Source organism: Tachypleus tridentatus, chromosome 11 (genome assembly GCF_004210375.1).
Source record: "Tachypleus tridentatus isolate NWPU-2018 chromosome 11, ASM421037v1, whole genome shotgun sequence".
Taxonomy (NCBI): Eukaryota; Metazoa; Arthropoda; class Merostomata; order Xiphosura; family Limulidae; genus Tachypleus; species Tachypleus tridentatus.
In genome coordinates this window covers 91,683,883-91,744,830 of record NC_134835.1, presented here as the reverse complement: position 1 = coordinate 91,744,830, position 60,948 = coordinate 91,683,883, and the positions used below count along the sequence as shown (strand labels likewise).

At 33.0% G+C, this 60,948-nt stretch overlaps 2 protein-coding genes across 3 annotated transcripts in view; both read left to right on the top strand.

Annotated features, from left to right (window-relative positions):
- Positions 1 to 4,914: 4,914 nt before the first annotated feature.
- LOC143232754 (chitinase-like protein 4) lies at positions 4,915 to 48,864 on the top strand. Of its 2 annotated transcripts, none has more exons than XM_076468564.1 (6): positions 4,915 to 5,186; positions 30,767 to 30,857; positions 46,607 to 46,768; positions 47,391 to 47,665; positions 48,495 to 48,610; positions 48,707 to 48,864. In XM_076468564.1, exons 2-6 carry the CDS (start codon positions 30,773 to 30,775, stop codon positions 48,834 to 48,836), a joined length of 768 nt encoding a protein of 255 aa, XP_076324679.1. In that variant the 5' UTR covers positions 4,915 to 5,186; positions 30,767 to 30,772; the 3' UTR covers positions 48,837 to 48,864. The 2 variants fall into 2 exon arrangements, with proteins under 2 accessions (XP_076324679.1, XP_076324678.1); XM_076468563.1 differs by lacking the exon at positions 4,915 to 5,186 and adding an exon at positions 28,429 to 28,752.
- An 11,444-nt stretch (positions 48,865 to 60,308) lies between these two features.
- The window catches only part of LOC143231393 (uncharacterized), a 60,322-nt gene continuing 59,682 nt past the window's right edge, over positions 60,309 to 60,948 (top strand). Inside the window, 1 exon segment of the mRNA XM_076465938.1 lies at positions 60,309 to 60,330. Coding sequence (XP_076322053.1) covers positions 60,309 to 60,330 — 22 coding nt within the window.

The window sequence follows — 60,948 nt, the reverse complement described above, 5'->3', positions numbered from 1 at the left end:
TATTTCCATTGTTTGAATTATAACGCTGCATGGGCCAGAAGTGGCCTAGCGGTTTTCATGTCTGAACTGTTGGAGTTTTATAGTTTTTGTCCTGTTGCCATTATAAAGCTCTCCGCACTTTGGGGCCGTGAGTGAACAATAAGTAGGAGAATAAAATCCCATCATTCGGAAAGACAAAACTATAACCCAAGAGTTTGTGGTTGACGCTGTTGAATAGTTTCTTTTCTTCTAGTCTAATACTTTAGAGTTAGGAATGGTTATTTGTGGATAGCCATTGTGTAGTTTGACGCGAAAATATTAAAAACTAACAAATAAACAATTTCATAGCAGAAAAATATGTAAAACAGTGGGTACTTTATTAAATTGTTTCAATAATATATTTAATAAGTATGAATAAAATTATTGGCATGTAAACCTTAATCGTTGTTCTTGCTTTTGAAAAGGTGTATTTGCTTGATGTATTATAAGGGTAGTATTTAGTATAACAGTAAGTTCACCTAGAGATATTGTATTAAAGGTCTATGCGCGATAACTAAAAACAACGACAGTAAGTTCAGTTTGTGATGCTGTGAGGCCCATGCAATAAGAAATAAGCAGAAACAAGCATTGCAAACATTGCTTGAAATTAAATGAATAAGAAATTTATCCCAATGTATAGTATTAATTTCCTTTGTGCTGGGCGAGGCGTAATATTTTATAACTTGTGATACATGACACCTTTAAGGAACGCTTTCATTCACGTGTCCAAAGGCAATATTTTAAAAAAGTTATATTTGTCTACATGGTCTGTACATCAACGTAGATACGATCTTAGTCAAACGTGCTTTCATCTTTGGATATTATTTATTCTTATGCCTAGCCTCTCAGTGACTCAGCGATGATTCTGAAGGCTTATAACGATAAAAACAAGGTTTCGATATCGGTGGTGGGCACAGCATAGATAGCCTATTGTGCAGCTTTATGTTAAACAATGAACAAACAAATAAGCAAACCAAAAGAAATTATTTAACAAATATTCTATACTTTATGGAAGTAGAAATGGTAGGTTACCTTATAGGAAGCATGTCCAACATTTTGTCTTATTATTCTTTTTGAAAATCTATTAGGATGTGCATTATTTTATGAGAAATCCAGAGCTGTACGCCGATCTATAATTGTAAAATATTAAAAGATATGACTGTTTGTTTTATTAAAGCTGGATGATTTCTTTAACCCTAATTCAGAAAGTAGTCAAGGCTTCATTATAGTACATTATCTATGGTACATTTACCATTCTAGAACTTTTGCGAAACCTGTGAGTAACTGTCGAGACAACGAACCAGAATCTCTGAGTATGGGTTCTTGTTGAGATGAAAACGATGTCGGATTTAGATGTAAAGTAGTAAAATGTCCAAGATTTTACGAGTTTAGCAGATATGGATGAGATCACAATGGCTCACCAGGTGCTCAAAAAGTTAATCATAAGACAGACCAGAGAAGGAGGTGGTATCATGTACGTCTGAGTACAAAAGCTGTAAACTTACAGATATATCCAACGACTTGCCCTCAGCTGAGCATGATAGTAGAAGGATAAGAATTATTCAAGGACCGGAAGATAGGAAAGTTTATTTCGAGAGAAGGGCAAGAATACTACAAGGATAAGAGAAGAAATGTGAACTAAATATTGACAAAATAGCTGGATCATAGGGTACGGATGGTCAACTTTGGAAAAGTAGAAACACCTGAACTGATACTCTAAAGAAAACACCAACAAACCAGTACAGCAAAGTTTTCCTTGGCTTTTGTTCTACATAGCCAAATTCGTCATTCTTAGGTTTCCGGACTACCAATTCTGATGAGCTACCAAACTACCTACCAAAATAGTCATATTTTTTGTTGTTGAGTCAAAGATTGCTCATCAACCATGTTGTTCAAACACGGTAATTTTTTTTTCCAGAACAACAAAAACAGAAAAGAAACAAGATGCTATTAGTCTTTAGTCTTGTTAATATTTATTGCCAGATTTTTTTATTACAAGTACGTTGGAAATGCAGGAATATTTAAGTGTTTTGTTGCCTCACTATTTAGTGCTTTGTTCTGGTAACTGTTACTGGAAATACACGAGTGCAGTAAACAAACACACACACACATGTATTATTCATTGGACGGGAAATAAGACGCCCTCGCAAGCAATAAAGTATTTATTAAGTAATTACAACACTATATTTGATTAACGTTGGATTGACAATGGATAACAACAAAACAAGGGTTTTGAATGATTAAGGCGAGCTTTTCTTAAACTCGACTAAACGTTTGACCTCTAAAACTAGGGATTGGTTACAGTTTTCTTATTTGTTAGGTAGGTCAAAATGTAGGTCAAAAGAGACAATAGAAACTCGGTTAGACATTCAAAACAATACTTTAATGTGACTGAAGTCACTGTTTGTTAAATATTTTACTTAATCCAGTTTTAACAATGCTGTATTTTCTGTTTGAAATTCTTAACTAATCCAATATGAGAGGTAATTACTCTCATTACCTTATTTAGAGGAAATTACTTTTGTTCTGAATATATCTCTGTATTCAGAACAACTGAGCATTCGCTAAAGTAAATTGTTGAAATAAGAAAGTGATAGTGTGTGTATTCTTTCTTACCTTAGTGACCTCTACCGACCTAGATAAGGTCGAACCTCGAGAAAAATTACGTGATTTAGTTTTTTGTTAAGCACAACTCGTTTTGATTAACTTAAATTTTTCAACTCAAGCATCGGAATTTCTTAAAACTATTCACGTTGTTTTTATGTTAATTTTAGTTATTCGAAGTGTCGGTTAAGAACATTATTTAGTTTTATTGTCGTAAATTAAAGTACGGTAAACAAAAATATACAGCGAAATAATATCTTTGGGGGGACTGTTAGTAACCGTGTATTTTGTTTTATATTACATTGTAACAGCTCTTCTTTAAATAAGTAAACATTTCTCCAACAGATATATATATATATGAACTAAAGATAATTAAATTTCTCTTCGGATTCTTCTTTAGTATAGACCCCCAGTGGCTCAGCGGTATGTCCGTGGACTTACAACGCTAAAAACCGGATTTTGATACCCGTGGAGGGTAGATCACAGATAGCCCGATGTGTAGCTTTGTGCTTAATTCAAAACAACATCTTTAGTATATCTAGATGATTGAATTTGCCCGAGTAGAGATTTCAGATTTAGGTCAAATAATAGCAGAAAAACTAACCTACAGTTATAATTTTTTGCACTTCGCCAAACATGCTATCCGTGATATGCCCACTACGAGTATCAAAACCCAATTTGTAACGTGAATAGCCTTCAGATTTACTGCTGCGCTACAGACGGAGATAGGGAACCATTGTTATCAGCATTATTTCTGTAGCGCAGATACGTTCTAAAACATGGTGCAAGTACTTTGTGAATAGATACGACGGTTTAGAATACAAGAGCTTTATTTCGTTGAATATCTGAATGTTGTGTATTATATTTTAATGTATTTGCGCTTAAAGTGTCCTACATAGGATAATATTTTGCTTATTTTACCTCAACGTAAACAAATAATAAATTTATAATGCGGAATTTTGAAATAAACATTGTTTTTTCCAGCTTTAACTACGTCATGAACACTACAACTTCAGTACAAAAACTTATAGCGTTGATCTAATTCAATACGCTTATTAAAGTTGTAATGTTACACAAATCGTTTAAAATATATTGTTTTATAACAAGAGATTTAATATTAAAAATGCAAAGCTAATTTTGTTTTTGAACAGTCAAGGAAAAATCAAGGTATGTCTGAAATAATAAATTTTATTTATACATTTGTTTTTTATCAGATTTTCTACATGTTATCAGTTAAATATTGGCTATCTATACTGAGTCTACAAAGGGTATAGAAACCTGGTTTTTAGGGTTATAAACCTTGTTCCTGAGCCATAGGCGCTCTAGTGTTACTATAATAAAAGAAGGAAGAAAATGTTTAGTAACTTCCTTGTTTCCTTCTTTAGAACAATCGCAAATGTAACCTTTATAAATCTAAGGTTAAAAACTTAAGGTGTTTTTATGGCTCAAATTTAACAATCCGCTATTTAAAAGTAGGTTGTAGCAGTACAACGCATCTACCATTAGCTAGTGATGTAAAGTAATTTTCCAGTTTGACTAGCGTCTGTAATGAATCTTACTTCCACTTCTTATTTCGAGTTATCTTAATGTAAACATTATATAAACCTCTAGTTTTGATCTTAGTTTGTCAGCCACCTTCTTTTCACTGAACCATTTAACGTCTGTAAACGAGTGAAAAGTTGAAATGTGACACACTTAAGATCAGCAATGTCAAGTTTCATAAACTTTTTACTCTTCAGTCCTGATAACTTAATGGCGATCAATGTACCCCTCCACCACACACACACACACATACATACACAACCCGTGAATAAGCAGTAAGTGCTAAAAATCGTGTATCGTTACAAGTGGTGGGTAGAGCATAGATAGCCCATTGTGTTAAATCTTATATTTAATTTAAAGTTTTATTTACCTAAACAAACACGCGCACACGATCACATATAGATGGATAGGCAATAATGATTTAATAAAGCACATCGATAGTTTGATGATTTGAACAGGAGGGTACAATGAGTGTTCTACTGAGAAGAACAACTGACAGCGGAAAATACCCAGGTGTTGTTGAGTAGGGTGCTGTCCTTTTCTTAGTTTGCCGTACTTAAGACATAGGGGGTGCACAAGTAAAAACTGTACTTGAGAGATCAGAAGTAAGATAAATGAACCAATGGGGCAGTTGAGAGTGGGTATGAACTATGTGAAGGAGGCTGATCTTATTCTGACGTAACGATCACGAGCTAGGAATGTGTATTGGAAGTTTAGCAAGTTTATAAATTTGCCAATTTAGGGCACTAACACAAGTTTTATCTATAGTCGAGCCGTAGTTGGTTTAAGCCTTGGTCCAGATTCCAAATAGCGGAGAAAGCTCAAGCTCAAGCCTGTCGTCTCAGGACAACATCGACTTGTTAAAAGAGCGTGAGTAGGGCCCCAGTTGGAGGGCTTTCCCGGTTACCGAAGTTGTATCGGTACTTGCTCTGTCAGGCTGGAAAAGTGACTACGTTCCCATTTTCTACACTCTTTCTATCTACGTATTTTGAATAGTTGTAAACTACAGAAAATATAATTAGGTAAGGATGTGTGTATTTCATTCTTATTAGTATTATTTCTATCATATTTTCTTTATTTACAAACTAGACATATAAACACTGAACTACGCATTGTAGTTTATTTAAATAGCTTATAACCGTAAAATACCCGAATACTATTACTGGGTGTCTTCCAACTAGAAGTTAGAAACTATTAGGAAACTGTTGTCGTAGCTAGAAAACAGAGAAAAACAAATGCCACACAGCTTTCTTCTGGTAGCTACAAACTAGTGTAAAACTCTTGTCATACACCTATCCAAAGTAGCTATAAACTAGTGTAAAACTTTTTTACACAGCTTTCTCTTGAGAACTTGACATCAGTGTAAACCTATTGTAATACAAACACCCAAAGTAGCTATAAAACAATGTAAAAATGTTCTCATACAACTTTCCCAAGCAACAGAGTGTTAATGTAAATAAATGTTTTTTAATACAAATAACCCCAAGTAACACAAAGTAAGTGTACAAATATTGTCCTACATCAACTTCAACAAGGAAATAAAAACCAGTGTAACAAGAACCTAACATAACACTGTTAAACATTTTCCTCTACTAGTTAAAATACCAGTGAGAAGCTTGTGTCTCAAAACTTTTCTCAGTGGATAAGAAACGCTGTAAAACAGTTTTCCTTTATTTAGTTATTAGTGTAAAAGTGCTACCGTATAGCTTTTTTGCAAAATTCAGAAAGTTAGTTTCAAACTTTGTTATATAGTTGTTCCTTAGCATTAACAACTATCAACAGAAATAAGCTCTCATAGAACATTTTGTAGGCCACATATCGACTGTTTAGTGTCATTACTGAGTTTGATTCATTTACTGAGTGACATTAGGGTAAAGTTACTTCATTTTGAAAAAAAAAATCAAAAAATCACAGGGACCAATATAACGTTAAGCAACTCAATTGTCTTTTTAAACGAATTTAAATTATAAGCTTCAATTACTTTTAATATACACGAGAAACATGTTTCAGGAAAACCTTCCTTCCAGTTAATCTTCCTGTAAATATTTTGAGAATCATAAAATCTTTATACTTTCCTTTGAATACTTTCTATATAAAGTATTGTCAGAACTGTGATTCAACTCAGCTGAGAAAGAACTACTCTTTTCTGGTGTAATGACTAGAAACAAGAAGAACATAATTCAACTAGTCTGGGAAGGAACTACTCTTTTCTGGTGTAATGACTAGAAACAAGAAGAACATGATTCAACTAGTCTGGGAAGGAACTACTCTTTACTGGTGTAATGTCTAGAAATAAGAACATGCTGAAGCTAATCTGAGAAAAAAAACTGTTTTTCACTGGTAAAAATTTCAAGTTTCAGTTTTGACACCATTGATCAAATGAAAGAAAACACCTTATAAATGTTCTCCTTAGAACTACATCTTTTTAATTTTGACACAGTATTTGAAATATTTGTCTAGTTTTAATTATAATATATTCTAGTTTAACATTTTCCTTTGAATATTAAATTATTTTGATAAAGTAAACTTATAATAAATGAATATGTTAATACTTAAAACCTTAATTGATAAATTTCTTGAATATTTTTAAACATATGAGTAAAATTTTAATGGTGTGGGAAATATAACTTTCAATCAAATTAGAACCTAAGAAAGGGTATATATATTTAATCGTAGATATATGCGGATTTACAACATTATAAATTTGGTTTTGATACATGTGGTGGATAGAGAGTAGATAGCCTATTGTGTAACTTTACGCATAACTACAAACAAATACATTGAAGAAAATTTATATATTGGATCATAAACCTGGGATTGGTGATAAAACTCAAGCAAAAAGTCATGTAGTTACTCATAAGGGTACACTTGGTGATAAGACTTTATAATGGGTGTATGTTTTGATCATAGATATACACATGATGATAAGACTTTATAATGGGCATATGTTTTGATCACAGATATACACTTGGTGATAATACATTATAATGGGCATATGTTTTCATAATAGATATAACTTGGTGAGAAAACATGAATATTAACACATATCTATACTTGATCATAGAAAGATACTTGGCAGATCATCTTAAGAAATAATATGTATTGGATAATGTGATGCAGCATATACTTAGTTATGAAACTTGAGAAGAAATGTGTATCTGAGTGTATAATGCATCGTGAGGGATATGTAAACTCATAATAAAGGGTGTCAGAATATTATGTTGATAAACGTATTAAACATTATTTCTAAATGTGTTAAAATACCTGTCGGGCTGCATTTCAACTCCGTTTATTCGATGGAATTCTAGAATATAGTTGTTGTAACAGGAGATCAAGTTTCTATCTCTAAAAGAAAATAACGTCATTATGTTAATATAATTTCTGGATATTATATTTAGGTTCTCAACAAAATACAACTGATTATACAAATCATTAGAGTATGTGGTGAACATCGCACAGTAATTCATGATAGAATACATACTTGTTAATATAACCCTTACTAAAATAGCTGTATATACACGATGATATAGTTCATGACTTGGTATGAGCTGCATGTAATGCCTCCTGACAGAATATGCACTTGATAATATATCTCTTAGTAAGGTATCTGTAAACTCAATCGATTGTACTCGAATTAATATGAATAAATACGTTATTTAACTGAGTGCTGGAGTTTTACTATTAACTTGTCTCTTGACAAAAGTATTCCTGTTTATACAACCATTTAAGAACTCCATCAGAAGTTGTCTGGATTGTTACAAACATGCTGCAGCAGAGACTGTCAATGATGTAACTTTTCTAGTGTTGAACTGTTATCTATCTTTCGTTTAATAACTATTAATAACGAACTGAATTATTATAACAAACTCTAGTATTACAAATCATAAAAAGGCTTCTAGTAAACGAGTTGCAGAAGGCAGGAAGGCCTCACGTGAAACGTACCACTTGCGGACGCCAAGAGTTGCCTTCCAGGAGAACATTCAGAGACCATAATTTTTTTTACCGTTTGCATATACGAGTTTCTTTTCCCTAATGAAGAAACGTGTATTTCTCTACTTCCTTTGCAGAACTGATAGTGTCGTTTACCTTTTCGTGCGTTGGAAAAATAAAAATAATGAAATAATGATTAATTAAGCTGTTTATTTTTAAACCTCGGAAAAGTAATATTAAAAGTTAAAAAGAAAATGGACGTTTTTGGCACAATAAAAGATAAAGTTTTCATTAGATGTTTCAATCTACTAGTTTAGGTAAAAAACTTACCATTATCAGAAATGATGAGCAGAAACTAGTCTTCTGTGTCAGAAAACTTTGTTTTCTGTTTGTTATTTTTTACATACATTAGCACAACTTCTCGAAGGAAATTTTTATAATAGTAGCGTTCAGGAGTGTTAAGTCTGGCAGAAAAAGAATAAAAAATACAAGCAGTGTTTTCTTTTCTAGTCATTTTTGATAACCTTTAAATTTTTGTTCACCCTTTAAAATATTAGTCTTATGTTGCATAAAGAAATTATAAAAATGTCGATTAAGATTGATGTGTAAACGTTGACTTATATTTTACTATATCATGAATTTGCTGTACTTTTTATGTGTTGAGCAACAGTACACTCAGAAATACTGGAACAAAACCTAATTCAGAGAAAAAATTGAGATAATCATGTTAAACCTAATATGGAATGTCAAGCACGTCGAAGCTAAGTAGCTTTCGTAGTGTTACTCTGCTTCTAGAGTAGAGTAAAGCTAATGGAGTATTGACATAGTAACGTACAAATGTTAAACGATGGGAATATACATCAGTAAGTTTGTTATAAAAAACACAAAGTAATTAAATATGTACGTGTATTTAAAACATGATATAACATCTGGAAAAACGTTGTTTGAAATTATTATGAAACAATAAATAGTCAGAAGCATTACTGCAATAATTTAACTACCTGTGCACTGCAGGGGCGTAGATCCTGTGGGAATGGGTAGAATACATCCCCCCTTCATTTTAGGTGGGGGTATGGTGCATACAATCATCCCCCCTACAGTTTGGTCTGTTGAATTGTTTTATTGCATCACAGGCCTACAAATTGTGTGTTTGTTCTTGTGATTCTCGTGTTCTTACCAATCGAATTACATAAATAGGCCTAGATGTAGGCTTTTTCAGTCGCCGAAATGTACATCTTTAATATAGGCGTGCTTCTAAGCTTTTCGATCTAAGCAATAGTTCGTAAGTATCAGTCAGTAGGCTTAAGTATACATGCAAGTATCGTGGCAACAAGATTACTCTGTGCTTGCATGTTTACAGCTTTCAGGTTCACGTAATCAGAGATTACCAATTCGCAAATTGAACAGCCCACATAAGGAGTTGCAAAAATCATCCCCCCCATCGGGTGTAAAAAATCTACGCCCCTGGGCACTGTCTAGTGCAGGTAGTCGAGTCTCGTATTTTAGTGTTATAAGCCCTCACATTTACTGGTGACCCACCAGGGAATATCCCCATAAGCATATTGAACCAATGCATATCATTTATATTTGTTACAAAAATATAAAAAAATAATATTAATTGTTTGTTTTTGAATTTCGCACAAAGCTACTCGAGGGCTATCTGTGCTAGCCGTCCCTAATTTAGTAGTGTAAAGGAAGGCAGCTAGCCATTACCACCCACCGCCAACTCTTAAGCTACTCTTTTACCAACGAATAGTGGGATTGATCGTAACATTATAACGCCCCCACGGCTGAAAGGACAAGCATGTTTGGCGCGACGGGGATGCGAACCCGCGACCCTCACATTAGGAGTGGCACGCCTTAACACGCTTGGCCATGCCGGGCCAATAATATTAAATAAAATATTTCTATTTTAGCTTGCTCTACGGTCAGCGGTGAAATTTAGACTTGTAACACTAAAATATAGGATTCGATTTCCCACGGCAAACAGGACGCGAATAGCTAGTTTTGTAGCTTTGCACTGAAAGCAACAATAGATATCTTAGTTAAATGAATTACTTTAACAAATCGATTTATTTCTGTCAAAGCTTTACCGTATATTCCACATATTTCTTACAAATGCCACAAATAATTAAAAAGCTTACCTTTATAAAGTACTATCTTTAAGCAATTATAATTATTTGAATGTTATTAAAATGTTGGCTTAAGTACACATTTTTGTCCTTTATATGTTATAGAAAAAGTAATTATTAATGATAAATATTTCACTTTAAAAATTATAGAGATTTTTAAAGTCGGAGTCGTTGTTCGATTCTATATAAAAGTCATAAGGACTAGTAATGTTTGTCTGTAATAGGTTAGAGGGTAGAGAGCTAGTTAACGTAATCTACCCGCAACTCTTGTGAGACCGAATAATGACATTTATCTATAACTTTTTAAGACACTCACAGTTCCGAAGTTTCAAGCGCGATTTTGTGTGTGTGCTTGTGTGTATTAACGCTACGCGAACCATGGAATCTCAGGTCTATGTTTTAGTACGTTAACCACTGGGCTGTGAAACACACCTAAATGGCATCCTCAAACTTGACTGCAAGAGAACTTGATAAATTTCGCCCTTGTCATAGCTCATATTTAGAAAACTAAATTTGAAATCAGATGTCTCATCAAAACAATATTTGGAATAATATTTTTTTTTTGCTGTATGAAATTACTGATTTAATTGAAAAACGATATTTGAAGCTTTGCTGTTTTAAGCCTAATATTCTTGTTAAGTAACTTCCACCTTGTATCTCTTAATACTAATCTTGAATAAACATAGAAATGTTAAAATATAACTTAATCTGTTAAGCAAGAGACCAGAAACTCATGCCTAAATCTCTATATACAACTTCGTAACGGGTCTTACCAGAAGCCATTCGATCCTAAACCGTGCAAAGCGACTGGGTTTGATCTAGTGTTCAACATAACGGGTCACCATTGGAAGGTCCAAGGTTCGAACCGTAATATACCGCTAAACACGCGCCATATTTTCAGCTTCTAGAACTTTATAAATTCGAAAGTCAATTCCACTATTCGCTTAAAAGTGACTGCATAGACGATAGAGGCTACACATCTGTCCTTCTGGTTAGCAGTTCTATGCAAAAATGATTGTGCTTGAAACTTAGTTTAGCTCATATGCTGTATAAGGTGTCGTTTAGGTTGCAAATACCATTACCTGCTGTATAAGATGTCATTGAAGTTGCAAATACCAACATTATTATTATAATTACAAAGGTTAGTTAACTGATACTACAACAATGAAAGTTGAAAGACGTATTTAGCCTTAGAAATACCGAGAGGTGTATATATATATATCAGCTTTTTAAACGCATTTCTCAAACTATTTAAGCACTGAATTGCCTCTCGACTGAAATACAACTTTAAAGTTTTCCTCGAAATTATATGCAGAGATGAGTGTTTTTATTTATTCTTCCTTGCAACTTGTCGCTGTATTATCTGAAAATATCAGGTCTTTCGCAGACAATCCCTCTTGTCATGTTTCCTATTTCCATATTAACATATTGTTTCCTTTATTTTCAATGCTTAATAAAAAATGAAACATAATAATTTGAGCTATGTCTTTGTGTAATAATGAATTTATACCTCCTTCCACTGGTACAATGGCAAACATATAGGTCTATAATGCTAAAAACCGGTTTCGATACTCATGATGGGCAGAGCAAGATATCCCACTGTGTAGATTTATGCTTAACATCAGAATAAAAACAATTATTTGTTTATTTGTTAAAAAGATAAAAGTCACATCCCTATAAAGTTACTGATTTAACTGCAAATTTTATAGTTTCTAAACTTTGATACAAAATTTCATCTAGTTTATTTTTTAAACTTGCTATTAATAGTAATATTTGAGTTTCATAAGTTGTTTCACTCGTTGTTGTAATGTTTTTATGTGCTGGTATTTGTAAAAATAACAAAGTATAAAAATGTTTTTGCTCTATACAGTGGGCTTTTTAAGTAGTTCTGTCTTGAACAATAACGTTCTATAACTGTTATAACACTTTTTGCTGTAACTTTATCCAGTGGCTTAAACAATGTAAAGTGTAACAGGTTTTCGTTATATTTTACAATAATGATTTTTAATGATCGGCTACACTTTTAAATATCAAACATTTAAAAACTACATATGTTCCATCATATTATGTTTATTTTACTTTTGAAAATTTGTGAGCTTTCAGCTGTTTTAGTTTCGCCTGGTGTATGATATTTTTATACTTTAAAAACTTAAGATCAGTTATAATGGCAATATTGTTTGTAACGTTGGTAATGATATTTTCATATAACTGTATAATGTATCTTTTCAAGTTCACGTTTTTAGCCACATCTTACATTTTTAGATAGCTATTTGATTCTTTGGCTGCAAATCTTAGTGAATGTATAACAAAGCGTAAATTATTTGGTTGTTGTAGGTCAGAATGTCCGTCGTTTATATCGATTATTCCTTCATCTAGTTTCTGTCTTACAAAAAATAAAAAAAAATCCTGAACGACTATTAAATTGTACATTCTATATGTATTTCACTCTGTTTAGGAAAAGCTAACTTATCTTCATCTTTTATTTGAGGAAGTTCCACCATGAGCACCACATGTATAGTGTTTGACTGTAATCATTATGATTATTTAGAAAGCCACGATTTATCACCAAAGTACACCTAAAAGGATTTATCCGTAATTCTTCATCCAAACAAAACAACAATTAGTTCATGAGTCTGGTCATGAATTTCTGTTGGTTCTCTGAGGCTAAAAGCTGGTCTTTCACGCTTATACTATCTCATAAGACAGAATACGATGTTTTATGCCACAATTCGTATGTTTTTAAGCTGTTACCGCATTAACTTTGGTACAAAAAAACGAAAGATATAAATTCACATTTTAACAAACATTACTGTAACAGGAAAAGCTGATAGGTGGAAAAAACTCCGGGACTAAGGTTTAGAACTCAGGACCTTTTACTAATAGGGTAAATGTCCTATACAAGAGCAGAAGTTGCCCTTTTCTCCCCTCACTTTTTAGCTATGAGTATGGAACTTCACCTACAATAATGTTTATTAATTATGAACAATAATTTAATGATGTACCTATGTCTGTACTTTTTGTCTAAAACAGACGTGTTTGCACACTTTTTGCTTTCCATTGCTCTGTAGTCATCATTATAGATTTAAACGACTTGTTTAAGGTGGATTATAAATAGTTGTGTTTATATTGGTGCCACACTTTTCTAGAAGCAGACATTTACTGAATTTACATGTAACAAGCAACTAGTTTTATATGTCTTGGTTTAAAGTAAAGTTAGATTGTATTACTCCTTTTAAGTTATTTTCATTAATAGATCGATTAAAGAATTTATTATATGTATATATTATCTTTATTTTATTTTATACCTACTCAGATCAATATAGGAAACTAAAAAAACAGTCTTGTTTAAAAATCTAAGAATTATATTTTTGAAAACTTAAATATATTGTATTTGTTTGTTTTGTTGTTAAGCACAAAACTATACAATGGGCTATCTGTGTTTTGCCTATTGTGATATTGAAACTTGGTTTTTAGCATTATAAGTCTTCAAACTTACTGTTGAGCCATTGACTAATGGGGTAAATATCTTAGAAAAACGTGATATAGACGTTTTCGAGGCACACACACACACTTTTGTAATCTTTGCTAGCGAAAGCTGTTTTAAAAATCTAACTCTGGAGCTGAGACTTGGAGTTTGTTTACCTTATGGTGGTACAGACTGACACATCATGTTTGCTCTATCAAATCCTAAACTGTGATCAGCCAGATCAGCTCTCATTGATCACTGATAGAAATAATTCACAACAGCTTTAAAACATCAAGCAAACAGGACCGTTTCTATTAAGTATGAACATTACTGGAACATGCCTGTTTACAGTAACTGAAACTTCTCAGAAAAAAATACATTTGGAACACTCTTGTATTTTTCGATAGGTACTGTTTATATTTGAAAGGTATATATTAAATTGCATTATAATAATCGAATCGTCTTCTGTCGTCAAGCACGGGGTTGGTACAGTTTTGGATTTTAGAGACTGCGAGTCGGGTTCGAATCTCTGTTTAATTTAACATATCAATTTAAAGTATTTCACGAACTTTGAAAAGGTTAATTGTGTTGCTCTATTGGTTTCACTCAAAATCACAGCTCTGTGCTAGTTATACCGTCCACCATGAAAAGTAATTGTTGAACATTTCAGTCATGCTAAGAGCTGCTTAACAATAACATAAGGTAAATCTACATTTTTATTGTTTAAGTTACCTCACACATTTGAAATGTGAATAATAGAATCATTAAGTCCTAACAGTTTTCTGTAGAATATACTACTTGCGAAATAAAATTTGGCATCAACATTATTCATGTCTGTTCTCATATCATTTCAGAAGTAAATGTTGAGCTTTGCCTATGTGCACAGCTTTACAAACGGATTTGTTTGTTTAAAGTTAAGCACTGAACAACACTATTGGCTGTCTGTGTTCTGCCTACCATGGGTATCGAAACCCGGATTCTTGACTTGTAAGTCCACAAACATAACGTTGTGCCGTTGTGGACTCTTTATTTCTGGAGCCACAGTTTGGACAGGCATCACGATTCACAATATTTGTGAGATAAGAATATAAGTAATGTTTCTTCAGTTCTTTTGCTATTAACAAAACTCCTACCTTTGTCGACTCAGCTGTTAGCTTGAGGCCTCATGAAGCTACAATTCGGAGTTCGATCCTTTGTTGGAAAAGTGCAGCAAGCATATAGTGCAGCTTTGCGTTTAAAAAGACCTATATATTACCTTTTTTCTTTATTACAATAATTTTTACTTACTGAAATACAAATTTAAAACCTTAACAAAATGTAATAATAATAACAGAAATGAACTTCTGAAAGAGTTAAATATTTTAGAAACTGTTCTTGAGATGAAAGGAATGTTATAGAAATTTTCATTACTGTGATCAAAAGCGAAACTCGAACCAAAAAACTCGCAATCGTCTCTTTTTCGTGTATCTCTTATTTATTTTATGACTCTTCCCTTATAGATGGACGTATTTCTCCGAGATAATTTTGTAAACAAGACAGTGCAGACAATATATTTGTAACAGAATGAGATTGTGTAATGGATATTGAATTTTGACATTAACAACCTCTGCTAAGTGGCTAGTTCTGAGGAAGGAGCTACAAAACGATTGAATCAGTGTGAAAGGCCAAGTCTGTTTTGTTATATTTAAACTTAGTTAAAATTAGGTTAATTTTCATGTAAATATAACTGCCAGCTCATTGAGATAGTAGATATACATAGGGTAAGAATTAGCGATAGAAATAGTGATACTGATAGCTCATTATTGGCTAGGAATAACACTGCTAAAGGAAATAAATTAGGAATTAATAATTTAGAAGCAGAGGCTAACGTTTGAACAATTAACATGTACGTGCAAAACGATGTCACAAAATTTATGCAAGAAGATTTTTATTGAATTGTTAATCTCACAATACAAACAAAAATTATTAAAGTGTTTCGTTCAAGATATAAGACCAGGATGTGTAAAATAGAAATAAAGTATGAACGACACATAAAAGGTTTTATTTGATTTTGAATTTCGTGCAAAGCTACACGAAGGCTATCTGCGTTAGCTGTCCCTAATTTAGCAGTGTAATATTAAAGGGAAGGCAGCTAATCATCACCATCCACCGCCAACTCTTGGACTATTCCTTTACTGACGAATAGTAGAATTAACCCGTAACATTACAACGCCTCCGCAGCAGAAAGAGCGGCCATGTTTGGTATGACGGGAATTCGAACCCGTGACCCTTAGATTACGAGTTGAGTGCCTTAACTACCTGGCCATACCGGCCTTGCAAAGAAAAGTAACACCGCAACAAAACGGCTGTATTAAACATTATTTTGATGAATTAAAGTGAATCATGTGCTTCATAATGACATGAAAAATTGTTATTTTTATTATTTAAAACTTGTGAAAGTTCCGGTTATATAAAACGTATTATTTTAAGGATCTTAATAAAAATAATTAACCAGTTTTAGCAGCATAGGAAACAGCAGCAAAAATAAAAATAATTTAGTGAACCTGTTTTCAAGCAAAAAGATATAAAATTTGTTGTTGGTCATGTTTGCTCCACTATGTATTGAACTTTAATGTCATCCACTGTGGTGTTATAGAATACGACCTACAAAGATGTTGCCATGCTAGTGGTTACTGAGCAACATCGTTAAAGAAAATTTTGAAAAGACATAAATTAAAGTGAAACCCATCCATCTATTGCATTGACACATTCCCATTATGTCAAGACTAGATTGTTTCTAGTGTCAAGTATAGCCTCTAAGAACGATGAGGAAAAAGGATTTACTAAATCTGAAAAAGACAACCTATATGTATTGCAACGTAGAATGTATTGTAAAGTTTACAGTAAAAATCAAAATTTATTAAATCAAAACCAGAAAGAGATCCTTGCGGTTTATTGATAAGATTTTGTCTGTAGGGTTTATGATTGTTTTCGAGAAAGATTACAGCAGTTCTAGACTTCTGAATATCTACAACAACTACATTTAGTTCGATTTTATCTCCTATCTGACGTTTACAGTTCATAAAATCTCATATAATTTTTATGAAAATTGTTCTAACTTATCTAGTGCATATCTAATAATTAAAAAGTGTTCATATTGAAAAAAAGAGCTTTCTAAACGTTTAAATAACAAATATTACATAAAATTACCTATTGCTTCTTTCGATTCTCTGACAACGGTTATTTATGTCCTTTGATTAGTTAACATACAACATGAAACTGGCTATTATCAAAATGTTTATTATGATTATTATCAAAACTTTGTAAAAAAAAGGTTCAGTTTTATAGAGGCTATTTCTGAGTTTAAACTGAACAAATTATAAAAAGTATAATAAAACAGAGTTCAGTTTTATCAGAAACACGTTAATGAAATAAATCATGTTGGGAAACACGTAACAAAGTTGGAAATTATTATTGGTCATATTTAATTTACAATCTATATATTTAAGCACCCAACAAATTTTTCGATTCATATGAAGAACAATGTAATATTCAAACAAAAACATTCGGCCTTAACATATTATTGTCCTGGCATGGCCAGGTGGTTAAGGTCCTCGACTCTTAATCCCAGGGTCGCGGGTTCAAATCCCCATCGCACCAAACATGCTTACCCTTTCTGCTGAGGGGGCGTTATAAATGATGATCAATCCCACTATTCGTTGGTAAAAGAGTAGCCCAAGAGTTAGCGGTGGGGGTTGATGACTAGCTGCCTTTCCTCTAGCCTTACACTACTAAATTAGGGACGACTAACGCAGATAGCCCTCGTGTAGCTTTGCACGAAATTCAAACCAAACCAAATTATTGCCCAAAAATAATAAACGTTTATATTTATAAGCACATATGCGCCATCGTTCGGTAGCTGTTACAACTAATCTCAATGACTTATTTTAAATATATTACTTGGCGTTTTTATTAATTCAAGATTTCAACTATTTCAACAGTAATTTTAACGAATTAGTTTCAGCTAAATATATTCCCTTTTTTGATAATAATTAGACGAAAAGAAAGGCTTTTTAAATTTTAAAAGTTCCCTCTATTTCACCAGGTACATTGAGAATTACCTTGCAAATTATTTGGACAGAGTATTTTTAAGGAATAAACAAAGATGAAATGGACAGCAGCTACCTAGTTCAAAGTGACAATTGTAGAGAATATCTTGTAGAAATAATCTGTAAAAGTAGCTCAAGCAATAAGGGAACGTTACGAGGCCTTCTATTTTTTGTATTCTCCAGCCCAGTTTCCGCTGAATTTAAAAGAGTTTTACGATATCCGGTAGAACAGAAGTAGACGTAACGTGATTGGCTGGTGGATAATCAGCATGATGAAACAATCGCTAAATAGAGACTCAAACCTGGCGATCAGCAGTTTGTGGCCGTCTTTAATCAATTCATCACTCGCTTCACCAACCGCATTACCTTATTAGGAAACGTCGCTCTTTCTGTCATTACTTACGAAATTAAAGAAGATCTAGAAGATGACCTATCAACTCAGGTCTGTCGTATTTACCGGACTTTTGCGTCCTGCAAAAGAGAAAGGACAACATGTATGTTGTTAAAGTAGTGGTAAACGAATATTACAACAAGGCTGTTTATTCGAGCAAGGCAGAGAAACACTGCACAAAACAGAACACTAACTCTCCTTAGAGTTATTGGCTTTAAAAAAGGTTTTTATTGTGTCTATGTTTTAAACAGTCATTTCATCATTACTTCCTGAAACAGTACTCTTAAATTAAATATCAGTGAACAGTGCCAGGAAGGTTAAGCACCAGTGTTTAAAGCCACGGATTACTGTTTTTGGTAACATACTTTTAATACCGGAGATAGAGAAACTAGTACTTATAATAAGTAGTAGAAATAACAGTCACATTTGAAAATAAGAATATCATATGTTTGGCTTCACGGTAAAACAGGAATATGTTATAATGTGATGGCCAATCCCACTATTCGTTGGTAAAAGCGTAGCCCAAGAGTTGGCAGTGGATGGTGATGACTAGCTGCCTTACTTCTAATCATACACAGCTAAATTAGAGATGGGTATCGCAGATAGTCCTCGTGCAGCTTTGCGTGAAATCCAAAGACAAACAGACAACCACATGTTTAACTTCAGCATAATAATTTTTCAGTGAAAATAAAAATTGAAGTCCCAATTTTAGTAAACGAATGATACGCGTAAATCACCCACGATTTCTATTATATTGTGCGTTTGAACATAAGATAATTTCAAATATTGATATGAACATAATCTGATTTTTTTTACTCAGGAAAAATTCAATTTCAAAGATGCCTTATACTACAATAAGCTTCTGTTTTTAATGATTTGAAATCATTGCCAAACATTGATTTCTGGATATATATTACGTAAATGATTTTAGCAAATAATGTATATTTTCATCACACTGCAGTTAAGAAAAGAAGGAAATGCAAAAAATCAGAATACAGCTTATTCTTCTTGATATATGATATTTCTTTATTGTTGTGAAAATAAAGTAATTGAAAATGATAACACAGTGATCAGTTTACTTACTGTTAATTGTACTAAAATTAGCCAGCATAACCTTTAGTGTGTGTTTTGAGGCTTCTTTATTGACAGTTTCTTAGTCAAACATTATATTTGCATCTTGTAACTCTATCGTTTCGTTTGTTTAAAATTGCGTGTAAAATTACGAGGGATATTAGCGCTAGATTCCGTAATCTAGCATTAATAGACTAGAGGGAAGATAGTCAACTTCACCCACCGTCAACTCTTAGGATACTCTTTTACCTCCGACTAGTATTATTGGCCGTTACATTGTAATATCTCCAAAGATGAAAGTGTGAGCATGTTCGGTGACAGGGATTCGAATCCGTGATCTTTCGATTGCGAGTTAAGCACTTTAACCACCAGGCCATGCCAGCCCTGTAAACTAACTTGAATAAACGTAACTTAGTTGCTCCTCAAATCTATTAATTTTCTTCAAGCTATTAAGTATTTTATCTGGAGCATGCTAGCGGTTATTTGAAAAATCATGACGTTATATCATAGGAAATGTCTACAATTATTACTGGCTTTTCTCTCATCAGTGTTACCTTGGTAACGTAACATCGGAAGTCTACAAAAAAAAAGCTAAAATACTGAGACATGAATCGAAACGAGGTAAAGATTCACACACATTGAAATGGATGTAAAAAAGCCTAACAAATTTATGAAGATATATAAGCTATACCGTATGTGGTAAAGTATGTAATTCATCAAAGATTGCCCAGCCATTTTCTGTGATTTTATAAACAAAATATATAAAATTCACTTTATAATTTTCAAAATTCTAATTCTTATAACACATACACACGTCTGATCAAATAAGTTTAAAATGAGGTTAAAAAGTTTGCTTAACCTTTCGCTTTGAGATGTAGTTATTTCTTTTATTTATTTCTGTGCCTTTACTTTCTCTTTCGAGCCCGGCATGGCCAAGAGTGTTAAGGCGTTCGACTCGTAATCCGAAGGTTGCGGGTTTGAATTCCGGTCGCACCAAACATGCTCGCCCTCCCAGCCGTGGGGGCGTTATAATGTGATGGTCAATCCCACTATTCGTTGGTAAAAGAGTAGCTCAAGAGTTGGCGGTGGGTGGTGATGACTAGCTGCCTTCCCTCTAGTCTTACACAGTTAAATTAGGGACGGCTAGCGCAGATAGCCCTCGAGTAGCTTTGCGCGAAATTCAAAAACAAACAAATACTTTCTTTTTACAGAACATCCATATAACTTATTAACGTATATGGTATTTTTTTCTTTTTTCAGTTCATAATCATTTTGTTTGCTTTATCTGCATTATTCTAAGCTTTTTGTGTGTTAAACCGATTCAAACTCAAACCTTGCACACAAAGAGAAAATGCATCAATAAAAATAGGCTTTACATATGATGAAAGATATTAGACCTTTAGATCTCTATCTAGACAACATCTATGAACTTCTTAAGAGTATGATATCACACGGACGGCATCCGGAACTCAAACCGTTGAGAAAACATCCATAGTGTTCAGGCAAGAGTGACGCCTACATACCACTTAATCTTACCTCTGCGTTTCACTACAGAAAAGTAAATGTTATCTTCGAAAAAACAAAACCAGATGACCATGGGTGCCCCGAGCAAAACGTGTGGTGCTTTGCAGTAAAAGAAACACGTGAGGGATGCAGTAGATTCGTGACGATGTACTTGATTAACACGCGAGGGCATACCTCATAATAAAAACACAGAATAAAATAACACTTCCGTCTGCATGATGGAAATCACGTCTCGAACAAAATAACGCTACAGTTCTGCATTGTAAATGAAATAGATATAGGACAATAAGATGGTCGTGCCTGACTTGAAATTTTATAAATATCACGAAGCTATTTAACTCTCAGTAAACAATAATGCTATAAGGTTGCTATTTGTTAAGACTCATTAAAGCAAACAAAACAAATAAAAATTCATAGTACAAAGATTGTTATTCAGGGGTCACATATAAAAGGAGTGACGTTATAACCTTTGATAGCTGACACGACTTATTTCCAACTCTTGAAGTCTCCAATTAAGAATTCTGCGATTAAGAATGATTATGTTTCTTTACGTCATATTTCAATCTTAAAAACGCAAAACGTTCTTCATGCCTGAGACCTGTGTTACTTAAACACTTAACTATTCTTAGCTACTTTTATTTTATTACTATTTTATAATATTTATTCTCTCTCTACCCTAAAAGATAGAAGCTACTGTTTACTAAAGCTTCATTAATATTACTTTTGTTTTTTGCTCCAGTCTAGTCTATGGTTAATGATGACGGATGTACTCTCTCAAAACCGTCTAATCAAGTAGTGTGAGCCCAAGAAAAGGATCAAGTGTTTTAACACCCTTAATTTCAACAGAAGTTTTGCAAGAATAAAAATCTGAGAAGGATCGGTTTTAACTTTACCTCATCTTATGGCACTAGTTTTTAAATTAGGTTTTATTTAAAATCTTAAAGTGTGATTAATTTATTTACATGTTTGTAGAGTAATTCTTCTTTTTATTTTAAAGAATATATGAATAATGAAATGTCCGACATACTGATTTCACAAGCTCAGAGTAAGATTAATTCCAATTCATAAGAACTATGTTTCAGACCCCGTGATACCCTTGATGCTAGTTCCTCATCATTGATCGTACTTGTTCGTACACGTTTGAGTTTGGTTGGTTGTTTGTTTCTTGAATTTCGGGCAAAGCTAAACGGGGGCTATCTGCGCTAGCTGTCCATAATTTATCTGTGTAATACCAGAGAGAAGACAGCTAGTCATCACCATCCACCGTCAGTCAACTCTTGGCCTGTTCTTTTACTGACGAAAAGTGGGATTGACCGCCATAAATTACCAAGTGTCACTATACAGTCAAGTGGTTAGGAATTTACCTCGAACTAAATTTATGGGTGCTAAAGATATCGGTCGTAGCGCCACCACTCGCATCCATGGCGACAAGTCTCTGAATTAACATATGCAAATCATGTTTATAAAGTGCAATTAACCATCCATATTGTAATCTAAGTGTACATCTGACTCATCACTTTATGTTTTCACCCACGAGTGTCCAGTTAGAAGCAACTATAACGTAGGGAAACAAGCAAATAACTTTGATATCATATGTTAAAATCTAAAACAGAAACTTGATTTATCGTTTTATTTGATATATCACATACAAAACAAAGATATGCACAGCAGCTATTCATCACTGTATGGCTAACACTTTCCAGATGTTATGATTCGTTGTAGGTTACAATATTTTTCATTGTGTTAGGGTGCAGTTGAAACGCCCTATTTTGAGTTCCAGTTGTTATACGTAGGTAGGTCAGGAATGTTCTAACTGTTGCCCTCCTTACTTTCAGGTTTATGCTTTGTTAATGACCTATACTCAGTCTGTAAGCCTTACCTTACTTGGTGTAAATAAAAACTTATGGTCTAAAAAGACACAAGTCATAGAAGAATGTTAGACAAAATGAATCTGGCAGAATATTTTGTACAAACAAATACAGGAACGACCTTTAAAAAGTGTTCTGGAGTTTAAACATGCTATGTGAGTTAGAGCTGCAAAATTGAAATATATGTATCTATTTAGACTTTACATTTTTTTAGTAAAAACCAAACTTCGCTTTTTTGCTAACTTTTTAAAATTATTTATTCACACGAAACACATAAAACTAAGTAGCAGAGTCGGCAGTGGGACAGAAGATTGAGATTCTCTAGAAGGACTGGGTGTCCTAGGGGACTGAATAAGTAGGATCATCTATAAGGACTAGGTGTCCTGTAGGACTGAATGAGTAAGATCATCTAGAAGGACTGGATGTTTGTGGGACTGAATGAGTAAGATCCTCTAGAAGGACTGGGTGTCCTGTGGACTGAATGAGTAAGATCATCTAGAAGGACTGGATGTCTTGTGGGACTGAATGAGTAAGATCATCTAGAAGGACTGGGTATCCTGTAGAACTGAATGAGTAAGATCATTTAGAAGGACTAGATGTTCTTTTAGACGAAAGAGTGAGATTCTCTAGAAGGACTGGGTGTCCTGTGAAGCTGTAACTTTCTGTACGTTTTCATTTCGATAAGTTATTTTAATTATTTAATAAATTCTCAGTGATTAAATAAAACCGAATATGACGAGTCTTAAATTTAATCTTAAGAGACTCTCGTGATTTATGTGTTTCTAAAACTGTTGAGTTCTTGTGAGAGTTCGAATCATATGCCTATCTTTCTTATAGTCATCAAGGTTAAAAAAGAATTGTACCCCAAAACTGGAGACAATGCCAACTGTTGTTTACTTAGCTTTGTTAAATGATAGTTAAAGTTTTTTATTGTTATCTCTTAATCTTTTTCTCACGTATGGAAGATTTCAGGATGATGCGTTTTGGCTTACTCCTACTGATAAGCTTCTAACGATATAGAGTAGCTTAAGAAAAAATGTACCCACATTTTGTATGCCCGTATCACTATAGCAAAGTAACCTACAAGCCAACAAAACACCTTTATCAATATTCATATAACAAATATACTAGCATTGTTGCATCATTTGAGATGTTCAAACTAGGCTTCTCCGACATCCACGTCGGAGTGCCTGACATGCTGTTACACAATTTTTAACTCCGATACAATGAAAAACGTTTTGTGACCTGTTACATTAATTCGTCAGCGGTTTTAAGTATATATTTAGACATCCTACGATATTATGTGAAATAAAAATAAAAAATTTTAGGATCGATATACAGAAGTTTTATGACTTAAAAGATAGGTACATTTTTGGGGGCCACACCATATATTAAATGCAAGATTTTTTTTTGGGGGTGACGTTGTAAACTAAAATTTTATTTTTAACTAACCGTTGAGTGGAAGAATGAAAATTCAAACATAAACGTGTTAGAGCATACGATCTGTATAGAACTCCTTACAGACGATTAATTATAAAATATGTTAGCTGTAGCATGTAGAACAAACTGACTTATATATATCTGAGGCAAATGCTGCGGATGTTCTGGGTATTTAGTTTCACGTGTGTATGTGTTGTGTTGTTAGTAAAACAATAAAAAAAGCAAATCTCTCTTGTTATTCTTTGAATCATTTATTTAAGCTCTTATTAAAATATTTTATCATGATATGCGTGTGTATGTGTTTTTATAGCAAAAACACATCGGGCTATCTACTGAGTCCACCGACATGGTATGCAAAAGCGATTATTCTAAATAGATTTGGAAATCATAAACAACATTTGAGGTTTCTGATTTTGAAAGATCGGTATAATGGTTGAATGGATTCGACAATTCGAATGAAGGAAACTAAACCAAAGTGTGAAATAGTTTTCACACTTGTACTCAATATGTTAACTCACTAAAAACAAGCACGTAATAAACCTTTTTTAACTCAAAATCGTTCTTGACTTTTGAATGTCTTTTCTTGTTAAGATTTCGTAGAGAATTCGAATATTTCATTTCTATTGCTTGAATGATAATTTCATATTATTTTGGAACATTGCAAAGTACTTTTTAAGTGTTTGTTTCTTTTCGTTATTATTAAGCAAACAGCTGCAAAACGGACTACTTGTTCCCTGCTCACTGAAGGTATTGAAACTAGGTTTATAACGTTATAAGCCCTCAAACGTCCCGCTGAGTATCTGAAGGTCTAGTTTTTGATGGATTATTATAAAATATTTAATTGTAAATGTATTCAAGCTAAAAGAAGAAACGTGGCAGAAGCGATAAATGTTCATACTATATTTTTCTCGATGAATAAAATGCTTCTACTTAAAGGTTTTTATGTCAGTCGTAAATGGTTTCTTGTAGATTTTCTTCCGCTCGTGGGTCAACGATTGCTTGCAGTATAGAGAGCGCAAATAGCCTATTATTACGCAAACGTAGAAACAGACAAGGACAGATAGCCTATTGTGAGGCACACAGTCGTTGACTGCCTATTGTAAAGACAGACAACTGTAGATAGCATCTTGTACAAACAGACAAGGGTAGATACCGTATTGTGAAAGTAGACAAGAGTGGATAGCTTATTGTAGAAGCAAACAACAGTAGACAGCATATTATAGAGGCAGACAAGAGTAGATAGCTTGTTATAGAAGCAGACAAGAGTGAATAGCCTATTGTAGAAGCAGACAAGAGTGAATAGCCTATTGTAGAAGCAGACAAGAGTAGTTAGCGAATTGTGTAGCTTTACACTCAAACAAGTAAAGGTAGAAAAACATTCACATCAGCGACCATTTACTGATTACTAAACAGCTGATCGTAAATACACTCAGCTCACTACTGTACATCAAGTATATTGTTTACGAATTTTTTTAAAAATTGCAAAAAAAAAAATGCCTAAAGATTTTGTGTACATTGATTTACTTATACCCATTAAGAAATGTATATAATGGAACAGTGATATCACGTATGACTTTGTGTTTTTTCGCTATTCATAGGAGCCACTTGGAAAAGTCACGCTATCGATCGAATGTAACTGTTTTTTTCTTTGTTTGTTTTTTTCATTATGAATTCTGTTAGAATTTATTTTGTCTCCGGTAAGATCAGTAGTAATCAGGTTTACGGACTTATAATGATGAGATACAGGATTCTGTCCCCTGTAGTAGCCATAGTGTGAGTAGCTTAACGTGGTTCATTAAAAACAAACGAATGATAGTCCTTTAAATGGTTTGGTTTGTTTCAAATTTCGTGCAAAGCTACACGAGGACTATCTGCGCTAGCCGTCCCTAATTTAGCAGTGTAAGACTGGAGGGAAGACAGCTAGTCATCACCACCCACCGCCAACTCTTTGGCTACTCTTTTACCAATGAATACTGGGATTGGCAGTGACATTATAACGCCCCTCCGGTTGAAAGGACGAGCATGTTTGATGTGACGGAGATTCGAATCCGCGACCTTTCAGACACACCACGGAAATCCATAAGCTTTGAATATACGCTAAGCCTACTTTTTATGTATTTAAACAACACGTTGTTCAGTTTTGAATTATATACATATTAAATTATTCATATTTTGGATGCCATACGACGGTAATCCATAAATTTTGAATACACGTTAAGCCTATGTTTTTATGGATTTAAAGAATATTTTGTTTGGCTTTAAATTATATAAGTATTAAATTATTTACATTCTGGATATCACGCTACGATAATCCATAAACTAGTTCGAACTTGAATTATCACGCAATTAATTAGGTATTTCATCGAGCTAACACTGTTGTCAAACTTCAGGTAGAATATATATATATATATATGACAAAATCAGTCCTTTAGTGGATAACGCTTCTTCCGTTATATTATGTGATATTTGCTAAGGTACTGTGCACAGTTTACTAATGAGAGCAAAATAATTTACAAAATTTACATAGCTTGAATTTTTGAAAACATTAACTCCATTTTGAAACACAAAACAAAGTCAAAAGCTAATTATTTCTTACTACGGAGTACTGTTTGTTTGTTTTTGAATTTCGCACAAAGCTACTCGAGGGCTATCTATGCTAGCCGTCCCTAATTTAGCAGTGTAAGACTAGAGGGAAGGCAGTTAGTCATTACGACCCATCGCCAACTCTTGGGCTATTCTTTTACCAACGAAAAGTGGGACTGACCGTCACATTATAATGCCCCCACGCCTAAAAGGGCGAGCATGCTTGGCGCGACTCGGGCGCGAACCCGCGCCATTCAGATTACGAAGCGCACGCCTTAACGTGATAGGCCCTGCCAGGCCCTACGGAGTACTGAATATATTGTATAAAAAATATTTTAAATATGCAAACCAGCAAGTAACATAAAAAACCGTGGTGGAATAGGATGTATCAGAAAAACATTTTGGCATTGCTTGGCGGTGCGTAGGTTGTGTGATGTCACCGAAAACAGATTGCTTCTGCAATAGATATGTAAAAGTTCTGTCCGACTCATAACACATATACACTCAGATCTGTTTTCAGATCGGGAACTTAGAATTTTAAAGAAGTAATGACATCAGAAAATAAAGGAGGATGGGTCGACTTCGGGCACTATGAACATCCAGAAAGGTTTGGTTTGGCTTGTTTGGATTTTTGTTAAAGCTACACGAGGGCTGTCTCTATTAGTCGTACCTGATTTATCAGTTATAGGGTAGAGAGAAGGCAGCTAGTCTACACAACCAATCACCAACGTTTAGACTATTCAGTAACTAACAAATAGTGGGATTGACCGTTACATTATAGCACCGTATTGCTGAAAGAGCGAGCATGTTTTGCAGCGGGGATTCGAACCCACGACCTCGAGTCGAGTACCCTAACCACTAGGCCATCCCAGATCCATCTAGAAAGAGATCTGCAACAAGTTTTACATCAAGTATACCTAACAGTAGAGCGTTTTGTTACATGTGAAAATCTACAGACACGAAGATCAAAGACAAAAGCCGTTCACGTGCCACAGGCCACAGTGCACATCGTAACCAAAAACTAAAAGTTATTATAATCTTGCGATTGAATATCTTTACGATTAAAAATATACTGATTCAACACGGTTATCAGATAGAATAGGACAGGATGTTGCGACATGGGCTGTAAAGACGTGGTGAGGCTCAAAAATCATCAAGCTTTGTTTCATGGTATTTATTTGCTGTTTACAAATTTCTTTTTTTAATCTGTTGATAATGATCATGTTATCTCATTATCGTATGTTAAACGTCTATCATGCAATTACTTCAGTGAAATGTAAACCAGATTAAAACCGATTTAAATAATTTATTTAAGACTTACAGATTTTTGTATCATTTTAACAGATAAACTGTTAAAAAGTAGTAGAAACTCTTTACTTAAAATTCACGGATAGATGTGAATGTGTTTGTTTTGCTTTGTTTGTGTTGACTTGTTCTAATTCGGGTTAATAAAACACATAATTTATTTTAAAACAGTGTTTTGTGTGTAGCAGAAACAGCTGATTAATCACATAATTAGACTCTTAGACTCACGTTAAATCTTTGAGGATAATGAACATTATACATGATCGAAACATGTATGAATTATTTAAAATGAAAAAGGTTCATCCTCTTCAAAGCAGATAAAAACCTTGTTGTGACGACTTTTCAAACATGACCTGAATAACAGTTTTCTTTACTGGTCATGACGAAAGGGGAGGTCTTTCCACTCTTGTTTCGCACGCTGCAATTTCTGCGTCATGGAAAAGGAGAAAGTGGTTTGTTCAGGTTACGCTAAGCTTCAGGATTGAAGTGTGAGGGTCATCATATGTACAGCTCACATACAGACACATGAATACTGTGTCACAGCTCACTAGGGGGCTTGAACAGTGTAGGATGACTCCATTACTAAAGCGGTCTTTTCACATTTTCCTCAACTAAACTTACGTCTGCTGGTGTGTTACCGTCTCCTTAAAAAGTCAACTCGGCGATCTACAAACGTATAACATGAATACACTACAGAATTAGATGGAGGCATAGCTGTTTTGGATGCTACCTTTTCACGATTTGAGCGGGGAATTTATAAAAGAAATAACGGAAGCCGTATTATAATCTGGTATTTGTATATACATACAAATATATATATATACATATATATATAAGATATAAATTTATGTATGTGTATGATCATCTGGCGATTGTGTTTTTATCTCTATTATGTTATATGTATATCGCACAGTAATTTCGGTAAAGCTAAATAAGTCTGACATAAATATAGTTTATTTTGATTAATAAGCTTGTAGCAAAGATTTCAGACAACTTGCTTCTTCAGAACAACAATTATGATCACTTAGGCGTGTAGCGAAGGTTTTAAAATTTTGTTTTGTTTGTTTAGAATTAAGCACAAAGCTACACAATGGGCTATGTATGCTCTGCCCACCTCGGGTATCGAAACCCGGTTTTTAGTGCGTAAGTCCGCAGACATATCAATGTGCCACTGGGGGGCAGGTTTTAAAAACTTGTGTGTCTTTAGAGAAGGTATTCTGAGGATTGGCGGGAGTTGCGAAGGTTTTATACTATCGATGTGTCTTTAGAGAAAGTATCCGAATCACTAAGCTCAGATATTTTCATAGATCAAAACTGGAAAAACTCAATTTTAATGTTTTGTTTTGAAAATAAGATAATTTTAAGTACAAATAAAATAGTTAACAGTTATAGCTTTAAGTAATATTACAAATGTTGAACATGTAAAATGTGTTGTACAAAGTAAGTCAGGAGTAAATTAGAAACTTTAGGAAGGCTAATATTTCTAATAACAAAAAATACATTAAAGGGTTTTGTGTTTCTTACCTTTAAAGTATAGTTTTAAGACATTATATTGATCATAGAAGGCGTTTTTGTAAGATGTATTTGAATATAATTTCGCAAAAGCTTGGAAAAATACAAATTAGAGTTCTAAAATATTTTAAAAGTTCTATTTCGATTAGAAATTTATTTTTAAAACTTTTAAGGATTTAGTTTTATTGAGTCTTTTTCCTATTAAAAATTTAATAATAGAGTTTGAGATTTCTGTGTCACACAACAGTCTTACGGTTTTATTAATTTTATTAACAATTAACAATAATTTCCTATGCTGCATCCGGCTGCAAACGTCATCTTCGTTTGACGTCGGTTTTGTGTATTTTGTTACCAACCTTCTCGTTCAGTTGAGCTCTATTCACATCAGTAAAATTTAAAAGACTATCAAACTTGAAGTGTTCTGTCACAAACTATGTGCTATTCGTGAACATTACTTTCGTAAGGCTGCGTTTTAGTGTTGTGAGAGAAGAGATATTTAACAAGTGCATATCACCTAAACTGTGTTAATGATACAGCGCCTGTTTCATCAAACAAATATTTATACTGTCAAGGAGAGTGTAAAAGGTCAGTGGCCTGATGAACTCAAAACGTCGTGACCAAAATACTTATCAGTGTATTCTTATTCGTTCCTCCTATTGCTGATCTATCATTGCTCGATTATTGGAAGGGAAATCGAACCAGTCAGTTTTGGACAGACAGATAGACACATACATCCATGACAGATAATGTGTACAGTAATACAGATAACAGTGAAACTTATACTGAACAATGCATAAATCATTAAGGTAAAACCTTATTACTGGCAATTTTTCTATGATTTTATTTGTAACACTGGTGCTATTTATTTAGAAAAAGTGTTAACCTTTGAACCGTGGCGGATCCAAATGTTCTAACTAATGCTTTTCAGTTATAAAGAAAGCACAAAAAGAAGTGAATCTGAAATCACTTTCCTCATCATTTCTAGGTGACAGTGCTTCATGAAATAAATATACAATTATAGTAATTTATGCGGGAATTGTTATAATTAGTCATCTCATCGCCTAAGATAATTGAATGAAAAAGTTTAAGTCTGTACACCAGTGTAGTTATTACATGAATGGAAGGAAGCCTACCTGTTAAGAAACCCATGTAGACAGGGGAGAAATAGAAACCCTAGTCTGAGAAACAAGTGGTCACTGTTACTTTATATATTATAAACTGTGGATAGAAACAGTGGCATATCAAAGTTAAGCAAAAGAGCTAATATATATTACATTTAACTATATTTACAGGATTCTATGAAGTGGCTTGTTGTGCAACTGTTTGGGCTTGCAACGCTGACACACAGCTTAGCCAGCGATGTGCCAGTCAACCAAACAGCAGGTAAGAAAAGAATTAATTTATTGAATACGGTCTGACATAATTCATAAAAGCTTACAATTCGTTATTTAGACAAGACAAACTCAAATAGTGTAATCACGTTTGATGTAGAACAATGTCATATTAGGTGCAATGCGTATACACAGGGGTAAACAAGGTAAAACCTTCACTATAAACTATATTCATTTTACTAATGAGTTTGAACCCATACACCTGTAAAACAGCAAAAGGTCAGCTATGTTTCAATGCACTAAATAACGAATGGGTAAATAGTTTGACAACATGTATTTTATAAAAATGATATCAATGCGGTAGTCAAATTTGTAAAAACAACAAAATGAATGGAACGTTAGAGAATTTTCATATATATTTTCACTTCAACTTTTTTTTGACTGTCAGATATTTAGATCTTAAGCATACGGGTAACTGTTAGCTGTTATATGTAATCATTGTCATAACTGTTATTTATGCGGGAAAATAAACCTGGTGTAAGTTAGTGGTCAACTTGCAGGGACTACGAAATTTAATATTTATGGCTTGCTTACAATTGCTGCAAAAACGCACTCCACAAACCTCATTATTGGATAATACAAGAATAATGTAACACTTGTTGTTGACTACCTTTAAGTTAATCAGTCTAAAATTACGGACGGCTAGGCGGAGATAGTTTCATGTGTATTTTTGCAAATATATATATATAGAAACAAACAATTTACACCTATATATTGTTGTACTATCACAATCCATAAAATCCTTAATAGGAGTCGTCTAAGATATTTTCCTGAATATATTTCTAATATTCATAAGTAAATGAGCAGCCATAATTATGAAATATTAAAAATCGGTGTAAGAAGAATAATTTATCATTACGCTTATTTATCAATTAATATACGTCGTATCGTACTATTAAGTTCACATGCACCAGAGTAGCTCAGCTAGTTTATGACGCTGAAAATTGGGTTACAATACAGAGCGCAGATAACCCATTGTATCTTTGGACTCAACAATAAAAACAAACAAAGCAATTCGGATAATTAATAACGTCATTTAAATACCTTCGTTATTTTCCATCTTCCAATTATGTTTAGCCAAAAGTTTTAGAACGGTTCACTTAAGTGTTCTGAAATTTCATAGGTAAATTCTAGATGTTATTTGACTAAAATTTCTGTTGTTACCAACATAAAGTGACACTGTATAAAGTAATTCTTAAATAAAGATTGTCCAATACAGCTAATCATTCATAGCTCCCTTTACTATTACCAGTAAACTAATCAGATAAGGCGAATTAGGCCCACACTATAATACTACTACCATAACTACACAAGATGAGGATAAAACAAAATATTCTACGGTATCTGCAATCCCACATCTGTTCACCTGAAGTGGGATTTATCTGTTCATAAGGAGAGCAATCAACCAATAGCAACAGTCACCATAAAAGTTTTGTCCGGCTCTTTGAAACAAATAATGGGATTGCATGACACATCGTTTACACTCGAAAACGTAGAGCGTGTTCAGTGGCATTACGTCTCAGACCATGGACTCTTCGATCCACGACCTAAACATTAACTAATATTTTATGGATAAATTTTAAAGGTATGAAAAAGAGCAGAAGTCATACCGAAGAAATCTTTCATAACTTTATACCGCTGCAAATACAAGACAAACCTGTTTGTTCCAAAATGGTTTTATTGACCTAAATCATTCAGTTATTAAAATTCTAATTCGTTTGCGTCATACTTATCTAAATGTTGGTATGTTAATACTGGCTATGTAGGAGATTATCACAATCAAACCATAATTCTCAGGTACGATACGAAGTGGTCAAACTACAACTGCATCAGTGTTAAAGTGCTGCTTCAACCATTTTCCCTTCATTCTTCCTTTTTAAAGCCTTGTTGTGCCCTATATATAAACCTTCAAAGTTTGGAAAAACAAAATTATGTAGATTTTTGTCCCAAATCAAACAAGAAATTCAATTAAACCTTCAATACCGAAGAATCTAAATATTTTATAACATCATCAATATCATGAAATGAAAATTTGACAAGAGAAGGAAGATTTGTTTACTAAACTGCCCTTTATTTTTAAATTACCATACGTGATAACTTGCAATTAATTTTTAAGTGCAAAAACTGATTTGTTGTTTTTTTAAGTTATTGAATATGTTATGAACATTCTTGAATGCTAAACAAATATACTTTATAAATACTAATAAAACACTGTATGTTCATAATGCATGAAAAATGCACATATCTTCGTCACAGGGCACTAAACTAGCACAATATTTTTGTATTCAGTATATATAGTGTTAAGTCATGTCAGGACAGGTTTATAAGAAACAATCCGCACATCCATCCAGAAAATGATGAGATAAGCTGAGCGAAGGACCTTACAATTCCATCTAGGACGCGATGAAACAAATTGAAGGGAGACATTTCACAATTTTATCCAGTTCATACCTATAAGATGTCAGAGGAGATATTTCACATTTCCATCCAGGGCATAACGAGACAGGTTTACAGAGTTATATTTTACACTTCCATCCGCCTTAGTAAAATGTTTACCAGGTTAATACTCTTGATTAGAAAAACTTTAATATTCACTCTTCTTTAAATATCATTAGAGTAATCATAGACATAGCCGGTAGAAGTGTGAGAATACAGGGCTTTATCATTGTTCCCTAAATTATAGGGATTTTGTGCACAATTTACTGTAAAAACTCAAAAAATCGTTCGAAAGTTTGCATCAAACAGCAGCATACGCCTCAATGTTATTTAGTGAATGATAATTATATTATTATGTGTCATCATTAAAGTTAAATATTGAATTCCTTTGTTTATTTACAAAACACTAGTCATTAAATTCGTTCCACCCCAAAATACCTCTATTTTACAGTATTGTTCCCAATATACATCTTTCTTATGTAACATCAGTTGCTCAAAACATAACAAATAAATATAGTTACGAACTACACAATTAATTCTGCTACTTTCCAAAGCGTAATACTCACAATTAATTAAGAATGAAAAGATATCGAAATGAAACTTTCAAGCAAAGAGTTTACTGATATTTGCTATTTTGCTATTTCAATTTCGTCAGTTGTGATTATTGGCTACGTTTCGAAAAGTTCAAGTTAATGCTTTAGAATATATAGCGGTTTGTAAAAGAACCAAAGAAAACCACTCTGCTGGTAATTCTTGAACTGTGTGAAACACGACTGCTCTGCAATAAGCAAAGAGATCAAGCCCCGCATTTCAGGCACTCGACTCGTAATCTGAGGGTCGCGTATTCGAATCCCCGTCACACCAAACATGTTCTCTCTTTCAGCCGTAGGGGTGTTATAATGTGACAGTCATTTCCACTATTATTTGGTAAAAGAGTAGCCCAAGAGTTGGCAGTGGGTGGTGATGACTAGCTGCCTTCCCTCTAGTCTTACACTATTAAATTAGGGACGGCTAGCGCAGAGAACCTTCGTGAAGCTTTGCGCAAAATTAAAAAAAACAAAACACAAACCGATGTAACAATTTGCTCAATATCAGAGCTCATCAAGACTTATGTTAAAACAATGACATTTCGTAAAAAATAAATATAAAGTTATTTTGAATATATTGGTTTTATGTATTATGATGTTTCTTTGTTTGTTTTTGAATTTCGCACAAAGCTACTCGAGGGCTATCTGTGCAGCCGTCTCTAATTTAGTAGTGTAAGACTAGAGTGAAGGCAGCTAGTCATCACCACTCACCGCCAACTCGTGGGCTATTCTTTACCAACGAATAGTAGGATTTACCGTCACTTTATAACGCTCCCACGGCTGAAAGAGCGAGCATGTTTGGTGCGACGGTGATGCGAACCCGCAACCCTCAGATTACGAGTCGCATCCCTTAACACGCTTGGCCACGCCGGGCCGTATTATGATGTACAATAGGTTCTGAAAGTAAGTCTTGCATCTCTGTCGCATAAGTAGAGTGTTTTTTGCTAGAAAAAAATGGGTAATTCTTCATAATTCAAACACTCTAAGTAAACTATCATCAGCTAAGACTGTAAAAAAATTTTACAACGGATCTTATAAGCTTCTAGGATTACTACTATGTTTGATCCTTAACATTTAGTTCACAACAATCGAACATTCGGATGAGCACCGAATATCTTGAAGGATTTCTCATACAATCATGTATAGGTGAAGTACTATATTAGTATTTTATGGGTTATCAGTGTAGGTGCAAATTAAATATAAATATATATATATATATGTTAACCAACCATATTCTCTATATGCTTTAATAAACCAAAATTCTGCTGTTTAACCATTCATTAAAGAGCTATAGAGTAAACATAAGGACAGAGTAGAATGTTTTGCGCGTCTCTTCATAAATTGTTTTCGTGTATGTGTCGCCCCAAATATTAAATATTTTATCAACACTAGTGTACTGTGATTATAATGGTGGAAAGAGTGAATAGATATTAAAAGAATGAAAATACCATTTAATTTAATCCCCACCCCTACACACACACAAAGAGTTTCAAATTGCTGCCAAGCTACAAGTACTTTCGTTGAAATATAAAAGTTATAATTTATAAATAATTATTTTTGTTTACAGAACGTGAAATTAGACCTTCTCTTATTTTTAATAATTTGAAAGAAAAACTACCAGTTGTCGTTAGAGTTTAAGGGAAATACGTATTATCAACCTATATAGTTATCTCAATTCCAAACGATTCCTTTGTCAATGACTGGATATCATGAGAAACTATTTTTACTCCATTATTCAGTTAACTTATTATGTTGGTTGCAGTCTGGCCGCACGATTTTAGTAGAAGTGAAACTAAACGTACTAAAACGTTTGTTAAAAAAAATGTGAGAAATATCACTCAAATCATCTACGTCCGCAACATAAAAAAATTGAAATAGTTCTGAATGTGATGCTATTTTGCCTTGACTTAACCAGAGACCATATACAGTTAATATAACAAGTGAAAGATGGAACCATAGCAGCCGTGGGCGTTGAGGAAGAATTATTATATGTGCTTATATTCTTAAGAAAGATGCCTCATTGCTGTGGGCTTAAACTAAATATATTATGAAGTTTTTATATATTCCAAAGAATGTTTAAGCCTCTGAGCAACCATCTGTTCATTGAAACTGTGCTAAGCACGTGGCAATAATTAAGCTAAGGGATTAACTTTTTGTAATATAACTTGAGCACCATTACGTACACTAGCTATGTTGGACCCATTGTCATATCCTTGGGCTCTGCTATCCATTGTTGGTATTTCACAATCAGCTAAGTAATCAAATATTATAGTAAAAATATCAGCCCCAACTACAATCAATGAATATCAAAAATTTTTCTTTAATGACAAAGGGAGAACATTCTGATGGCATGATTGCATACCTCAGAATAAATGTTAACTGTTCTTGATAGGATGAATGACGTGCTGCATCTACTATGATAACAATATGTTTAGTTGTAGGTGTTTCCTACAAAATAATGTGACGTGCATGCTAAGCACAGCTTGTTATGAGTTAGAACTAGATCGTAATGACCGAGTAGCTCGATTATTCCTAAAAAATACCATTATCAGGTACACCAGTTCTTTTTTTATGATCCATGAAAGGCTAAACCTCTCTCTTCCAAGAAAAGAGCAGCATTTACAGTCATGTGAAAAAAATAGGACATCCTATGAAAGCCCGTGCATCTTTGAACAGATGAGTCCAAAATTGAATTACTTAGACACCAGAACACAGGACATGTTTGGCGTAAACCAAATACAGCATTCCGGGAAAAGAACCTCATACTAACTGTGAAGCATGGAGGTGAAAGTGTCATGGTTTGGGGCTGCTTTGCTGCAGCAGAACCTGGACAGCTCACAATCATAGAATCCACCATGAATTCTACTGTGTATCAGAGGGTGTTTGAGGATCATGTGAGACCATCTGTAAGAAAAGTAAATCTGAAGTGGAACTGGACCCTGCAACACGACAATGACCCAAAACATACCAGTAAATCCACCAAGGACTGGCTGAAAACTAAGAAATGGAGAGTCCTAGAATGGTCGAGTCAAAGCCCAGATCTTAATCCCATTAAGATGCTGTGGGGTGACTTGAAACTAGCTGTACATGCAAAAAACTTCTCAAACATCTCACAGCTGAAAGAATTCTGCATTGAGGAGTGGGGAAAACTTTCTTCAGACCGATGTCAGAGACTGGTAGATGGTTACAAGAAGCGTCTCACTGCAGCTATTTCAGCCAAAGGGGGTAACACTAGCTATTAAGGGGTAGGGTGTCCTAACTTTTTCCTCAGTTAGAATATGCATTTTTGTAGAGTTACGTTTACAGAAGATCTTGAAAAGTCTTTTCTTTACTTTTAGTTGTTTAGTTATATTCTTATAGTCTCTCAGTATTGTTAAAATTGAAATTAAATACCTATATATCCAAAAATGTTACAAAAATACACAGGCTTTCATAGGTGTCCTAACTTTTTCACATGACTGTATAATCCTCTTTAGGATATCTTTCTGTTTGGTTGTTCTTGAAATAATATTCTTTTCAAGCTACAAACCAACATAGGAGTTTACTACAAAACGTTTTTGAAGCTCACATCACTCAGTATAGACTTTTGTGTGATGAACACTTCTCTCATCCTTTCGAAGCTCTTCATAAAGTTTCTTCCAACCTGTTCTTAGAAGCCAGCATTTACAGTTACAATTGCAGAGCGTGAAGTAACTGGAGTCTTGGTGAGAAGTCATCATGGAACATAGTACATATCTTGGCTAATATTACTCTATACTAGTCAGTCACGTTGACTGTATTCATCATTTTGCAGCAATGACTTTAGTAAAGAACTTGGATAAGTAAAATCTTTAGGGTATTAATAGCCCAGCTCTAACAGCTAGCTAAAGGTTCTATAAAGAATCTTTAAGGTATCAACATCAAAGTCATTGAGTTATTGTGACTTTTCATGAACATTTTTAGAACATTGTAGCTCCGATGGTGATTACGTTTGGTTGTAGAGTCACTTGGCTGTGCTGTGACAGGATATGCTGTGAGACTGTCATTATCATTTGTATTAGTGTCATTTGACATTTCATCATGCTTAATTGGTCTGTTCGAAGTAACAACACGTGTTGCTTCAGACACAGAATGGAAAGCTACGGGCAGATCTTCCTTTTATTTACAATAAAAAAAAAATTACCTTCTTCTACTTTCAACATTTTCTTTCTATTGTTTGAATTTCCTTTTTGTGAAACAGATTTATGCTTATATTGTTAAGACATTCCTCAACTGGAAAGGGATCTTAAATTAAGAAAAGTAAATAAAAAACAAAATATTTGATATATTTAAATATTTGAACTCAAATTCAATTTTAGGCCTATATATCGTGAAACACTATTCATAAAATCTATGCAAGTGAACGTTAGTAATAAATATAACTAAGATTCAAGCATTTCCACTCTTCTTGTGGCAAAAAAAAGAAAAGAAAATGAAAATTGTTTAATGAAAAATAATGAATATATGTATATTGATGCGTATTTTGAATATATAATAAACAATACTATTTTGGATACTTCATTGTAAATAAAAATACAATACAGGTAAAAATATCTGTATATATTTCTTACTATGCTTATTTTTCGTATATAATAAACCGTAACATTCTGGGTACTTTAATGATAATTATTACAGTGTAGAAACGAATACAATGAATAACGGCATTTTACGTGCAGGTAAACCAGTTTCTACTGTCCAAGTGACAGTCGGCCTGCTACTGGTGATATTACGTCTAGGAACATGATTAAAAATAAACATCGTAATATCTGTTAGGAAATAGTTCTTAATGACCCTTAATTTATCGGTTTAATGGCATATTTCTATTATTTACTCGCATCCGATAATATATAGCATCAAAAGTTAGTACTAAAGAGACTGTAAATTTAATGTAATAAACAGTTTATAACGTATGTGGAATCTTCTATTTTTCACGTATTAGTACTTTTTTTTTCTTGTATGTTTTGTTATTGTTTCTAACAAGGTATTTTTTTTCTGACGCTTTAAGGATTTTCTTTGCAATTTTATGTTTATATTAAAAACATCGCCTGTATTTTATGCACTTAATACTTATTAATGCGGTTGAAAAGTAGCATTGAGATTATGAAAATATGACCTCTCATGCCAAAATTAAAATTATATATTATTTTTGACATTAAATAAACTAGCAATTATTTGGTTGGTATATTGAATTTTATCTGACATATGTATATTACTTTTGAGAGACTGTTTTTACAAATATAAATATTAATTTCGAGTTTTTTGTCTGTCATCGACGTAATCTAAGTTTTATTTTAATCCCAAGATTTTTTCCTTTTTGCTTAAAGTATATTCGTTCTCAGTGTTTCTATGATTTGTGTTTTAATTTCGCGCAAAGCTTGTTTGTTTGTTTTGGAATTTCGCACAAAGCTACTCAAGGGCTATCTGTGCTAGCCGTCCCTAATTTAGCAGTGTAAGACTAGAGGGAAGGCAGCTAGTCATCACCACCCACCGCCAACTCTTGGGCTACTCTTTTACCAACGAATAGTGGGATTGACCGTCACATTATAACGCCACCACGGCTGGGAGGGCGAGCATGTTTGGCGCGAGTCGGGCGCGAACCCGCGACCCTCAGATTACGAAGCGCACGCCTTAACGCGCTAGGCCATGCCAGGCCTTCGCGCAAAGCTACAAGAAGGGTATCTCCGCTAGCCATCCCTAATTTAGCAGTGTAAGACTAGAGAGACGGCAGATGTCATCACCACTCACCGCCAACTCTTGGGCTGCTCTTTTGCCAATGAATAGTAGGGTTGACCGTTATATTATAATGCTCCTACGACTGAAGTGGAGAGCATATTTGAGTTGACGGGGATTCGAACCTGCGACCCTCAGATTATAAATCGAGCTCCTTAACCACCTGGCCATGCCGGGTCTGTGATTTGTGTTGTGTTAAATTAGAATGAAGTTCTACTAAGTGTATCTTTCCTTCATAGTTTACAAGATGTTCAGTTATTTGTTTACTTAATGGTATTTCTAAGTTGCTTATACGTTATTTGTATAATTATAGTACTGATGCTTAAGCGTTATCGGTATATATTTTACGTCATAGTTTTTATAGCGTTATCATTAATTTTGTTAAATGTAAGTCATTGATTATTTTTGCGAGATATTTTGAGTTATTACTTGTTCAAGGGTGTTTTAATAATTATGTTGATTTCGATTAGTGTTTATTTAGTACAATTCAGACCTATATGTTGAAATCATCCTAAATTCATTCTCTCGTGTAGAACTGAAGCTAAGTAGTCGAAAAAATTCAATCAATAAACCAGTTATTAAGGCATATTGTTCCTAAATGTGTAAAGTAGACTAGGTATTAAAACATACTGTTCCTAAATGTGTAAAGTAGACCAGGTATTAAAACATATTGTTCCTAAATGTGTAAAGTAGACCAGGTACTAAAACATATTGTTCCTAAGTGTGTAAAGTAGATCAGGTATTAAAACACATTGCTACTAAATGTGTAAATTGGTCCTCTTGAATGTGAAATATTCAGTGTATTATTATTTAAAATAAATAAATGTTATACTTTCAGCAGTAGTAGGCACATATAATTTAACATAATAGCAGAACTGAAGAGAAACAAGACGATTTAAGGTTTCACAAATACATCGTTTATTCATGACCATGGTTTCGCCAGCAGAAGCATCGATTGTATAGCATAATAGCAGTTTGAAACAATTTTACTTTGATGTGTCTCGTGTGTGATCACCGTATGAATACGACAAAGCGTTGTTAGCAATGAGCAAAGTTCGTATAACGAAAGAATTTGGGAAATATATAATTCATATGTTGGGTAATGTATAAGCTACCGTTTCTTGTATAATTGTAGTTTGCATACTATATTCTAGTGTTGAAATTAAGTTCTCATATTTCGTGCAGGATTAAGACTGAATAAATAATAAACCGATTTTTTTTATATTTTATTATCACAAATTATAAAGAGACTGCATCAATGGTTAAAATGAGTTCAAGTTATGATACATATTAATTAAGTCATTAAAAGAGTTATATAGGCATACAGAGTTATAGTCAAATATAAACCACTTTTTGATTTATTATTGCACACATTACATATTTTTGACTATCCACGCAACGGATTAGATGACGCTAAAGACAAGCAAGTGAATTATTTCAGGGAATGTTGCTACTTCACGTTTACGCCTTCATTATAGTGTAACATACGAACTCATTTTAAATTATATGTTCACACATTTAGAAAAGAGAATTAAAAACATTATCACGTCTGAGCAGCAATAGTTAATTTGTAGATTCATTGTCACTTTGTTATTTGATGAACGTTGAAACTAAAATATGAATGTCACGATAAATATAACTCAGAACGGCTAGTATAGGTATTAACACTTTGATTGACAAGCAGAGAACAACGTTTCGACCTTCCTAGGTCAATCAAAGTGTTAATACCCATACCAGCCGTTCTGAGATACATATTTGTTTTAAGTGGGTTTCTCGTTATCAAGAATATCACGATAAGTAAATAATCCTGCAAAACACGGCGATATGCAAGATGTATATTTTTACTAAATCAAAATTTAAATATTTTTTCTACGGAATTTATTCTCTCATTTGATTATTGCATCAGACTGTGATCTCTGACTCGTACAATGCTTATAGGATCAATCTCTGTTGTTAATTATTTTACGATAACAACGACAAAACTACAATTAACGAGCCCTTAGGTTATATAAATTGTTATAATACATTTATAAAAAAATTCTTGTTGTTTTGAATTAAGCACAAAGCTACTCAATGGGCTATCTCTGCTCTACCCACCACGGGTATCGAAACCTGGTTTTTAGTGTTGTAAGTCCGCAGACATACCGTTGAGCCACTGGGGGACAAAAAAAAATTCTTATCACGGAATGTCTTCAGTTGTTTGCGTAGGCTTACCGACGAATTATTGTCACTGCACGCGTGTATAAAACGTGCTTCATAGTATACATTTACTATAAAACGTCGCTCAAGTAACATGCGTGGCGACCTTTAGTCTCTCACGTGCAAACTTTTATTGCGAAATTTAAGGTTTTCCAGTTGTTAGGTATGACCGTATAGGTAAGATCTTGAAAATGAACAAGGAGACGGGAGGGATAGGGAAAACAACATCAGTTTTATGCACCATCGTTGTAATTAGTTATAGCACGTGACAACATTCAGGCCTAACTGACAGGCTTGCCACAGCGTCGTTATATGTTGTTTTTGCTGTCAGTGTTTACGAATTCTTAAACTCTATGAAACTTGTATCGACCTCCAGTAAATGCACAAAAAGGTGAAAGTTGCCAGTTATTTTCCTGTCTGGATAACTGCTAACAATAGAGTTTACTCAATAGTGTCAATATAATGTCGAAAAGACACGTTCAGCTAGAAGTTTCTTGTATTTTTTAAAACCTAGTTAGAGTTGAAAAAACACTTTTTATTTATTGGTACGTAACAACTACATATATAACAAATAAGCCTTTTTTTTTAGTTTTTAATCTAGAAATTTCAGTTGAATTACAAGTACGTTTAAACGGAGTAGATGAGCGTACCCTGTAGGTTAGCGTGATTGGACTGTGAATTCGCGACTCGTTACCACAAAAATGTGCTCCGCTCATGTAATAGTAGCCCTCAGTTGACAGCTGGTCCTGTTAGCTAGCTTTCTTCTGATCTATCGGCTCAAAATTAGGATGGTTTGTTTGTTTTTTAGTTTCTCGCAAAGCTACACGAGGGCTATCTGTGTTAGCCATTCCTAATTTAGCAGTGTAACACTAGAGGGAAGGCAGCCAGTTATTACCACCCACCGCCAACTGTGAGGCTATTCTTTCGCCAATAAATAGTGGGATTGACTGTAACATTATAACGCCCCCACGGCTGAAAGGGTGAGCATGTTTAGTGAATGGGTGTTCGAGCACACGACCCTCCAATTACGAGTTGAGCGCCCTAACCACCTGGCCATGTCGGGCTCATTAGTTCTTTATGTAGCTCTTGGTGGCCCCCCACCAGTACAGCGCTAAGTCTACGGATTTACAACGCTAAAATCAGGGGTGCGATTCCCCTCGGTGGGCTCGGCAGATAGCTCGTTATGGCTTTGCTATAAAAAAAACACACAGCTCTTGGTGGAAATTCTGAAACTTAAACACAGATAAAGAGTTTTAACTTTATTTTATTCTTGCACCATTAACTACCAAATACATGTGTATATAAAGAAATTTAACTTGTATTTTAGGACAAACATCAGTTATTCAACGTGCAACGATTTTATTACAAAATTACGCCCAGTTAGGTGTAATGACTAAAAAACCTAATCTAATACCTGAAGTAATGTGAAGTTTCTCCTTAATTATATTCGAAAAACTCAGATATCTATTTAAAAATTCGTTTTTTTTGCTAACTTTATCTGTTGCAACAAAACAAAAACAATGTTAAATGAAAACGTTTTACACAAGGAATTAAAGTACATGAATTGTTTTTATAGATTCGTTGACTCAAGCAGTGGTATCTAATGTAATCAAATACAACTGATCAAATATATATTGTTCATGTTTATTGCTTAAGAATTTTTATGAAAACTAAACAAAAGTAATCAAGGTATATTTACATCTTTTGAGTGAGTTACGTAATTATGACGTACTTTAGTTTACACTTGCAGTGTGTAATTCTGGCTTCGTTGTTTGTAACAAACTTGCTATAACGACTAAAGAGTGAATTAAATACGTTTGCGTTCTTTCGTTAAACTATTTGTTGAAAAGTCAATCAATTTATTCGTCTACATTAAGTTTTATGTGAATATAAAACATTGTGAAACATTAAATTTTAGCTCATGTGTCATTTTCACACATTAATTAATTAGGTAGTCTGAGTAATGTTGAAAACATAAATAAAAAACATTCAACAGTTTTTATGGTTTGCAGTTTCCTTCGTTATTAAACGTCTTGTCCAATGTCGGTTCAAAACTGACTCCGTCACTTAAATTAACATCAAAGCATTGCAGTGTTTTAATATTTAATTCGATAAATGTTCATTTTATCAGTAAGCCAACTGTGAAAGTAATACAGAGTGAACAAATCTGACACTGACCACTTTCAACAATTTTTGAAATATATTTTACAAAATTTATAAAACTGAGAGGGCATTGTAGTGAAAATTAATTATAGCTTACGTGTACAAAGTATATTAAAGCAGAGTAAGCCAGGAAAGGAAGCCGAGGTTCGTGACATATATATATGTATATAGATACATACATATACATCACTATAAGTTTATTAACGAACTTCAGGGTAACGTTGGTCATTTTACTGACCCATTTCTTGTAAATATCATAGATAAGCCAAAAATTATAAAACAATCCTCTGATTATAAAACAATGTGTTTGGGTTGAGAAAATATTTTACATAGAAGACTGAACAACGTTTCGACCTTCTATGTAAAATTACGTGCATATATATATATCGACATCACTGAATCCTCTGACTGAATAATTACGTGTATATATATAACAGTGGCCAAAAACTCCGTTATATACGTATTTATTTACACATTATTTTATATAATCCGTGATGTGACGGTGGTAATTTGAAATAACTAAATCTTATATATATGTTCATACATACTTAGTATTGTGCCTCAAACAAGAGGTAGATTATCAAATCATGCTCAGGTTTATTTTTTGAAAATAACAACATTTGAAGGTCTGTCAACTTATTTTTTTACTTTTCTGAAAGACTAATCAAATAAATAATACAGATCGAAAGTGAAATGTAATTATTCTAAACGGATCCCTATTCTTGATTTATGAGACTTATAAATTTTAATCAAATAATTCCCTACCCGGATAACCATACTTGTACGTTTTGTGTCCCCTGTCCCTTGTGAGGACCGAGCCTGGAATTTCAGCATTATAAGCTCTTAAGCTGGGAGACATGTCAAAATTGTGCATGTCTTTGTGACTTATTACCCTAAAACGGATATGCCTCATTGTTTGATATTCTATTCAATCTTAGCATTTCTGAAACTGTTAGCTTGTTGTACATCTTCAAAAGTATTTGTTTTCTTAATTCTTATAAATGTTTAAATTACTTTAACGTTAGGTAGTTCTGGCTCAAAAACTAGCAAAAATAACTATATAGAAAGCAACGCTTTCACCTTTATCTCAGCGATTCAGAATTTTCCATGTGGAAGAGCCCCCTCACCAGTGGCACAGCAATATGTCTGTGGACAGACATCGCTAGAAACTGGGTTTAATACTCGTAGTGGGCAGAGCAGAGATAGCCCATTCTGTAGCTTTGTGCTTGGCCCCCCGCTAGTACAGCGGTATGTTTCCGGATTTACAACGCTAAAATCAGGGATTCGATTTCCCTCGGTGGGCTGAGCAGATAGCCCGATGTGGCTTTACTATAAGAAAAACACAAACACAAGCTTTATGCTTAACTTCAAACAAACAAAACTGTAATTTTAATATATAGAATTAGCTCGAATTGAGTAAAGGTGTATAGTTTAACTTTTTAACAAAACGAAACATACATGGTTCTAAGCTGTTAGAAAATCACAGACGCGTAAATTTACTCGAATAGAAATAAATAATAGTTACGAAAAACTCGCACTGTAGTTTAAAAGGAGTAATTTATGATAAAATAGGTAAATATTATTAAACACACTCCTCAAACTGTATCGAAATATCGTCTCTTCATATTACTTTCTAACTCGGTACACCAATGGCCCACACTGAGGGCTTATAAAGCTAAAAATCGGGGTTCGATATCCTGGACATAGCTGAGATAGATTATTGTGCACCTTTGCATTTAAAATCAAACAAACAAAATCTTTACCTCGTGTCGAGTTATTTTGAAACACAAATTTTATTCTTTGTTACATCTGTGCTGTAAAACAGTTGGTATGCACCTAGTAAAACCGGCCTAGAAAGATTCTAAAACCTCTTACTTTATTAATTTTCTTGTTTGTACGAATATAACAGCCATTTCAATTCTCCTTTTTGCTGTTGCCTTTTATTAATGCACCCGAACGCCGTTCCGGTGAGGTCATCGAAAGAAATGGAATCCTTAAGGAGGGTTTGGTTTGAATTTCGCGCAAAGATAGACGAGGGCTATCCGCGCTAGCCGTCCTTAATTTAGCAGTGTAACATTTAGCTAGTTATCACCACCCACCGCCAACTCTTGGGCTACTCTTTTATCGAAGAATAGTAGGACTGACCATCACATTATAATGGCCCCACGGCTAAAAAGGCGTACATGTTTGATGTAACGGGGATTTGAACCTGCGACCCTTAGATTAGGAGTTGAGCGCCTTAGCCATCTGGCCATGTCAGACCCCTAAACGAGAGAAATTTTGATAGTTATATTTAAAAATGTTAGACAAAGACTCATAGAACATTCATTGGAAAATGTTGAGTCGGCGATCAGTTAAGCATTCCACTGATTTCTTAAGGCGAAATTATCATTTCCGAATACAATGTACAGTACGAATACAAAATAAATAATGCTAAAACCCATTGTTCATTTGTCTCATAATAAATGTCTAATTATATCGGTAGTAAATATATATTTCTGTACTTAACATTATTTTTGTTTATTTTGTAAATTAAGACTTTAGCAATACCTTGCTAAAGGTACTACACGGTATTACTTATGTAATATTAAATGATTTATCATTTCAGGTTCCTGCGATTCTGCAATTTTGCCTGAGAAAAAACTCGTTTGCTATTACGAAGCAGGAAAGGACTTTCGACTGTCCCAGCTAGATCCTTGTATATGTACACATCTGTTGTGTGGAGCCCCGAATGTTCCCGACGGTTTAATCTCAAACATCGAAGAGCTGGGTGAGCTGGAAATGTTTATCTCATCAATAAATAGCTTTTTTCTGGTATTAGCGACGCGTATAAAAACAAATATTATCTACCGCATTAAATAAAAACATTCTTACGATACTTGAGTAACTTATAACAAGCGACTCTGGATTGAAAGTATTGTACATCAGGCATTTTAGAGGCTAGTAAAGGATTTCCTTATGGTAAGTTAAATACAGCTGAAAACGTTCAGAAGAGTTTGTTTGATTGTTTTGAATATCGCGCAAATCTACTCGAGAGCTATCTGTGCTAACCGTCTTTAATGTAGCAGTGTAAGAATAGAGGAAAGGCAGCTAGTCACCATCATCCACCGCCAACTCTTGAGCTACTCTTTTACCAACGAATAGTAGGATTGACCGCTCCCACGGCTAAAAGGGCGAGCATGTTTGGTGCGACGGTGATGCGAACCGTGACTTTCAGAGTACGAGTCGCACGCCTTAACCCACCTTACCATGTCGGGCCTGTTCAGAACAGTCTCGAACTCATGCAAAATCCGTTTTCAAAATTTGTGAAAATAGCAGACAGGCAGAAGGACAGAAAACATAAGTCATATAAGTATGATTTATAACTTATAAAATTACGTTTTCTTTTACAGACTCAGAAGATCTGAAAACTTTCTCAGATTTAAAGAAGATAAACCCCAATCTTTATATTCTTCTTTCTCTTCGTGTCTTTCCTGATAATATCGACTCCAAAATCTTGTTCTCTGAGTCTGAAATCAATAATACACTCAAGGAATTTACTAAAAATGTTCAAGAAGTCGTTCAAAAAAATAACCTTGACGGAATTGACCTGAATATTGATTATCTCAAGCGGAAAGAATATGGAGATTTGAGTGAACGCAAACAAATTGTGTCACTTCTTTTGGAGGTATGGCTGTTAAGATTCGTAAAGCATATTCAACTATATATCATAAATCTTTAACTATTCTTAAGCTCATGATACAACAACTACAAGTTAAATTTGTCTATAATGTCGAATGCTTTCAGGTATAATAAAATATAATTATACTCAAATGCCAGGGACGTTATAAAACATGAATAAGGAATTAACAGCCTTAGAATATAAATATAATATCAGTTATATATATATATTATATACCTATAACTATCATGGAAATATTAAATATTAATAGACATCACAAGAATTCTAAGATTTGCTACTTGTTAACTTCAGCAGTTAACAGCTGAGAAGCAGATACTCTCTATTTATTTCGAATATGAATATCCATAAGATACATTTTCCTGTTATTATCAGTTTTATTCCAACAGGTAAAAAGTATAAGAATCATTTTAACATTTAGTAGTTGTATTCCATCGACTAAAATACATGAAACAGTGTTTAAAGATTTATTAGTTGTATGTGTATGTTTGTGTTTTTTATTTATAGCAAAGCCACATCGGGCTATCTGCTGAGCCCACCGAGGGGAATGGAACCTCTGATTTTAGCGTTGTAAAGCCGTACATTTATCGCTGTACTAGCGGGGGACTTTTGCATGTAGTATGCTATAGTTTTATTTTTCTCAAAGGCAGTGAAAGTATAAACTATCATTTGGAATAACAATAACAATATCATTTATTCACGTATGGAAACCAAACGATAGTCAATTTTGGAAAAATGTATTCATAGTTGGACATGAAAATATAATGATGATTATAATATTCCAATTGCCTTTTAAGTTCTTTTTATATTCTTCTAGTATCTCAGATCAACTCTTGATGAGATTGACTCTTCTATTCCTGTTGTTTTGGCGGTTACTGTGGCCAAAAGACCCTATCTTCTTGTGAATGGTTTTGATCTTCCACTGATTTCAAAGTAGGTTTACCATATTTGTCTTTTAATATATATTATATATACCATGCCCTACTAACGATATTATGTGCTCTTAAATATTTTCTTTATTTGTTTTAGGTCTGTTGATTTCATCAATCTTCCAGCATTTCACTTTGATGAACCAGATGAAAGTAATCTGAGACATCCAGGTCGACTTCATGGTGTTGGTGACATGGAAAATGTTGTATGTATACTCATCAAACTATAGAGACAAGTCAATAAACAAATTACTAAGTAAATGAAGTATAAACGAAAGTTGGATCTTTAATTATTTTTTAAGGCAAACAAAACTGAACAGACGTTATCTCAAAGGTATCTGTAAAACAAGAGGAAACTCTCAATAGCCGCAGCTGTAATTAGATCTCAATTTGGCCAAGAAATGGAGTTATGAGCTAAACTTTTGTACAGAAAAAAACAGTCATTCAATGAGCTTCTATAATGCTGCTAAAATGACTATTTTCTCGCGTTAAAGGAAATTCCTATTTGGAAAAAAATAATTCTAAGTAATACGTGATATTAATATATCATCACGAAAGTTACTTTGAGGAAAAGAGAAACCACTTACGTATATTTTACTTGCTTAAAACGTGTTTCATTATGGTGAAACAATTAAAAAGCGATACTTAGATTTTACTTCGTAAAGCGTAATTCATTGTAGGAAAATAATACAGTGGTACTTAATAATCTACTTGTAAAGCGTAATTCATTGTAGGAAAATAATACAGTGGTACTTAATAATCTACTTGTAAAGCGTAATTCATTGTAGGAAAATAATGCAGTGGTACTTTATAATATACTTGTTATACGGTTCTTCACTTTGGAGAAAAGGATCACAAAGTGATACTTTATAATGAACTTTTTATAAAGTAGTTCACTGTAGAGAAAGGATCACACAGTGATATTTTATATTTTAATTTTTAATATTAGTTCACCGTAAAAAAAGGATCATACAGTAATATTTTATATTTTAGTTTTTAATATTAGTTCACTGTAAGGAAAGGATCATACAGTGATATTTTATATTTTAGTTTTTAATATTAATTCACTGTAGGGAAAAAAGTCATACAATAATATTTTATATTTTAGTTTTTAATATCAGTTCACCGTAATGAAAGGATCATACAGTAATATTATATATTTTACTTTTTAATATTAATTCACTGTAGGGAAAGGATCATACAATCATATTTTATATTTAAGTTTTAAAATAATTAGTTCACTGTAGGGAGAGGATCATACAGTGACACTTTATGTTAATTTTTTAAAGAATATTTAATTTTAGGGATGTGATTGTATATTAGTATTTTATACTGTACTTTTTAAAGATAGTTCACAGTAGGGAGAGGGTCACATAGTGATACTTTACATTCTATTTTAAAGGATACCTTATTTTAAAGAAAGGAAAAGAGCGATGCGTCACATTGGACTTTCTGAAGGATAATTAAGTGTCGATTAGGAATTCACAGTGATACTTTATTTTTCTCTTTCCAAGGGATAATTTCGTGCAAGCAAAGAATTAAAACTATATTGTTTGGTAGCACACTTGTATGTATATATGAATTTAATGCATTATTAACTAACGAAAAGGAACCACGTAATGTATTCTTAATGGTATTTAGAGATATAATATTACAAAGCACTGTAATGTTAGAACACTCTCGACAGTTCTGATGTATGAAAAGGCATCGTAAAGTCTTGCACGGCAGTTACAGCAAAGATCATCAAAACAAACAGAATACAGTACAGAATCGGTTACAGTGGTTGTATTGGATCTAATATTGAAAAAAACTTTCAAAGCTATTTTTTAAACAATTAATTTTCATTTTGGCTCAAATCGTTTCAAAAGATCCTCTTTAAAGCATTTTGTAAACGCATTACCACAAAACAATTTTATAATTTCTGTTTCATACATATGTTCAAGTACGAAATCCAATAAACTGTAAAAACCAAAACAAAATCACCTATCTCAGTTAACTGGTTTCACTTTTCGGTTTAATTCTCAGTAATGCCGCACTTTCGTCCCATAAGAATGTATTTTAATTCTTAGTAATGCTGCACTTTCCTTCCACAACAATGTATTTTGATTCTCAATTAGGCCGCACATTCCTATCAAAAGAATGTGTTTTAATTAATACTAATGACGCACTTTACTTCCATAAGAATGTATTTTACTTGTGTGTAATGCCGAATTTCCTTCCATAAGATGGCCTAGCGCGTTAAGGCGTGCGCTTCGTAATCTGAGGGTCGCGGGTTCGCGCCCGAGTCGCGCCAAACATGCTCGCCCTCCCAACCGTGGGGGCGTTATAATGTGACGGTCAATCCCACTATTCGTTGGTAAAACAGTAGCCCAAGAGTTGGCGGTGGGTGGTGATGACTAGCTGCCTTCCCTCTAGTCTTACATTGCTAAATTAGGGACGGCTAGCATAGATAGCCCTCGAGTAGCTTTGTGCGAAATTCCAAAAACCAAACCAACCTTCCATAAGAATGTACTTTAATTCTCACTAATGCCGCTCCTTCCATCCATAAGAATGTATTTTAATTCTTAGTAATACTGCACTTTTCTTTAATAAGAATGTATTTTAATTCTTAGTAATGCCGCACTTTCCTTCCATAAGAACGTATTTTAATTCTCAGTAATGCCGCACGTTACTTTCATAAGAATGTGTTTTAATTCTTATTAATGCTGTACTTTCCACTATTAGGAATGTATTTTAATTCTCAATAAAGCCTCACTTTCCCACCCTAAAAATGTGTTTGAATTCTTACTAATGCCGCATTTCCTTCCATAAGATGTATTTTAATTCTCAGTAATGCCACACTTTCATTCCATAAGAATCTATTTAACTGTCATTAATGATGCACTTTCCTTGCAAATAAACGTATTTTAATTGTCAGTAATGCCCCATTTTCCTTCAATGAGAATGTATTTTAATTCTCAGTAATGCCGCACACTTTTTCTATATCAATGTATTTTAATTTGCAGTAATGCAGCTCTTTCCTTCCGTATAAATGTATTTTAATTCTTAATAATGCAGCACTTTCCTCAAATAAGAATGTATATTATTATCTTAGGAATGCTGCATTTTCGTCCAATAAAAATTGATTTTAATTCTCAGTAATGCCGCAATTTTCTTCCATAAGAACATATTTTAATTCTCAGTAATGCCGCACTTTCCATCTATAAGAACGTATTTTAATATTTATTATGATGCAATTTTCTCCAATAATAATGAATATTAATTTTGAGTAAAGCCACACTTTCCTTCCAGAAGAAAGTATTTTAATTCTCAGTAATGCCGAATTTTCCTTCCATAAAAATGTATTTTAATTCTTAATAAAGCTGTACTTTCCTCCCATAAGAAGGTATTTTAATTCTCATAAATGCCGCATTTTTCTTCGATAAGAATGTATCTTAATTCTTAGTAATGCGAACTTTCCTTCTATAAGAATGTATTTTAATTCTCAATAATGCCGCACCTTTCTTGTTTGTTTTGGAATTTCGCACAAAGTAACTCGAGGGTTATCTGTGCTAGCCGTACCTAATTTAGCAGTGTAAGACTAGAGGCAAGGAAGCTAGTCGTCACCACCAATCGCCAACTCTTGGGCTACTCTTTTACCAACGAATAGTGGGATTGACCGTCACATTATAACGCCCCCACGGCTGAGAGGGCGAGCATGTTTTGGCGCGACTCGGGCGCGAACCAGCGACCTTCAGATTACAAAGCGCACGCCTTAACGCGCTAGGCCATGCCAGGTCGCACCTTTCCTGCCATAAGAGTGTATTTTAATTCTTAGTAATTCTGCACTTTTCACCTATAAGAATGTATTTTAATTTTTAATAATGCTGCACTTTGCTTCAATAAAAAACTATTTTGATCCTCGATAATGCAGCACTTTCCTTCCATAAGAATAAATTTTAATTCTCAGTAATGTTGCACTTTCATTCCTTAAAAATGTATTTCAATTCTTAGTAATGCCGAACTTTCCTTCGAAAGAATGTATTTTTATTCACGGTAATGCCGCACTTTCCTTCAATAAAAATGTATTTTAATTCTTAGTAATTCTGGACTTTCATCCCATAAGAATGTATGCTAATTCTCATTAATGTCGCACTTTCCTCCCATAAGAACGTATTTTAATTCTTAGTAATGCTGCACTTTGCTTCGATAAAAATGTAATGCAGCATTATCCTTCCATAAGAATGTATTTTAATTCTTAGAAATGCTGAACTTTCCTCCAAGAAGAATATATTTTAATTGTCAGTAATGACGCTCTTTTCTACCATAAAAATGTATTTTAATTTTCAGTAATGCCGCACTTTCCTTTCATATGAATGTATTTTAATTCTCAGTAATGACACTTCTTCCATCAAGAAGAATGTATTTTAATTATTAGTAATACTGCACTTTCCTCCAATAAGAAAGTATTTTAATGCTCAGTATTGCAGCACTTTCCTTCCATAAAAATGTATTATAATTCTTAGTAATAAAGGACTTTACCAGCATAAGAATGCATTTTAACTCTCAGTAATGACGCACTTTACTTCAAGAAGAATGTGTATTAATTCTTATTAATGCGGTACTTTCCTCCAATAAGAATGTATTTTAATTCACGGTAATGCCGCACATTCCTTCTATAAGATTTTATTTTAATTCTTAGTAATGCTACACTTTTTTTCCATACAAATCTGTTTTAATTCACAATAATTTCGCACTTTCTTCCAATAAGAAAATATTTTATTTCTTCGTAATGTTGTACTTTCCTTCAATAAGAATGTATTTTAATTCTCAGCAATGACGCACTTTGCTTCTATCAAAATGTATTTTAATTCTCAGCAATGACGCACTTTCCTTCCACAAGAATGTATTTTCATTTTTAATAATGCCGCACTTTCCTTCCATAAAAAGGCATTTTTATTTCCAGTAAATCCGCATTTTACTTTCACGAAAATGTGGTCTAATTCTTATTAATACTGTATTTTCAAAAAAGAAGAATGTATTTTAATTCTTAGTAATGCCGCACTTTCCTTCCATAAGAATGTATTTTAATTCTCAGTAATGACGCACTTTACTTTCATAAGAATGTGTTTTTATTCTTATCAATGCTATACTTTACACTAATAAGAGTTTATTTTAATTCTCAATAATGCCACACTTTCCTTCCATAAGAAAATATCATAATTCTTAGCAATTCCGAACTTTCCTTCAAGAAGAATATATTTTAATTGTTAGTAATGTTGCACTTTCATCCAATAAGAATGTATTTTAGTTCTTACTAATGCCGCACTTTCCTTCCATAAGAATGTATTTTAATTTCCATTAATGCCGAACTATCCTTCCATAAGAATGTATTTCTATTCTCTATAATGCTGCACTTTCCTTCCATAAGAATCTATTTTAATTGTCAGTAACGACTCACCTTCCTTGCAAATGAATGTATTTTAACTGTCCGTAATGACCTCTTTTCCTTCAATGAGAATGTATTTTAATTCTCAGTAATGCCGCACTTTACTTTGATAAGAATGTGTTTTAATTCTTATTAATGCTGTATTTTCCACTAATAAGAATGTATTTTAATTTTCAATAATGCCGCACTTTACTTCGTTAAGAATGTATCTTAATTCTTAGTAATGCCGAACTTTCCTTTCATAAGAATTTATTTTAATTCTTAGTAATGCTGCAATTTCCTCCAATAAGAATGTATTTTAATTATTACTAATGCCGCACATTCCTTCCATAAAAAATGTATTTTAATTCCCAGTAATGCCGAACTATCCTTCTATGAGTATGTATTTTAATTGTCAGTTGTGCCGCTTTTTCCATCCATAAGAATGTGTTTTAATTCTTAGTAATTCTGCACTGTCTTACAATAAGAATGTATTTTATATCTGAGTAATTCAGCACTTTGCTTCCATAGAAATGTATTTTAATTCTCAATAATGCCGCACTTTCCTACCATAAAAATGTGTTTCAATTCTTACTGATGCCGAATTTCCTTCCATAAGAATGCATTTTAATTCTCAGTAATGCCGCACTATTTTTCCATAAGAATCTATTTTACTTGTCAGTAACGACGAACTTTCCTTGCAAATGAATGTATCTTAATTATCAGTAAGGCTTCACTTTCCTTTAATGAGAATGTATTTTAATTCTCAGTAATAACGTACATTTTTTCTATATCAATATATTTTAATTTTCAGTAATGCAGCACTTTCCTTCCATATGAATGCATTTTAATTCTCAATAATGACGCACTTTCTTTCAATGAGAATGAAATTTAATTCTTAGTAATGCCGCACTTTGCTTCAATAAGAATGTTTATTATTTTCTTAAAATGCAGTATTTTCTTCCAATAAAAATGTATTTTAATTCTCAAAAATGCCGCACTTTTTTTCTATATGAATGTATTTTAATTCTCAGTAATGCCGCACTTTCGTTCCATGAGAATGTATTTTAATTCTTAATAATGCCCCATTTTCTGTGCATAAAAATGTATTTTAATTCCGAGTACTGCTGAACATTCCTTCCATGAAAATGTATTTTAATTCTTGGTAAATCTGCATAATCCTACTATAAGAAGGTATCTTAATTCTCATAAATGCCGCACTTTCCTCCCATAAGAATGTATTTTAATTCTTAGTAATGCTGCACTTTGCTTCGATAAAATGTATTTTGATCCTCGGTAATGCAGCATTTTCCTTCCATAAGAATGTATTTTAATTCTTAGTAATGCTGAACTTTCCTCCAAGAAGAATATATTTTAATTGTCAGTAATGCCGCACTTTTCTACCATAAAATGTATTTTAATTTTCAGTAATGCCGCACTTTCCTTTCATATGAATGTATTTTAATTCTCAGTAATGACACTCCTTCCATCAAGAAGAATGTATTTTAATTATTAGTAATACTGCACTTTCCTCCAATAAGAAAGTATTTTAATGCTCAGTATTGCAGCACTTTCCTTCCATAAAAATGTATTATAATTCTTAGTAATAAAAAACTTTACCTGCATAAGAATGCATTTTAACTCTCAGTAATGACGCACTTTACTTCAAGAAGAATGTGTATTAATTCTTATTAATGCGGTACTTTCCTCCAATAAGAATGTATTTTAATTCACGGTAATGCCGCACATTCCTTCTATAAGATTTTATTTTAACTCTTAGTATTGCTACACTTTTTCTTCCATAAAAATCTGTTTTAATTCACAATAATTTCGCACTTTCTTCCAATAAGAAAGTATTTTATTTCTTCGCAATGTTGTACTTTCCTTCAATAAGAATGTATTTTAAATCTCAGCAATGACGCACTTTGCTTCTATCAAAATGTATTTTAATTCTCAGGAATGTCGCACTTTAATTCCATGAGAATGTATTTTAATTATCAGTAATACCGCATTTTTTTTATGAATGTATTTCAATTATCAGTAATACCGAAGTTTTTTTATGAATGTATTTCAATTTTCAGTGATGCCTCACTTTCCTTCCAGAAGATTGTATTTTAATTGACAGTAATACTGCACTTTCCTTCCATGAGAATCCATTTTAATTCTCAGTAATGCCACAATTTCCTTTTATATGAATTTATTTTAATTTTCAGTAATAATGCACATTCCTTCCATAAGAATGTATTTTAATTTTCAATAATGCCCCTTTTTCATTCCAGGAAAATAAATTTTAATTCTTAGAAATGACGCATTTTCCTTCCATAAGAATGTATTTTAATTCGCAGTAATGCTGCACTATTCTCCAATAAGAATGTATTTCAATTCTCAGTAATGCCGAACTTTTCTCCAATAAGAATGTTATTTAATTATCTGTAATTCCGCACTTTCCTTCCACAAGAATGTATTTTAATTCTCAGGAATGTCGCACTTTCCTTCCACAAGAATGTATTTTAATTGACAGTAATACTGCATTTCCTTCCGTGAGAATGCATTTTAATTAACAGTAATGCCGCAATTTCTTTCCATAAGAATGTATTTTAATTCTCAATGAAGCCAGTTTTTCCTTCCATGACATTAAATTTTAATTCTTAGTAATGCCGCACTTTCCTTTTATAAGAATGTATTTTAATTCTCATTAATTCCGCACTTTCCTTCCATAAGAATGCATTTTAATTCTCAGTAGTGCCGCATTTTTCTTCTATAAGAATGTATTTTAATTCGTAGTAATGCTGCACTTTCCTCCAAAAAGAATGTTATTTAATTCTCCGTAATTCCGCACTTTTCTTCCATAAGAATGTATTTTAATTCACGGTAATGCCGCACATTCCTTCCATAAGATTTTATTTTAATTCTTAGTAATGCTACACTTTTTCTTCCATAAAAATGTGTTTTAATTCACAATAATGTCGCACTTTCCTCCAATAAGAAAGTATTTTAATTCTTTGTAACGTTGCTTTCCTTCCATAAGAATGTATTTTAATTCTCAGCAATGACGCACTTTGCTTCCATAAGAATGTATTTTAGTTCTCCGTATTGCGGAACTTTCCATCCATACGAATCTATTTTATTTCTCAGTAATGCGGCACTTTCCTTCCATAAGAATATATTTTAATGCTTAGTAAAGCCGCACTTTCCTTCCATAAGAATATATTTTATTGCTCAGTAAAGCCGCAATTTCCTTCCATAAGAATATATTTAAATTCTTAGTAATGCCGCACTACCCTTAAATAAGAATAAATTTTAACTCTCAATAATGCCGAACATTCCTTCCATAAGAAATTATTTCAATTTTTACTAATACTGCACTTTCCTCCAATAAGAATGTATTTTAATTTTTACTAAAGTTGCACATTTTTTCAACAAAAGTTTATTTTAATTCTTAGTAATACTGCACTTTCCATCCATAAAAATGTGTTTTAATTCTCAATAATTCCGGAATTTCCTCCAATAAGAATGTATTTTTAATCTTAGTAATGCCGCATTCTCCTTCCATAAGAATAAATTTTAATTTTAGTAATACCTCACCTTCCTTCCATAAGAATGTATTTTAATTCTCAGTAATTCCACACTTTTCTCCAAATAGAATGTATTTTGAATCTTCGTAGTGCTGCACTTTCCTTCAATTAGAATGTATTTTAATTCTCTGTAATGACGAACTTTCCATCCATAAGAATGTAATTTATTTCTCACTAATGACGCTTTTCCTTCCATATGAACGTATTTAAGTTCTCAATGATGTCACACTTCCCTTCCATAAGAATTTAATTTCAATTCTTATTAATGCCGCACTTACCTTCTAAAAGAATGTATATTAATTCTTAGTAATGCTGAAATTTCCTTTTATATGAATGTATTTTAATTTTCAGTTATGCCGCACTTTCCTTTCATAATAATGTATTTTAAATCTCACTATAGCCGCACATTTCTTCCCTAAGAATGTATTTTAATTGACAGTAATACTGCACTTTCCTTCCATAAGAATGCATTTTAATTCTCAGTAATGCCACAATTTCCTTTTATATGAATGTATTTTAATTTTCAGTAATGCTGCACATTCCTTCCATAACAATGTATTTTAATTTTCAATAATGCCGCTTTTTCATTCAAGGAAAATAAATTTTAATTCTTAGAAATGACGCATTTTCCTTCAATAAGAATGTATTTTAATTCGTAGTAATGCAGCACTATTCTCCAATAAGAATGTATTTCAGTTCTCAGTAATGCCGCACTTTCTTCCAATAAGAATGTTATTTAATTCTCCGTAATTCCGCACTTTCCTTCCACAAGAATGTATTTTACTTCTCAGGAATGTCGCACTTTCATTCCATGAGAATGTATTTTAATTATCAGTAATACAGCAGTTTTTATCTTTATGAATGTATTTTAATTTTCAATAATGCCTCACTTTCCTTCCACAAGAATGTATTTTAATTCTCAATGAAGCCGCTTTTTTTTTACATAAAATTAAATTTTAATTCTTAGTAATGCCGCACTTTCCTTTTATAAGAATATATTTTAATTCTCAATAATTCCGCACTTCCCTTCCATGAGAATGTATTTTAATTCTCAGTAGTGCAGCATTTTCCTTCTATAATAATGTATTTTAATTCGTAGTAATGCTGCAATTTCCTCCAATAAAAAAGTATTTTATTTCTCAGTAATGCCGCACTTTCCTGCAATGAGAATGTTATTTAATTCTTCGTAATTGCGCACTTTTCTTCCATAAGAATGTATTTTAATTCTCGGTATTGCTGCATTTGACTTCCATAAGAATGTGTTTTAAATCTTACTAATGCCGGATTTCCTTCCATAAGAATCTATTTTAATTCTCAGGAATTCCGCACTTTCCTTCTATAAGAATCTATTTTAATTCTCAGGAATGTCGCACTTTCATTCATGAGAATGTATTTTAATTATCAGTAATACCACAGTTTTTCTCTTTATGAATGTATTTTAATTTTCAGTAATGCCGCACTTTCCTCCCACAAGAATGTATTTTAATTCTCAATAATGCCGCATTTTTTTCTTTAGAATGTATTTTAATTTTCAGTAATGACGCACTTTCCTTCTCTAAGAACGTATTTTAATTGTCAGTAATACTGCACTTTCCTTCCATGAGAATGCGTTTTAATTCTCAGTAATGCCACAATTTCCTTTTATATGAATGTATTTTAATTCTCAGCAATGTCGTACTTTCTTTCTATATGAATTTATTTTAGTTCTCAATGATGCCACCATTTCCTTCCATAAGAATTAATTTTAATTCTTATTAATGCCGCACTTACCTTCTAAAAATGTATATTAATTCTTAGTAATGCTGCACTTAGCTTCGATAAAAATGTATTTTGATTCTCGGTAATGCTGCACTTTCCTTCCATAAGAATGTATTTGAAATCTCACTAATGCCGCACTTTCCTTCCCTAAGAACGTATTTTATTTGACAGTAATGAAGCACATTCCTTCCAAATGAATGTATTTTAGTTGTCAGTAATGCCCCATTTTCCTTCAATGAGAATGTATTTTAATTCTCAGTAATGCCGAACATTCCTTCCATATCAATGAATTTAAATTTTCAGTAATGCTGTACTTTCCTTCCATAAGAATGAAATTTAATTCTGAAGAATGCCGCTCTTTCCTTCCATAAGAATGTATTTTATTCTCATTAATGCCGCACTTTCTTTCAATAACAATGTTTTTAATTCTCAGCATTGCCGCACTTTGCTTCATAAGAATGTATTTTAATTATCAGTAATGCCGCACTTTTGTTCCATAAAAATATATTTTAATTCTCAGTAATGCCGCACTTTCTTTCTATTTGAATATATTTTAATTCTCAGTAATGATTCACTTTCCTTCTATAAGAATGTATTTTAATTCTTCGTAATACTGCACTTTTCTTAAATAAGAATGTATTTTAATTCTCAGTAATGACTCACTTTCCTCCCATAAGAAGATATTTTAATTCTCAGTAATGCCGCACTTTACTTTGATAAGAATGTGTTTTAATTCTTATTAATGCTGTATTTTCCACTAATAAGAATGTATTTTAATTTTCAATAATGCCGCACTTTACTTCGTTAAGAATGTATCTTAATTCTTAGTAATGCCGAACTTTCCTTTCATAAGAATTTATTTTAATTCTTAGTAATGCTGCACTTTCCTCCAATAAGAATGTATTTTAATTATTACTAATGCCGCACATTCCTTCCATAAAAATGTATTTTAATTCCCAGTAATGCCGAACTATCCTTCTATGAGTATGTATTTTAATTGTCAGTTATGCCGCTTTTTCCATCCATAAGAATGTGTTTTAATTCTTAGTAATTCTGCACTGTCTTACAATAAGAATGTATTTTATATCTGAGTAATTCAGCACTTTGCTTCCATAGAAATGTATTTTAATTCTCAATAATGCCGCACTTTCCTACCATAAAAATGTGTTTCAATTCTTACTGATGCCGAATTTCCTTCCATAAGAATGCATTTTAATTCTCAGTAATGCCGCACTATTTTTCCATAAGAATCTATTTTACTTGTCAGTAACGACGAACTTTCCTTGCAAATGAATGTATCTTAATTATCAGTAAGGCTTCACTTTCCTTTAATGAGAATGTATTTTAATTCTCAGTAATAACGTACATTTTTTCTATATCAATATATTTTAATTTTCAGTAATGCAGCACTTTCCTTCCATATGAATGCATTTTAATTCTCAATAATGACGCACTTTCTTTCAATGAGAATGAAATTTAATTCTTAGTAATGCCGCACTTTGCTTCAATAAGAATGTTTATTATTTTCTTAAAAATGCAGTATTTTCTTCCAATAAGAATGTATTTTAATTCTGAAAAATGCCGCACTTTTTTTCTATATGA

Excerpts from the sequence above, each read along its gene's own strand:
- LOC143232754 (XM_076468564.1), top strand. The coding sequence starts at position 30,773 with ATGAAGTGGCTTGTTGTGCAACTGTTTGGGCTTGCAACGCTGACACAC. Across the intron at positions 30,858-46,606 it reads GCCAGTCAACCAAACAGCAG|GTTCCTGCGATTCTGCAATT; the intron begins GTAAGAAAAGAA and ends TTATCATTTCAG. Across the intron at positions 47,666-48,494 it reads TTGTGTCACTTCTTTTGGAG|TATCTCAGATCAACTCTTGA; the intron begins GTATGGCTGTTA and ends ATATTCTTCTAG.